At 45.0% G+C, this 68,631-nt stretch overlaps 1 protein-coding gene and 1 non-coding gene across 2 annotated transcripts; both read left to right on the forward strand.

Moving 5' to 3' along the window:
• The first annotated feature begins 20,750 nt into the window (after positions 1-20,750).
• On the forward strand, positions 20,751-57,540 carry Slc22a16 (solute carrier family 22 member 16). The gene is made up of 9 exons (XM_052163093.1): positions 20,751-20,803; positions 24,167-24,646; positions 36,448-36,565; positions 38,035-38,566; positions 40,906-41,033; positions 45,141-45,250; positions 51,112-51,211; positions 55,597-55,873; positions 57,377-57,540. Exons 1-9 carry the CDS (start codon positions 20,751-20,753, stop codon positions 57,538-57,540), a joined length of 1,962 nt encoding a protein of 653 aa, XP_052019053.1.
• LOC127670307 (U6 spliceosomal RNA) lies at positions 28,713-28,819 on the forward strand. Its single transcript, XR_007974521.1, has one exon. It is a non-coding gene; the product is annotated as a U6 spliceosomal RNA (small nuclear RNA).
• Positions 57,541-68,631: the final 11,091 nt, after the last annotated feature.

Below are 68,631 nucleotides of genomic sequence, written 5' to 3' on the forward strand. Positions count from 1 at the left end.
AGAGTGCACAGTACATAGCTTTAAGTGTTCTTAAAAAAATATTAGCTGGGCAATGGTGGTGCATGCCTTTAATCCCAGCACTTGAGAGGATGAGGCAGGAGAATTTCTGAGTTCAAGGCCAGCCTGGTCTACAGAGTGAGTTCCAGAACAGCTAGGGCTACACAGAGAAACCCTGTCTCAAAAACCCATATATATATATTATATATACATATATAATATATTTGTATATAATATATAATATATAACATATGTATATATAATATATAATACACACACATATATGGTTATATATGTGAATATATATATATATATATATGATTAACTTGGTTATAAGGTAAGGTAAAAGTTCAAGTTATGAAGGTAGGCTACAAAAACAAATCCCACAAAGCCTTTTCCCATATTACAGTCTTTATTTAAAAGTTTAAAGTCATTTACAAGATTCAAAGTCTCTTAACATAACTGTGGGTTCCTGTAAAATAAAATTCAAGTTAAATGCTTACTTATCCTAAAAGGGAAGACCCTCTGGGCGTAATTACAATTAGATTAATACAAATTAAAAATCTAATAGTCTTAAAAGCTCAGTGTCTGTCATGTGGGCCTCACTCATAATCTTCTGGGCACCAAGAGGGTTGGGCAGTCCCTTTTCTCTGGCTTTGTAATCTGCAGTACTGGAGCTTGTTCAGTAGACTCAGTCCAGCTTGACTCCATATCTGTGTCAGCCCTGGTGGCTGGCATGGACCTGCCATCTCTAATTTCATGGGGTCTCAATTGCAACTGAGGCTGCCCCTTCACTGGCGATTCTCTGGTCTATTCAGAGACACCAGTCTGGCTGTGTAGCCTGGAGTTTCCAAAGCAACTGAGTTAGCATCTTCACTGATGGCCTCTTCTGGCTTCTCTTCACTCTGACCTTGACACACAATGCCAACCAAGCCTTGGCTGCTCTCCACACCCTCTTTATGTCTTCAGAACCAGTACCACGTAGGAGACTCTGACACATTATTTGCCAGGCTGTGCTGCCAGCATAATCTATGGTTTCAGTAAAGAAGAACTTTTAATTCCATACTCTTTTTTTTTAAGATTTATTTATTTATATGAGTACAGCTATATTCTGTAACTGTCTTCAGTCGTGCCAGAAGAGGGCATAAGATCCTATTACAGATGGTTGTGAGCCACTATGTGGCTGCTGGGAATTGAACTCAGGACCTCTGGAGGAGTAGTCAGTGCTCTTAACCACTGAGTCATTTTCCAGCCTCTTAATTCAAGCACATCACAATGGTTCTGATGGAGTCTTTGATTTTCTCTGAAACTCTACAGGCCGGGCACCATTATCTCCACTCCACTCTCCATCTCTACTTTCAGTATTATCCTCCAAAGCAGCTCATTGAGTTCTGAGCACTCACAGCATTTGGAGGCCCGCATCTCCCGGCTCATGGGTGTGTTCACTGATTTGGAAGTATCTCCTCTTCAGGCATTTCATTACATAAGCATAAAGTTGAAGTCTTTGGTGGTGGGGATTGATTTAATCTCTAGCTTTTCTTTTTCTGGAAGCAGAACGTCTCATCCTATCAATAGAGGGAGCTCATCCCGTCCCGAAGTCAGCTAGAGCTGGCTTTCTCAACCTGTGGGGTTTGGCCCCTTGAAGGTCAAATGACCCTTTACAGGGTGTCCCAACCTGCAGGACAGTCAACGGGGTTCCCTGGGCCACCTAGGAGAGAATGGGGGACAAGAGATGCAAGAGACCGACAGCAAGACAACATTCTGATCAAGCTGTCAAATTTTATTTTTTACACACTGCAAAATAAAGGAAAGCAAGCAAGGTATAGGGAGGGGATATAGGGGGCAAGGCATAGTCTTTAGGGAACAATCTCAGGGGGTGAACATTGTCTCTTGGAAACAGTTTCTCAGAATTGTCTCTCAGAATCTCATGGAAAACCTGGCTATTACTATAGGAAGTTGGCTAGGTAAAATGATCAAGAGGAGGCGAAGTGGAAAGAGGTTACTATGGTAACTTAACTGCACATGAACTCTGTTTGTTCTAACCCACTCAGGTGAACTTTGTATGTGCTGACCACCTAGCTACTTGGATAACCTGAGAGCTAGTATTTTTCCTTCTAAAAGCAGGCTTGAGCATGTAAGATGGCTAAAAGGAGGAGGTTTTGAGATCTATGTGAGAATGGCTCCTGGCAACAGGGGGTCACCTAAGACCATTGAAAAACACAGATGTGAGCTTAGTACAAGGAGACAAGGATGGATCAACTGGGGAAGACCCTTGAGGACATCGGTACAGGGAGAAAGTTTCTGAACAGAACACCAATAGCGTATGCTCTAAGAGCAAGAATTGACAAATGGGACCTCATAAAATTACAAAGTTTCTGTAAGGCAAAGGACACCATCAAGAGGACAAATCGGCAACCAACAAATTGGGAAAAGATCTTCACCAACCCTACATCAGATAGAGGGCTAATATCCAATATATATAAAGAACTCAAGAAGTTAGACTCCAGAAAACCAAACAACCCTATTAAAAAATGGGGTACAGAGTTAAACAAAGAATTCTCACCTGAAGAACTTCGGATGGCAGAGAAGCATCTTAAAAAAATGCTCAACTTCATTAGTCATTAGGGAAATGCAAATCAAAACAACCCTAAGATTTCATCTTACACCAGTCAGAATGGCTAAGATTAAAAATTCAGGAGACAGCAGGTGTTGGAGAGGGTGTGGAGAAAGAGGAACACTCCTCCACTGCTGGTGGGGTTGCAAATTGGTACAACCACTCTGGAAATCAGTCTGGCGGTTCCTCCGAAAACTGGGCACCTCACTTCCAGAAGATCCTATTATACCACTCCTGGGCATATACCCAGAAGACTCCCCACCATGTAATAAGGATACATGTTCTACTATGTTCATAGCAGCCCTATTTATAATTGCCAGATGCTGGAAAGAACCCAGGTATCCCTCAACAGAAGAGTGGATGCAAAAAATGTGGTATATCTACACAATGGAGTACTATTCAGCCATTAGAAACAATGAATTCATGAAATTCTTAGGCAAATGGATGGAGCTAGAGAATATCATACTAAGTGAGGTAACCCAGACTCAAAAGGTGAATCATGGTATGCACTCACTAATAAGTGGATATTAACCTAGAAAACTGGAATACCCAAAACATAATCCACACATCAAATGAGGTACAAGAAGAAAGGAGGAGTGGCCCCTGGTTCTGGAAAGACTCAGTGAAACAGTATTCAGCAAAACCAGAACGGGGAAGTGGGAAGGGGTGGGTGGGAGGACAGGGGAAGAGAAGGGGGCTTACGGGACTTTCGGGGAGTGGGGGGGCTAGAAAAGGGGAAATCATTTGAAATGTAAATAAATTATATCGAATAAAAAAAAAGAAACCAAAAAAAAAAAAAAAAGAAAAACACAGATGTGCATCAGCACAAGCTTCCAGAATACCAATTCTGAGACTCTCTGTATTTGCAAAAACGTTGGCCATATAGGTTGGCTCTTTCTCCCATAACTCAAACGCTGCTTATTCTAATCTAAGTTCTGCCATGTGGCTGGTCACCTCTGCTCAGCTCTCAAGCATCTGTTCTTCAAGACCTGGGATGAATCCTCTACCTTCTCTCTATCCCAGAATTCAATCTCCCTCTGGATGTCACCTGCTAGTCTGCCCTTTCCTATAGGCCATAGTTTTGTTTTTTTTTTTTTATTGACAAGTGATTTATCCATACAATACACAAGATATTCTTTCTACACAGATGTTTATATTACAATTCATAATAGTAGCAAAATTACAGTTATTGAGTAGCAATGACAATAATTTATGGTTTGAGGTCACTACTAGATGAGGAATTGTATTAAAGGGTCGCAGCATCACAAAGCTTGAGAATGACCACATTAGGGCAACTTTATTAGTATAAACTCAGTGTGGCTGAAAATTGCTATGGGTGACAGAAGATGTTGCAGTTATCTGCATCAAGAATTTCCAAGGGTATGATGATATCATACCAGGAGCCAGGGGCAAAAACCAGACAAATGGCCCCTGTTGGGCCACAGTAACATTTGCTTTTGCTTGCTTGTAGTGTCAAGTAGTCCAGGCTGTCTCTAAACTAATATGTAGCCAAGGATAACCTTGAACTTCTGCCTCTTATGCCTTTACCTCCCCACGCAAGGAAGTATACTCAAGTGCCACCTGTTCCAGTATTCCGATGGTAACTTTTGACTTTCTGAGCAAAATGAGGTTGCACAATTCTTTACCTTGGAGACAAATGTGAGGCATGAAACTGAAGTCTTCCATGTCATTCTGTCCCAACACAGGTTTGTGGACTCTCTGACACCATGAAACAACAACCCCAGGAAGAGCTTCTTTGTTCTTGCCAGACAGCAATGTCAGTGACTGACCACCAATCAGCACCCTGTTCCTTTCTTGTTGCCCAGTGAGATTGTAATAGCTGGGCTGCTGTAACCTTGTCTTCTTACAAACGATCCCACTCTTGTTCTCTACAACAGCCGGAAGATACCTGTCTAGTACGCCATTTTAGGAACATTTTCCCGGTATCTAGGATTCCCTTTTTCCTCCATGGGTGGTTACCCTCACTCTGCTCACTCTGTCTCTTGGAACTCTCTGTTCAAATACTTGGTGTGCCTTAATTTGACTTCTAGTTTAATCATTTGGACCACTGGCATGGGAGAGCATGCCTGAGAACACACACACACAGACACACACAGACATACACAGACACACACACAGAGACACAGACACACATAGATACACACACACTCAGATGAGCACAGACACACACAGACGAGTACAGACACACACAGACACACACAGATACACAGAGATAAAAACACAGATACATACACACACAGACATGCACAGACACACACACAGAGACACACACAGACACACACAGATACACAGAGATATACACAGAGAGACACAGACACACACATAGATGCACACACAGACATACACAGATACACACACAGACACACACAGATATACATACACAGAGACACAGACACACATAGATAAACACACCCAGATGAGCACAGACACACACAGACATGCACAGACACACACAGATACACAGAGATATACACATAGATACATATATACAGAGACAAGCACGGACACACACAGACACGCACAGACATACACAGATACACACACAGAGATATACACACATGGAGACACAGACACACATATAGATACACACAGAGACATGCACAGATACACACAGATATATATACACACAAAGACATACACACACACACACACACACACACACACACACACACCAGGAGGGGGAATCTCATCATTTGGTAGCTTGTGAGCCAGCCTCAGCTTTCCTTACCTCTGTCTGCTGTGTGCTCTCTGTCTCTGGAGGTGTTTATTGTCTTCTTGACTTTAAGGAGACTTAACATTCTAGTTTTTGTATTTAAAAGTGAGACTTCCAGGCATAGGGTTTTTGTGGTGTAGTGGTTCTCAACCTTCCTAATGCTGTGACCCCTTAATAAAGTTTTTCATGTTGTGGTGACCTTCAACTGTCAAGAGCCAACAAGTAGAAGCTAAAAACAAGCAGGTGGTCTTCCTGAGATGGGTCTGCCTTGGATTAAAAAAAATCTACAAGAGATTTTCTCTGGTAGGCAAGGCTCAGGAGAAATACATTTTAGGAAAGATTCCTGCTATTATTATGTTTTCCTGTTATTATTAAACATATATAACAATCACTAGGTATTAGCCTACCCTTTTGAGCAGATCTTTGTAAAACAATGAAGATGTACTGTCTTGTAGTGATGCTATATAGACAAATAGATGGTTTTTTAATCCTTAATGATGATCCTATAAGAATTCCTAAAATTAGCTGGGCAGTGGTGGCGCACGCCTGTAATCCCAGCACTTGGGAGGCAGAGGCAGGCAGATTTCTGAGTTCGAGGCCAGCCTGGTCTACAGAGTGAGTCCAGGACAGCCAGGGCTACACAGAGAAACCCTGTCTCAAAAAAAAAAAAGAATTCCTAAAATTATAGTAATTATTATGCTCTTTTATAATACACTGCTATTAAATCCTTTCTGATAGTCAAAACTGCAATGAGAACTCCGGCACACTGTAGTGTCATGAGTTAATTGCTTCTTACATACAAGAAGGCATCTTTTCTGACGAGCACATTCCAAGAGGCCGTAAAACCATTAGCCAAAGGTCATAAAAAGGGAACTAACAGTTTACTATAGGTGCTAGGACAGAAGATAAAATATTGACCGGGTTTGTGTATCTATGGTGGAAGCCTTTTCTTTCTCTATGCAATAAAGATTGGAGCTCATTTTTAATCCAGCATGAGTGAGTTCTTTCTGCACTGGTGCTTGGTGTGTGTGTGTGTGTGTGTGTGTTAAAGTATGTAATTATGAGTTAGTATGGGCCCAAAATGGTTTGAATGGAGATTTAAGAATGTGTCTGCATGTCTGTATACGAGTTTATGTGAGTTTATGCATATGTGTCTGTGTAAACGTTTTTTCTTCTGCAAGCATGATTCTCTTCTCCTGGTTCAATACAAGTTTATTGCTCCAAACTTCCCCCTAGCCTGACAAGCAAGAGATCTGGACAAGAGGAAAAAGGCTCCAGCAATTAATTCTTTACTTAATCTTAATTTAAGATGAGCTGCTAAATTAGCCTCAGAGGAACTCAGAAGGCAGGCCAGCTACTGGAGCAAAGTGACTTAGATTAAAGATAGGTGAACCGGCCAGGCGGTGGTGGCACATGCCTTTAATCCCAGCACTTGGGAGGCAGAGGCAGGTGGATTTCTGAGTTCAAGGCCAGCCTGGTCTACAGAGTGAGTTCCAGGACAGCCAGGGCTACACAGAGAAACCCGGTCTCGAAACCAAGCCCCCCCCCCAAAAAAAGATAGGTGAACCTTTTTTTTCAATGCAGCAACCCTAAATATCTTGTAAGATCAAGTCCTACTCCCCACTACGCTCTTCCCCCTCCACTACCTCAAGAAGAACCAAACAAGAAAGCAGACCTGACGGGGCTGGTCTCCAACACTCAACCATAAAATCACTTTCGTTGCTACTTGAGAACTGTTACTTTGTGACTGTCATGGATCACAGTGTAAGTATTTCTGGAGATAGAGGTTTGCCACATAGAGATAGGGGTTGAGAGCCAACAGTGGCTCAACAACGATGCCTCAACATGAACCCATATTTCTGGAACTCACAGTGCAAAAGTCAATGTAGAAAAAGCCAACTGTCATATATGTGAGTTGGGAAAGAGCTGGAGATTGTCCTATCCAAAGTATCCCGAAAGAAGTCATAACAGGCTCCATGACTGTGCCTTTCTAAAGCAAAATGTGAATACTTCTAGGGAAGCATTTTCACATACCCAACAAGAGTTAGTAATTTCTGAAAATGAATCGATCAGATTTTTGCTTACAGGTTAGGGTCTAAGGTCAAGCTGCTACAGATATGAGGCAAGGAGTCAAGTTTATAAATACTAAAAGACATTTGTTTATTATTTACTTTTGAGACAAGGATTCACTCTGTACCCCGAGCTAGCCTTGAACTCATGATCCTCTTGCCTCAGCCTCCCTAGTGCTAAAATTAGAAGCATAGGCCACTTTGACCAGCTAAGGGATGGTAAATTGTTTTTGTCATAATTTCAGATCTATTGAAAGTTGCAAGTATGGGATAGAAAAGGCCGTGTGTCCTCCAGCAACTAAAGTTTTAATATTTTGCCTTATTTGTTTTCTCTTACATTTTGTATGTATATTTTATATAAATGAAAATGTTTATAGACATTTTTATTTTTTTCTTTTTAATTGGATATTTATTTATTTATTTGTTTGTTTGTTTGTTTGTTTATATTTCAAATGTTATTCCTTTTCCAGGTTTCTCTTCTGGAAACACCCTATCTCATCTCCTTTCCCCCTGCTTCTATGAGGATGTTCCCTACCCACCCACCCACTCCTGCATCCCTGCCCTGGCATTCCCCTACACTGTAGCATAGAATCTTCATAGGACCAAGGGCCTCTCCTCCCATTGATGCCAGACAAGGCCATCCTCTGCTACATATGGAGCTGGAGCCATGGGTCCCTCCATGTGTACACTTTGGTTGGTAGTTTAGCTCTGGGGGCAGGGGTCTGGTTGGTTGATATTGTTGTTCTTCCTATGGGGTTGCAAATTGCTTCAGCTCCTTCAGTTCTTTCTCTAACTTCTCCATTGGGGACCCCATGCTCAGTCCAATGGTTGGCTGCAAGCATCTGCCTCTGTATTTGTCAGGCTCTGGAAGAGCCTCTTAGGAGATAGCTATATCAGACTCCTGTCAGCAAGCACTTGTTGGCATCCACAATAGGGTCTGGGTTTGGTAACTGTATATGGGGTGGATCCCCAGGTAGGACAGTCTCTGGATGGCCTTTTCTTCAGTCTCTGCTCCACACTTTGTCCCAATATTTCCTTTAGACAGGAGCAATTCTGGGTTAAAAATTTGGAGATGAGTGGGTGGCCCCATCCCCCAACCAGAAGTCTTGCTAAACCTCTGGATATGGTCTCTACAGGTTCTCTCTCCCCTTTGTTGGGCAATTCAGTTAATCTCATCTTCATTGGGTCCTGGGAGCCTCTTGCTTTCCCGGCATCTTCGACTTGCTGGTGGCTAACCCCAGTTCTCCATCTCCCAGTGCTACACACCTCTGCTCAATTCCCGACTCTCTGTATACCATCCCCAGCTCCTCCCACACCTGATCCTGCCCCTCTTTTTTCCATTCCCATTCCTTGCTTCCTCCTAAGTCTCTCCCACTCTCTTCCTTCGGTGAGTATTTTGTTCCCCCTTCTTTTTTTTTTAAAAGATTTATTTATTATATGTAAGTACACTGTAACTGTCTTCAGACACACCAGAAGAGGGCATCCGATCTCTTTATGGATGGTTGTGGTTGCTGGGATTTGAACTCAGGACCTTCGGAAGAGCAGTCAGTGCTCTTAACCACTGAGCCATCTCTCCAGGTCCCTTGTTCCCCCTTCTAAGAAGCACTGAAGCATCCACATTTTGGTCTTTCTTCTTGAGCTTCATATGATCTGTGTATTGTATCTTGGGTATTCCAAACTTTTGGGCTAATATCCACTTATCAGTGAATACATCCTGTGTGTGTTCTTTTGTGACTGGGTTACCTCACTCAGGATGGTTATATTTTCTAGTTTCATCCATTTGCTTAAGAATTTCATGGTCATAGCTTTAAATGTACCACAGTTTTTTGTGTCCATTCCTCTATTGAAGGAATTATTCTGGGTTCTTTCCAGCTTTGCTGCTATGAACATAGTGGAGCTTGTGACCTTGTTATATGTTGGAGCATCTTTTGGGTATATGCCCAGAAGTGTTATAGCTGGGTCCTCAGGTAGTACTATGTCTAATTTTCTGAGGAACTGCCAGACTGATTTCCAGAGTGGCTGTACCAGCTTGAAGTCCCAATAGGAATGGAGTACTGTTCCTCTTTCTCCACATCCTTGCCAGCATCTACTGTCACCTGAGTTTTTGTTCTTAGCAATTCTGACTGGTGTGAGGTAGAATCTCAGAGTTGTTTTGATTTGCATTTACCTGATGACTAAGGATGTTGAACATTTCTTTAGGTGCTTCTTGGTCATTCAATTCCTCAGTTGAGAATTATTTGTTTAGCTCTGTACACCATTTTTAATAGGGTTCTTTGGTTCTCTGGAGTCTAACTTCTTGAGTTCTTTGTATATATTGGCTATTAGCCCTCTACCTATGTAGAGTTGGTAAAGATCTTTTGCCAATCTGTTGGTTGCTGTTATGTCCTATTGACAGTGTCCTTTTCCTTACAGAATCTTTGCAAGTTTATGAAGTGCCATTTGTCTATTGTTGATCTTAGAGCGTAAACCATTGATCTGTATAAGAAAATTTCCCCTGTGCCCATGTGTTTGAGGTTCTTCCCCACGTTCTCTTCTATTAGTTTCAGTGTATCCGGTTTTAGTGGAGGTCCTTGATCTACTTGGACTTGAGCTTTGTACAAGGAGATAAAAATGGATCAATTTGCATTCTTCTACATGTTGACTTCCAGTTGAACCAGCTGGTTTATTGAAAATTCTGTCTTTTTTCCACTGGATGATTTTAGCTCCTTTGTCAAAGCTCAAGTGACCATAGGTATGTGGGTTCGTTTCTGGGTCTTCAACTCTATTCCAAGGATCTACACATTTGTAATTGTACCAATACCATGCAGTTTCCTAACAATTGCTCTGTAATACAGCTTGAGGTCAGGAATGGTGATTCCCCTGGAGGTTATTTTATTGTTGAGAATAGTTTTCGCTATACTGGGGTTTTTTTCTTATTCCAAATGAATTTGCAAATTGCTCTTTCCAACTCCATGAAGAATTGAGTTAGAATTTTGATTGGGATTGCATTGAATCTGTAGCTTGCTTTCAGAAAGATGGCCACTTTTACTATATTAATCCTGCCAATCTATGAGCGTGGGAGATCTTTCCATCTTCTGAGATCTTCTTCAATTTCTTTCTCGGAGACTTGAAGTTTTTGTCCTACAGATCATTTACTTGCTTGATTAGAGCCACACCAAGGTATTTTATATTATTTGCAACCATGTGAGTGGAGTTGTTTCCCTAATTTCTTTCTAAGCCTGTTTATTCTTTGAGTAGAGGAAGGGTAGTGATTTGTTTGAGTTAATTTTATATCCAGACACTTTGCTGAAATTATTTATCAGGTTTAGTAGTTCTCTGGTGGAATTTTTGGGGTCACTTAAGTATACTATCATATTATCTGCAGATAGTGATATTTTGGCTTCTTCCTTTCCAATCTGTATGCATTTGACTGCCTTTGTTTTTTAATTGTTCTGGCTTGGACTTTGAGTACTATATTGAATAGGTAGGGAGATAGTGGGTTGCCTTGTCTAGTTCTGATTTTAGTGGGATTGCTTCAAGTTTCTCTCCATTTAGTTTGATGTTGGTTACTGGTTTGCTGTATATTGCTTTTACTATGTTTAGGTATGGGCCTTGAATTTCTGATCTTTCCAAGACTTTTACCATGAAGTGATGTTGAAATTTGTCAAATTCTTTCTTAGCATCTGATGAGATGATCATGTGATTTTTTTCTTTGAGTTTGTTTATTTTTAATTTTTTTATTTTCTGTATTCTTTGTTTACATTCCAAATGATTTCCCCTTTCCCCGTTCCCCTCTCACCAAAAATCCATAAGCCCTCTTCCCTCCACGCATTCCCCAATCAATCCCCTTCCACTTTCTGTCCTGGTAATCGCCTACATTGCTGCATCAAGTCTTTCCAGGACCAGGGCCCTCTCCTTCCTTCTTGGGAATGATTTGATATGTGAATTGTGACTTGGGTATTCAGAGCTTCTGGGCTAACATCCACTTATCAGTGACTGCATTCCATGTGTGTTCTTTTGTGAATGGGTTACCTCACTTAGGATGATATTTTCCAGTTCCAACCATTTGCCTAAGAATTTCATGAATTCAATGAGTTTGTTTATGTAGTGGATTTTTTTGATGGATTTCATTATATTGAATTATCTCTGAATCTCTGGGACAAAGTCTACTTGATCATGGTGAATCATCATTTTGATGTGTTCTTGAATTCGGTTTTTGAGAATTTTATTGAGTATTTTGCATCGATATTCATAAGTGAAATTGGTCTGAAGTTCTCTTTATTTGTTTGATATTTGTGTGGTTTAGGTGTAAGCATGATTGTGGCATCATAGAATGAGTTGGGTAGTGTTCCTTCTGTTTCTATTTTGTGGAATAAATTGCCGAGTGTTGGTGTTAGGTATTCTTTGAAGGTCTGATAGAATTCTGCACTAAAAGCATCTGGTCCTGTTTATCTGATCCTGATTTAACTTTGGTACCTGGTATCTGTCTAGAACATTGTTCATTTCATCCAGATTTTCCAGTTTTGTTCAATATAGGCTTTTGTAGTAGTATCTGATGATGTTTTGAATTTCCTCGGTTTCTGTTATTTCTCTCTTATCATTTCTAATTTTGCTAATTTTGATACTATCTCTGTGCCCTCTGGTTAGTCTCACTAAGGGTTTATCTATCTTGTTGATTTTCTCAAAGAGCCAGCTCCTGGTTTTGTTGATTCTTTGTGTAGTTCTTCTTGTTTCTACTTGGCTGATTTCAGCCCTGAGTTTGATTGTTTCCTGCCATCTACTTCTCTTGGGTGTATTTGCTTCTTTTTGTTCTAGAGCTTTCGGGTGTGCTGTCAAGTTGTTAGTGTATGCTTTCTCCATTTTCTTTTTGAAGACACTCAGAGCCATGAGTTTTCCTCTTAGCACTGCTTTCATTGTGTCCCATAAGTTTGGGTATGATGTGCCTTCATTTGCATCAAATTCTAAAAAGTCTTTAATTTCTTTATTTCTTCTTTGACCAAGTTATCATTGAGTAGAGCATTGTTCAGCTTCCATGTGTATGTGGGCTTTCTGTTGTTTTTGTTGTTTTTGAAGAAGGGCCTTAGTCCATGGTGATCTTATAGGATTCATGGGATTATTTCAGTCTTCTTGTATCTATCTGTTGAGGCCTGTTTTTTTTTTTTTTTTTTTTAGACAGGGTTTCTCTGTATATCCCTGGCTGTCCTGGAACTCACTCGGTAGACCAGGCTGGCCTCGAACTCAGAAATCCACCTGCCTCTGCCTCCCAGAGTGCTGGGATTACAGGCGTGCACCACCACCACCCGGCGAGGCCTGTTTTGTGACTGAGTATATGGTCAGTTTTGGGGAAGGTACTGAGTGCTGAGAAAAAGGTATATTCTTTTGTTTTTGGATGAAATATTCTATATATATCTGTTAAATCCATTTGGTCCATAACTTCTGTTAGTTTCACTGTGTCTCTTTTAGTTTCTGTTTCTATGATCTGTCCATTGATGAGAGAGGAGTGTTGAAGTCTCCCACTATTATCGTGTGAGGTGCAATGTGTGCTTTGAGCTTTAATGAAGTTTTTTTTTGTTGTTGTTGTGTTTGTTTTTTGTTTTTTTTTGTTTGTTTTTTTTTATGAATGTGGGTGCCCTTGCATTTGGAACATAGATGTCCTGAATTGAGAGTTCTTCTTTGTAGATTTTTCCTTTGATGCCTATGAAGTGTCTTTCCTTGTCTTTTTTGATAACTTTTGGTTGAAAGTTGATTTTATTCGATATTAGAATGGCTGCTCCAACTTGTTTCCTGGGACCATTTGCTTGGAAAATTATTTTCTAGCCCTCTGGAAAAAATGTTCTATCCCTCTGTCTTTGTCACTGAAGTGTGTTTCCTGTATGCAGTTTATATCTTTTTATTGGGAAATTGAGTCCATTAATGTTAAGAGATATTAAGGAATAGTGATTGTTGCTTCCTGTTATTTTTGTTGTTAGAGGTGGAATTATGTTTGTGTGGCTATCTTCTTTTGGATTTGTTGAAAGAAGATTACTATCTTGCTTTTTCTAGGGTGTAGTTTCCCTCCTTGTGTTGGAGGTTTCCATTTATTATCCTTTTTAAATCTAGATTTGTGGAAAGATATTGTGTAAATTTGGTTTTGTCATGGGCTATCTTGTTTTCTCCATCTATAGCAATTGAGAACTTTTCTGGGTATAGTAGTCTGGGCTGGCATATATGTTCTCTTAGGGTCTGCATTACATCTCATCTGCCCAGGATCTTCTGGCTTTTAGTGTCTCTGGTGAGAAGTCTGGTGTAATTCTAACAAGTCTGCCTTTATATGTTACTTGACCATTTTCCCTTATGCTTTTAATATTCTTTCTTTGTTTTGTGCATTTGGTGTTTTGATTATTATGTGACGGGAGGAATTTCTTCTCTGGTCCAATCTATTTGGAGTTCTGTAGGCTTCTTGTATGTTCATGGGCATCTCTTACTTTCAGTTAGGAAAATTTTCTTCTATAATTTTGTTGAAGATATTTACTGGCCCTTTAAGTTGGGGATCTTTACTCTCTTCTATACCTATTATCCTTAGGTTTGGTCTTCTCATTGTGCCTTTGATTTCCTGGATGTTTTGGGTTAGGAGCTTTTTCTATTTTGCATTTTGCATTTTCTTTGACTGTTGTGTCAATGTTTTCTATGGTATTTTCTGAACCTGAGATTCTCTCTTCTATCTCTTGTATTCTGTTGGTGATGCTTGCATCTCTGATTCCTGATCTCTTTCCTATATTTTCTATCTCCAGGATTGTCTCCCTTTGTGATTTCTGTATTGTTTCTATTTCCATTTTTAGATCCTGGATGGCTTTGTTCAATTCCTTCACCTGTTTGGTTGTGTTTTCTTGTAATTTTTTAAGGGATTTTTGTTTCTTCTTTAAGGACTTCTGTCCATTTACCCATGTTTTCCTGTATTTCTTTAAAGGAGTAATTTATGTACTTCTTAAAGTCCTCTGTCAGCCGGGTGGTGGTGGAACATGCCTTTAATCCCAGCACTTGGGAAGCAGAGGCAGGCAGATTTCTGAGTTTGAGGCCACCCTGGTCTACAGAGTGAGTTCCAAGACAGTCAGGGCTATACAGAGGAACCCCATCTTGCAAACAAAACAAAACAAAACAAAACAAAAAACAAGTCCTCTGTCATCATCATGAGATGTGATTTAAATCCAAATCTTGCTTTTCTGGTGTCTTGGGGTATCCAGGACTTGCTGTGGTGGGAGAACTAGGTTCTGATGATGCCAAGTAACTTTGGTTTCTGTTGCTTAGGTTCTTGCACTTGCCTCTCACCATCTGGTTATCTCTGGTGTTGTTTAGTCTTGCTGTCTCTGACTGGAGCTTGTTTCTCCTGTGAGCCTGTGAGCCTTTGATTTAGGTGTATCCGCACTCCTGGGAGACCAGTTCTCTCTGGGCAAGATTTGGGTGTAGAGAGCTGTGTCACAGGGTGAGCACCAGGGCACTGATGGAAACAGAAGGATCCTGTTCCCGGCTGCTCTGCAGTTCCTGTGCCTTATGGACTCCTGGCTGTGCATCTTTGGCCAGTTGTGGGAGCAAAAGTAGTGGTCTCACATGTGAACTTAGGAGTGACAGTATTCCTGGGAGACCAGCTCTCTCCAGCCAGGGTTTGGGTATAGAGAGCTGTGCTACAGCCTTAACTCCAGGGCATAGAAGGATGGTAAATTTCTATTAAAATCTCAGCCTTACCATTTTTAAGATGAACAAGCGTCCTTTGTACCAGGGATGAGTGGCTATGACTTGCCTTACTTGCATCTTTGGGTACCTGGGATGAGTAGAAGGGAGGGGGCTGAATATTAGCAGCTGCCTAGTCTTGTGCTGCTATAACAAATGCTGCTGACTGGATAATGCACACTTAGTAGAAATTTATTTCTCAGAGGTCTGGAGGTTGGGTGTCAAAGGTCAGAACGTTGACTAGTGTGAGCCCCACCTCTCTGCCTCCAAGATAGCACTTTGCTAACTCAGCCTCTAGAGAGGACAGATGCTGTTTACCCACATGACACAAATCAGAGGGTAGAAAGGGGCTGAATACCACATGATACCCCTCCTCTATGCAAGCTTAACTTTTTCAAAGTCTGCTTTAATAAGGGTTCTTAAATGCTTTAACCTCCCTTCTAGCCCACCACCCACCAGAGGTAGTGGAAAAGAAAGGTTATTAGGACACGGGGGAAGTGGATCTGTCTAGAAGTGTTCTTTGGAACAAATCCAATCTGCGTTGTCAGGAAATCAGCAGTTCAGTTTACAGAAATCAGCAACGGTGGCTCGATCCATTTGCAAACACTTCACAGTACACCAGCAGTGCAGTTCAGTAGTGTTGGGATAGCAAACACAAATCAGCAGTGGTGGCATGACCTAGTAGAAACACCCAGGTCTCAACTGTTATCAGCAAGAGCATCAGGAGCGACCAGGACCATCAGGAATGCCAGAAGAAGTTCTAAGCTGTGCCTCTCTCATCGAAGATGCAAGACCAATGAAATGTGGCAAAGGTAACTATGCAAGCCTGTCATTACTGTCGGGTCCTCCCAACTCTCTCCAAACATCACTCATCCTCCCATGGGTCTTGCCTCACCTTGTGAGTCTGTCTCAGCTGACATCACTCTGCCGATTGGCCCAAACAGGAAGAAGTGGCAAGAAGCCACCAGAGCACCACCAGAAGTTTTTTATTGTGTTTCTGTCTGAAGTCATGACAAGCAGAGCTCTGCAATGCAATGTAAGGTGAACCAATACCTGCATGTGTGTCCTTTCATGTGCTTGCTTTAGCAAAACATCCTTTTATCTGTGAAATGTTCCTTCACACATCTACTTTAGCAGAACACCTCTCACCTGTGTTTGCTTCAGGAAAACATCCTTTGACATAACTGACTTTCCAAAGAAACCAGAAGTTTCCACTTCACCTCTGCCTTTTTAAATATGGTAGTCCCAAGCCCATCAGAAAGGAGAACCCTCATGATGTAATCGCATCTATTAAATGCCCACCTCCTACTACTACCACAATGGCCATACATTTCAATATAGAAACCTTGGAGGGGATGTAGTCAGCCCACAGCACCATCAAGGGACCAGTTTGCCAGTCACCAACTCCAAGGCCATACACTCAGCCCATTGTCCTGTGAATGCCTGATACTCTGTATGGTCCTAGGGGCTGGGGTTGTGAAAATGAAAAGATGAGACCTCTGTCCTCACTGACAGCCATCATGAAAGATGATGTTTTAGCCACATAGTCAGTTCCCTGATGGAAAGAGATGGAGGCTCTCAGAAGGACAGAAAGTGTCAGGAGCAAGTTCAGAACAAACTTCATGGGAGAGGCACTGAGACCAGATTTGAAGGGACAGTGGGTGTTTGGTATAAAGAAAGTAGGGCCACAGCTCTCTGAACAAATATTTCAAGTTTATGCAAGACATGTAGAAGGCTATGGCAGCTGTCCATTGCAGATTGGCAGAGAGAAACTTTGGGGCAGATGGTGGGAATAAGGAAAAAACTGATTTTTATATACTGATTTATTCATTTATTTAGTGAGTTGCTTCAAGCACTGTGTGTTTTAGTTAGGGTTTCTATTGCTGTAATGAAGCATCATGACCAAAAAGCAAGTTGGGGAGGAAAGGGTTTATTCAGCTTACATTTCTACATCACTGTTTATCCCTGAAGGAAGAAGTCAGGGCAGGAACTCAGACAGCGCAGGAACCTGTCAGCAGGAGTTGATGCAGGGACAATGAAGGGGTGCTGCTTACTGTCTTGCTCCTCATGTCTTGCTCAGCCTGCTCTCTTATAGAACCCAGGACCACCAACCTAGAGATGGCGCCACCCACAATGGACAGAGCCCTCCCCCATCTATCACTAATTAAGAAAATGCCCTACAGCCGGATCTATGGAAACATTTTCTCAATTAAGGTTCCCTCCTTTCAGATGACTCTAGTTTAGGTGTTAGGTTGATGTCAGACCAGGCAGCACACTGCTCGTTCTGCTTCTTTGTCAAACACGATGTCACTTGCTACCTGGAGCAGAATGACCTGGAGGAGAGGCTGAGATCATGTCCTTTAACAGCCCGTTGCTATGTATGCTCCGGTAAAACCTAGCTCGCTTGCCTGTTCCACGTTGGGGTTTTAGAGTATAAAATGAGAGTGCGCACAGGACCCAATACTAAGGTCTTCTAGGAGTCACCCTTGCTTTGATCCTGTTTTGAAGAATGTAATTAGTCATTATCCCACTTAAGTTCGTCTTCAATGGCTGGAGTCGGGGCTCCTAGCCCCCTGCTTTGCTGCTATTGGGTCATCTTTATTCGAGGTGGACTCCATGTATCGGTTGAGAAGCAGCCCAAGCAATCACTGTTTCATATGTAACTGTGCTCCCAGATTAAAGAGGAGGATGTTGGGTTTTTTACAAGTCCGAGTTAACTTTATCCCACCAGGACACTGCCTGGGCAGGCTGGAGCCGTCGGAGGCCCAGTGCAGATGGTTTGAGTGTACCTCTTTTCTAAATTCTCCTCTGTGCTCCAGGCTCCTTAACGAATATACTCAGAGATTTTGGGAGAGCCCTTTCCTCAACACTGTTTCCTTTTTCCGGACCATTTTGGTCAGTATCATTGTGAGCTAACATGTGGGTGCTGGGAACCAAACCCTGATTCTCTGGAAGAGAATCTGGTGCTCTTAACTGCTGAGTTAGGCTCTTGCCCTTTTCCTTTTCCATCCAGGTGTGGGAAAACCGATATTCTTAGAAATTCTTATGTTTTGCATTTTGTTTGTTTGTTTGTTTGTTTGTTTTTCGACACAGGGTTTCTCTGTATAGCCCTGGCTGTCCTGGAACTCACTCTGTAGACCAGGCTGGCCTCGAACTCAGAAATCCCCCTGCCTCTGCCTCCCAAGTGCTGGGATTACAGGTATGCACCACCACTGCCTGGCTTATTTCTTTTCTTTTGTCAATTTTTAATTGCATTTTATGTGCATCTTTTGCCTGCATGTGTGTCTGTGCACCATTTATGTGCCTGGTGCCTGTGGAGGTAAGGAGTGGGGATCAGTTTTCCTGGGACTGGAGGTACAGATGGTTGTGAACCACCTTGTGGGTGTTGGGTATTGAATCTGGGTCCTCTGGAGAACCAGTGCTTTTAACCATTGAGCCATCAATCCAGCCCTTATATTATTTCTTACACATAGATTTGTATCCATTTGTTTGGCTAATACAGATTTATTGAGCATCTACTAGGTGTCAAAGTGGTCCCTGACATAGAGCTTATATCCTATAGAATGGAGATCAGACTCCACATGTTGTGTGACGTGTGGAGTCATGTTGAAGAAAAATAAAATAGAGTAGCACAGAAGGAGGCTGGCAGGAATGACATCCGTGTTACAGGAGCAGAGGCGGCATCGAAGCAGCGGAGCAATGGGAGAGTCAAGTGTCCCGACCCGCAGGACAGTCAACAGGGTCCCCGGGAATACCTAAGAGAAAGGCGAGAGACAAGAGATACGAGAAGACGGACAGCAAGTCTGATTCTGATCAAGCTGTCAAATTTTATTTTTTTACACAAGCCAATTTATAGGGGAGAACACAAGGTTTGGGAGGGGTAAAGGGGGAACAATCTTAGGGGGCTGGCATCATTTCTTAAAAACAGTTTCTCAGAATTTCTGGGAAAGGCTAGTTATTGCTGCTGGAATTTTGGCATGATAAAGGGGGTCATGAGGAGGTGAAGTGGAAAGGAGTTGCTATAGTAACCTATCCACAGATGAGCTTCAAAAGGAGGGGGTTTTGAGATCTACGTAAGAATGGTTCCTGGCATGGAGATCTAAGTGAGAATGACTCCTGGTATCCACATCTCCTGGCATTGAGATCTAGGTGGGGATGGCTCCTGGTATGGAGAGTCCTTGGCATTGAGATCTAAGTGAGGATGGCTCCTGGCAGCCAAGGCGTTTCAAGTAGAAGGATTAGCAAAAGTCCAGGGTGGGATAGTGACTGAGAAGTGTGCAGATGAGTCAGAGATGGAGGGAGGGAGGGAGGGAAGGGGGGAGGGGAAAGGGGAAGGGGAGGGGAGGGAGAAGAAGAGTGGGGATAGTGATGGAGAAGTGTATGAGAGTGGAGGGAGGGGAGGGAGGGGAAGAGGGAGGAGGGGAGAAAGGAAAGGGGAGGGGGAGGAGAGAGGGGAAGAGAGGGGGAGAGATTTTAGGAGGCAGAGGTCAAGGAAGACCTTATCAAAGCAGCATCTTCTGGGCGTGGCAAGACCATCATACTCAGCAACTCAACAGCGGCTGTGATTCCTGTACAAGACCTGCACAAGATCAAGCTAGTAAATATTTCAGTATGCAGTGGGAGGAGTTCATCAGTTCGGATCCCAAACTAAGGCATGAGTGACAGTTGCTGACTTCTGGGGAGTTTTAAGGTGTGGCTCCTGTTAGGCTGACTACTACTACCTATGGGCCGCAAAATTGGGCTAATGTTTTCTTTTTTTTTTTTAAAGAAGACACTAAACTGGACAAATTAGAGTGGGGTGGGGAGGGGAACCTGGAGGAATTAGGGGGAGGAGAAGGGGTGGATATGATCACAATACATTGCATGCATGTATTAAATTCTCAATTAATAAAAAAGTATATTTTTGAAGAGGAAGATAAGCATGGGGGCGGGAAGAGAAATATACTCTGACAAAGTTCCTTTTCTTTTGAAATCGTGTACGTGTCGTGTTGTGCACCGAAGTGCGGGTGCCCGTGGAGGCCAGAGTTGAAGGATGGCGAGTGGGCACAGCAGGCAGAGGCAGGAAGCTCCTGTGTTGGATAAGGCCAGCTCATAGCCAGACAGTATCACAAAACAAAACAACACAACATAGATACGTGAATAGAGCTACACCACCACCACCACCACCACCACCCCACCACCCCGCCGCCGCCCTTCTGCTCCATGAAACAACAACAAAATCATTGCTGATTCCACTTCAGGATGGCTTACTCTCCGGGAGTGGACTAATAAATGTGTATTTAAAACCCACCACACAGTGGTTTCGTAAGTGTGAAAGTTTAGGGAGCAAGGGTGTGTCCTGATGAAGATGGGGTGCTTTTGAAGTCCTGAGACCAAGCCGGGGTTTCTGCATTTCCTACACTTCCTAGAAGTGTTGACGCTTCCCTGAATCGTCGTGGGAGCAGCGTGGAGGGTGTGGGAAAACATCCAGCAGGGGTTGACGCATGTGCGATGGAGCAGCAGGATGTGCCTCACACGCGGCATCCCTGAGACGCTTGGGCTGCTGGGAAGGAAGGTGAGAGGCCTCCCCGGCAGGGGCGCCCCAGGGTGTAGCGGGCAAGGCGGGTGGGGTGTGGTGCTCGCAGTCCAGGGCGTTTGGCACTGCCACCCGGACATGGAGTCCTGCAACGTGGAACTGATTTTTGACCACGTGGGACACTTCGGCAGGTAGGGAGGCAGTAGAGGACATGGATCCAGAGTGGGTGGCACGAGATCGGGTGCTGAGGTGTCTGTTTCTGTCGGTTGAGATGAGTTCCACAGCTCCTCAACCCCCTGTTTCCTCAATGCATACAGAGGTGTGGCCAACAACCCAAGACCTGGCTTGTCCTTTTGGCCACTGGCCACAGGAGGCGCTAGAGTCTGCTTGGACTTGGCAGGTGCAAGCAGTAGTTATGCCTCTTTCGGACAGCTGGGACTTGGGGTGATCTCTAGACCACCATCTGGAAAAAATAAACACAATTGGAAGGCACGGTCCCAGTTATAGAAAAACTGCCAGCCCAACCGTGTTCTTTTCCAGTGTCCAGGATGAATACCTAATATGCTCTCCTTCTGGGCCTGGCTTCTTGGTTGATGGTTAGCCTTTGTTTACATATAGATACCCAATGGACACACCCATCCCTTTATTTGATGCTCACTGTAAAAGACATGCTGGAATCCTTGTTTGAATGACTGGGAAATGGAAGGCAAAGACCTACAGCAGACTAACATAGGGATGAAGGATCAACTCTCACATATGAACCCCCATGGGCCTGAATGTTTTATTTACCACCTCCTCATCTGAAAGAACGGGCTAATAATGTACCTTGGGATGTTTACAAATAACTGTGGAAATCCATATTACGGTTTAGAAGTGGTCTGCTTATGTAGTCCTAGTTCTGGGAAGGTGACAGAAAACTCCAGGCCAGCCTGAGCTACATAAAGATACCATTTAAAAAAGGGGTGGAGGGCTAGAGAGATGGCTCAGGGGTTAAGAGCACTGGATGCTCTTCCAGAAGACCTAGGTTCGGTTCCCAGCACCCACACGGCAGCTCACAACTGTCTGTAACTCAGATCTCCAACATGAGCATGGTGGCATGGCGCAAGCGTACAGACACCCATACAGACACCCGTTCACATGAAACAAACCCGTTAAACAATAAAAAGGTTAAAAAGAAAAAGAAAAAAGACAATAAAAAGAGGTTACCCAGGTTCTTACAAGGCAGATGGTAATAATGTCTCATTTTCTCCTGGTGTTTAAAGAGCTGACTAAAACAACCACAGAAGTTAGTGTTTAGTTACTGTTTGAGGTTAGAAATCACCTAGAGGCCAGGCATGGTGGATGATACTTATAATCCCAGCCATGGGGAAACTGAGGCAGGAGACTGCTGAGTGCTTGAGGCCAACCTGGCTTTCACAACCAGTCCTAGGCCAGTCTGGACTCCAGAGGGTGACTGTTCGGAATGGAATCTGTAGCACTGGGCTACTCAGGGACCATGCAGAGTGGTGCCGCTGTCCTCAGCAAATCCCCCCATCCCAGCTGCTCCCATTGTCCTCACTGTCAGACACTGCTCCCCGGGAGGGGCCAATGCACTTGTAGAAGTGACTTGTAGTTGGCCACGGTGATGAATGTAAAAGTCTCCCCATCAGAAGCCCTGGCTTGCTCTGGCTCCCTGAGTCCCCATGATGGTGACCGGGGTGCAGTGGGTGCACCTGGGAAGCACTTGCAGGAGGGAAGGGCCAAATGCTTCCAACAGAAAGTGCTGCGGTCAGTGTGCCTGGTAGATGCCACGCCATGTTTTCTCCACTTGTTCTAGTTTGTCCTTTTGTTGTTTTTTGAGTTAACTTTATTGTATGCGTGAATATGCATGTGTTTGCATGTGCACACGCATGGGCGTGTGGAAGCCAGAGGCCAGCTGTTGGGTGTCTTCCCTGGTTGCTCTCCATTTTGTTATTTTAAAATTGTAATTAAATTTATTTATATGTATATGTGCATGTGTGTGTGCTCGAGTGTGTGCATGTATATGTGCATGTGTTCATATATGTGCGTGTGTTCATGTGTGTGCACATGTTTGTGTGCATGTGTATGTGCATATATGTGTTCGTGTGTGTGCATGTGTGTGTGCATGCATGTGTGTGCATGTGTATGTGCATGTGTTCATGTGTGTGCATGCCTGTGTGTGCATGTGTGTGTGCCTGTGTACACCAAGGCCAGAGTGGCTGTCATATTCCTTTGGAACTTGAGTTGATGGCGTCTGCTAGCTCTCTGATGTGGGCAGTGGGACAGAGAACTCTGGGTTTTTGTTGTTGTTGTTGTTGTTTGTTGTTGTTGGTTTTTTTTTTTGGCAGTAAGCGTTCTTACCTTGCTGAGCGATCGATCCAGCTCTTCCTTTGTACTTTTCAAGTTCAGGTCTCTCCTGGAATCTGGAGCTCACTTAGAGGCTGGGCATGGCCAGGAAAGCCTCAGAGATCCTCTGTTTACCTCACCACCACTGATAACATAGGCACTTGCTGGCTCCCCCGGCTTATCCAGTGGGAGCTGGGGATCTGAACCCAGGTCCTTGTGCCTGTGTAGCCCGTCTGGGAGGAACAGCCTGATTTGGCTTCCATATCTTGCTTGGGTCATAGTTGACTGAGGGCAGCCAAGAACTCAAGGTAGGAAGCCAGAGACAGGAACTGAGTTGGAGTAGAGCCGAGAGAGGGCTGCTGCTTACTTGCTTGCTCTTCCATGGCTTGCTTGGCCTGCTTTCTTGTGTGCTCCGCGGGACGTCCTGCCCAGGGGTGGCACTGCCTACAGAGAATGGGGCCCTCACACATCAGTCAAGTTGAGAAAACTCACCGTAGACCTGCCTACAGGCTGAAATGATGGCCTTTCCTCAGTCGAGATTTCATTTTTTCCAAATGACTCGCACTCAACGGTACCCTGCAGCTCTTTGAGTAAAAGCTTCACGCCACCGGATTCTGTGTCTGTGTTGCCTGTAACTTTAACCAATCCCCTGCAGACAACCAGCCAGTCTCTCGCTGTCTTGCAGTTAGAGGCCACCGGGCTACAGGGCATCCGAGTATTTTCCTGTCAAGGATTTGGCAGAATGAGCCAACCTGACTTCTGGTCACACGGAGAGCAGCTGGTTTTTATTACCTTCGAGGGTAAATGGTGACACTTGGTGCTCTAATTGCTTGTCAGAAAAGCAGAGATAGTCTCATGTTAGGTTTGGAAAAATAGTAAAAATGAAGTTTTCTTAAGTTAAATTGGCTTTCTGATGACTTACTGGCTGGGCAAACGTTGATTGCTCAATAAACTTGAACTAGCTTGCAAACGTGTATGTTGGAATGATTTAATGAAGTGTGGAACTAAAACTTAGCGACCGTACTTGAAAAAAATGCACACACACAGAGAGGGGGGGGGAGGCACCTGTAATTATCTCTGTATTTACCATCTATAAGCATGTAAGTGTATTAAGGTCAATCTGATGGAAACCCTTCATATAGTTTACCCGTGTCCTTTTCCCATCCGCAGGCCAGAAATAGTAATTAGCTCCCCCTTTTATATTACAGATTCCAGATAGTCCTGTATCTTATATGTGTCTACCAGAGCATCTCTTGTGGTATCCACTATCTGTCTTCTGTGCTCATATCAATTATCCCTGAGCATGCATGCAAGCCCCCAGGCACGGTGCGGAAGGCTGTTTTCCACAACGTCTCTGCTTGGAGGTTGGAGGACATATTGGCCCTGCGGTCTCCAGAACACAAAGACCACATCACGGTGGAGCTGCAGGATGGGGAGATCTGGGAGCTCACGAGATGTAGCAGGACTTGGAGGGAGAACACGTCACATTTGGGCTATGAGTACAGTGGTTATAGGCGTGACAGTCCTTGTTCCGATGGCTACGTCTACGATCAGAGCAAATGGAGGAATTCGGTGGTGAGAAATTTCAACCTGGTCTGTGATCAGAAATGGTATGCAACCATAATCCAGCCCTTGTTTATATTTGGCGTGCTGCTGGGAGCAATAACTTTTAGCTACCTTTCTGACAGGTAAAAAATGCAATATTTAGCCCTGGTACATGGTGTAGGCTTTGACTTTCTGCCTGGGTTTCCCGGAGGGCAGAGCATTATGTCCAAAGCCCCAGTTATTTTCATACTTCCTACCTAACGGGTACCTTCTTGCTGACCCATCACTTAGGCACGCAGAGTAGTAACACAGTGGTAAGATGACCGACTGGGCAGCCCACTGGGCTTTGATGCTGCCTGTGCTGCCGATTAGCTGTGCTTGCTGGGAAAACAGGCTCATCTGTTTTGGAACTCACTAGTTTATCAACTGATGCCCCACAAAAATCATTCATCCGGAAGCCTTGAAAAGAGTAATACAGAAGAAACCACTTGGGACATAAGAAGCCACTAGAAGGATAATGATTATTCCTATATTTTTTCTTTAAATAGACTTGATTTTTAAAGACAGGTGGCCTTAGGCCGTAATATCTATAAATATGAAAATCTGATTAGCTGGCTTGTCATACATAGTCTCTTATACACAATAGGAATTTATTTCTCATGCCTGAGACCTGGGTGCTCTGAGACAAGAGGGGTCAGTAGGACTCCTAGCTACCAAGAGCTGCTCTCTGATTCCAAGATGGTTATTGCTGAAGCCTCTGGAGATGAATATGATGTCCTTATCCAGAAGAAGGGATGGGGGTGGGGCCGGAGAATTCTCCTGTCCATCTTGAGCCCTGCTGTAAGGGTGGAATTCCATTCGAGAGGCGGGGGAGTCTTCACAGTGACGTGATCATCTTGGGCATTTTGAGGATTGTATTTCAACGTTCATTTTGGAGTGCAGACCATCACGCACATCACAGAGCAGCAGTGCTTTTTAAGTATTCGTGTCAAAAATCAATGCAGAGCTCTAAAATGGAGCACAGTTGATCTCGGAGTAGACGCAGACAACCCTTTTCAGTGCCTCTGCTCAAACACAGAGGATGAATGTGTTTTGTCTTCACAGCTGTGAGTTTTACAAGCATGTTTTGGGCACTGGGGGCTTGAGGACCACAAACTTGGATCAGAAACCCTTGCCTCTAGGAGACAGCTGTGAAATATGTCTGAAGAGAAACGGCTTTGTCGTGGCCAGTACGCATTGTATCGTTGTGAAAGCTCATAGGTGCTGCTTTCATCCGGTAGATGGGTGCATAAATGATTATCTGGGCAACATTTTTGTTGTTGTTGTTGTTGTTGAAATGTGCTCAGTGCTCTATGCCAAAACTCAACATGCTTCCAGCCCTAGCTAAATGTGCTGAAATACCTTTGCTCTGCACACTGAATGCTCAGAAACCTGTATTAGAGAACCAAAGATGCTAACTCAAAGCAACCTGACTTCCTTCCTTTGCGTCTCATGGATTCGAGGAAGGCTCGAACGTCAGGATTGAAGGCCGGAGAAAGGAAACGAATGACCAGATACAAAAGTCGGGCCAGCGCTGGTTTCGCTTGGGGAAAGGTGGGCGGCGTGGTGGCCTGAGGTGAGAAGTCAGTCGGAGTGAATGACGAAAGTCATGCAGGGTCTACAGAAGGCAGGGACAGTGGACAGGGAGAGAGGCACTGGGAAGCTGATTCGAGGGGCTGGAGAGGTGGCTCAGTGGTTAAGTGCACTGACTGTTCTGAAGGTCCTGAGTTCAAATCCCAGCAACCATGTGGTGGCTCACAACCATCCTTAATGAGATCTGACGTCCTCTTCTGATGTGTCTGAAGACAGCTACAGTGTACTTACTTATAATAAATAAATAAATCTTTAAAATTCTGTGGCTGCATGTGTGTGTGTGTGTGTGTGTGTGTGTGTGTGTGTGTGTGTGTATGCATGCTGAGTGTGTGATAAGGTTTAGAAGCCTGGATAGTGAGTGATGTTGCCAAACACTCCAGAAAATGCTAGGAAAGAAAGAAGCACATATCTGGATACTGTTAGGATTTCTCCACGGAAGAAATAGGCCAATGCAGCCAAATTAAAAGTAAAAAAAAGTCAGGTGGATTTGGAAACAGGCTCCCAGGTGAGTTCACCAGTCTTGGGATAAAACTGGAAGACGTGGAAGGCAGACTATGGCGTGGGAGCCTCTGTGTGTGTGTGGGGGGGGGGGGTATGTGTGACTTCAGGACACAGGGGTGGGACACTTGGCAGGAATGTCAGGAACTTGGGACTGGGCCTTTTGGGGGCCTTTTGTATTCGGAGGCTTTCCCAGTGGGTGGGGTTGGAGGAAGAGGGAGGAAGTAGAATTTGCTGGTCCATGTGGGGGAAGGGGACAAGCTGGGTGACTAGGGCTGGGAGACATGTAGACATGTAGACATGTAGAAGGGGTGTGTGTATGTGTGTGTGTGTGTGTGTGTGTGTGTGTGTGTGTGATGTCATCTACTTGTTACATCTGTGGAGGAAGTAAATGAAGGATGGCTGAAGACTTTGTGCAAGAGAAGCCATTGAGTGTTCAGTGTTTGGTGAGCTGTTCTGTAAAAACTTGGAAAGTGACCGAACAGTGGTGGTGGCGCACGCCTTTAATCCCAGCACTTGGGAGACAGAGGCAGGCAGATTTCTGAATTCAAGGCCAGCCTGGTCTACAGAGTGAGTTCCAGGACAGCCAGGGCTACACAGAGAAACCCTGTCTCAAAAAAAAAAAAAAAAAAAACCCTAAAAAACAAACAAACAACAGCAACAACAACAAAAAAAAAACAAACTTGGAAAGTTAGAATGTTGAGGGTGATGCAGACAATGGAGGCGGGGCTTGTAAAGTTTAAAGACTCTGTTGGAATTCACAACCAAGGAATCTCACATGGCCGAAAAGCACTTAAAGAAATGCTCAACATCCTTAGTCATCTGGGAAATGCAAATGGAAACAACCCCGAGATTCGACCTCAACACCAGTCAGAATGGCTAAGATCAAAATCTCAGGCAACAGCACATGTTGGTGAAGATGTGGAGAAAGGGGAACACTCCTCCATTGCTAGTGGGATTACAAGCTGGTACAACCACTCTGGAAACCAATCTGGAGGTTACTCAGAAAACTGGAAATAGATCTACCTGAAGACCCAATAATACCACTCTTGGGCATATACCAAAAAAAATGTCCCACCATGCCACAGGGGCACGTGTTCCACTATGTTCACATTGGCCTTGTTTGTGACAGCCAGAAACTGGAAACAACCCAGATGTCTCATGACAGAAGAATGGATTCAGAAAATGTGGTTCATTTACACAGTAGAATACTATTCAACTCTTAAGAAGGAGAACATAATGAGCTTTGTAGGCAAATGGAAGGAACTAGAAAATATCCTGAGTGAGGTAAGTCAGACCCAAAAGGACATGCATGGTATTTGCTCACTAATAAATGCATATTAGCCAAAAATGTACAGAATACTTAGGATACAATCCACAGAACTCAAGAAGGTTAATAAACAGAAGGGTTCAAGGGAGGATGCTTCAATCCCACTTGGGAGGGATAAGAAAGCAATCACAGGCCGGGCAGTGGTGGAGCACACTTTTAACCCCAGCACTTGGAGGCAGAGGCAGGCGGGTTTCTGAGTTCGAGGCCAGCCTGGTCTACAGAGAGAATTTCAGGACAGCCAGGGGCTACACAGAGAAACCCTGTCTCAAAAAAAAAAAAAATCAAAAAATCAAAAAAGAAAAAAGAAAAAAAGAAAGAAAAAGGAAGGAAGAAAGAAAGGAAGGAAGGAAGAAAAGAAAGAAAGAAACAAAGAAAGAAACAAAGAAATCACAGGAGGCAGAGGGAGGAAGGGACATGGGTGGGAGAGGGGAGGGGAAGAGGCAGGGGAAAGGAGACAGGATTAAGTATGGAGGGCAGGAAAGAAGCCCTGAGGGCCAGTAGAATAAGAGGAAACAGGCAACCTGGGAGGGTGGGAGGTGGGGGTACCCTCTAGAATGAACCAGAGACCTGGCAGGCAAGAGGCTCTCAGGACTCAAAGGGAGGGGCCTCAGATGAAATGCCCTACTGTGGGGAGAGGGAACTTGGTAGCATCTATGTCTATCTCCTCTTGGAGACGGGGTCGGAGAATGGGATGAGGAACTGTGGGAGGGCAGGCAATGACTGGACTATAAAAAAAAAAAATAAAGGTTGTGCTCACTTCGGCAGCACATATACTAAAATTGGAACGATACAGAGAAGATTAGCATGGCCCTTGCGCAAGGATGACACACAAATTTGTGAAGCCGTCCATATTTTTGCAAGGAGTAGAAGTGGAGAAATTAAGTAGGGAATTATGTGTGGAAATATCCCAGACAAGAGTAGACAGTGGTGCCTGATGTCAGGACAGAGTTCCACCTGCAATGTCTTGGAACATTCAGGTGGAACATTTTGATTTGGGGATATTTACTAAGGTCTATTTAACTTTTCCAGAAGGATCTCTGTCTATTACCAAGGCTAATCTGTCCCAAGACTTGTTATAAAGCCTTTCCAGAGACAGGACAGACAACAAAGCAGTTTTTAAAAGTCTCTTTGAAGGATATCCAAACTGAACTCTTATTAGTATTAATTTGCTGAAGATTGATAGAAAGGTCCCTTATTCTTTTTTTTTTTTGATTTTTTTTATTCGATATAATTTATTTACATTTCAAATGATTTCCCCTTTTCTAGCCCCCCACTCCCCGAAAGTCCCGTAAGCCCCCTTCTCTTCCCCTGTCCTCCCACCCACCCCTTCCCACTTCCCCGTTCTGGTTTTGCTGAATACTGTTTCACTGAGTCTTTCCAGAACCAGGGGCCACTCCTCCTTTCTTCTTGTACCTCATTTGATGTGTGGATTATGTTTTGGGTATTCCAGTTTTCTAGGTTAATAACCACTTATTAGTGAGTGCATACCATGATTCACCTTTTGAGTCTGGGTTACCTCACTTAGTATGATGTTCTCTAGCTCCATCCATTTGCCTAAGAATTTCATGAATTCATTGTTTCTAATGGCTGAATAGTACTCCATTGTGTAGATATACCACATTTTTGCATCCACTCTTCTGTTGAGGGATACCTGGGTTCTTTCCAGCATCTGGCAATTATAAATAGGGCTGCTATGAACATAGTAGAGCATGTATCCTTATTACATGGTGGGGAATCCTCTGGGTATATGCCCAGGAGTGGTCTAGCAGGATCTTCTGGAAGTGAGGTGCCCAGTTTTCGGAGGAACCGCCAGACTGATTTCCAGAGTGGTTGTACCAATTTGCAACCCCACCAGCAGTGGAGGAGTGTTCCTCTTTCTCCACACCCTCTCCAACACCTGCTGTCTCCTGAATTTTTTTTTTTTTGGATACTTTTTTTTTATTCGATATAATTTATTTACATTTCAAATGATTTCCCCTTTTCTAGCCCCCCCCCCCTCCCCGAAAGTCCCGTAAGCCCCCTTCTCTTCCCCTGTCCTCCCTCCCACCCCTTCCCAGTTCCCCGTTCTGGTTTTGCCAAATACTGTTTCACTGAGTCTTTCCAGAACCAGGGACCACTCCTGCTTTCTTCTTGTATCTCATTTGATGTGTGGATTATGTTTTGGGTATTCCAGTTTTCTAGGTTAATAACCACTTATTAGTGAGTGCATACCATGATTCACCTTTTGAGTCTGGGTTACCTCACTTAGTATGATGTTCTCTAGCTCCATCCATTTGCCTAAGAATTTCATGAATTCATTGTTTCTAATGGCTGAATAGTACTCCATTGTGTAGATATACCACATTTTTTGTATCCACTCTTCTGTTGAGGGATACCTGGGTTCTTTCCAGCATCTGGCAATTATAAATAGGGCTGCTATGAACATAGTAGAGCATGTATCCTTATTACATGGTGGGGAATCCTCTGGGTATATGCCCAGGAGTGGTATAGCAGGATCTTCTGGAAGTGAGGTGCCCAGTTTTCGGAGGAACCGCCAGACTGCTTTCCAGAGTGGTTGTACCAATTTGCAACCCCACCAGCAGTGGAGGAGTGTTCCTCTTTCTCCGCACCCTCTCCAACACCTGCTGTCTCCTGAATTTTTAATCTTAGCCATTCTGACTGGTGTAAGATGAAATCTTAGGGTTGTTTTGATTTGCATTTCCCTAATGATTAATGAAGTTGAGCATTTTTTTAAGATGCTTCTCCGCCATCCGAATTTCTTCAGGTGAGAATTCCTTGTTTAACTCTGTACCCCATTTTTTAATAGGGTTGTTCTATTTTCTGGAGTCTAACTTCTTGAGTTCTTTATATATATTGGATATTAGCCCTCTATCTGATGTAGGATTGGTGAAGATCTTTTCCCAATTTGTTGGTTGTCGATTTGTCCTCTTGATGGTGTCCTTTGCCTTACAGAAACTTTGTAATTTTATGAGGTCCCATTTGTCAATCCTTGCTCTTAGAGCATACGCTATTGGTGTTCTGTTCAGAAACTTTCTCCCTGTACCAATGTCCTCAAGGGTCTTCCCCAGTTTCTTTTCTATTAGCTTCAGAGTGTCTGGCTTTATGTGGAGGTCCTTGATCCATTTGGATTTGAGCTTAGTACAAGGAGACAAGGATGGATCAATTCGCATTCTTCTGCATGCTGACCTCCAGTTGAACCAGCACCATTTGTTGAAAAGGCTATCTTTTTTCCATTGGATGTTTTCAGCCTCTTTGTGGAGGATCAAGTGGCCATAGGTGTGTGGGTTCATTTCTGGGTCTTCAATCCTGTTCCATTGATCCTCCTGCCTGTCACTGTACCAATACCATGCAGTTTTTAACACTATTGCTCTGTAGTATTGCTTGAGGTCAGGGATACTGATTCCCCCAGATTTTCTTTTGTTGCTGAGAATAGTTTTAGCTATCCTGGGTTTTTGTTGTTCCAGATGAATTTGATAATTGCTCTTTCTAACTCTGTGAAGAATTGAGTTGAGATTTTGATGGGTATTGCATTGAATCTGTATATTGCTTTTGGCAAAATGGCCATTTTAACTATATTGATTCTACTGATCCATGAGCATGGGAGGCTTTCCCATTTTTTGAGGTCTTCTTCCATTTCCTTCTTCAGAGTCTTGAAGTTCTTGTCATAAAGATCTTTCACATGTTTGGTAAGAGTCACCCCAAGATACTTTATACTGTTTGTGGCTATTGTGAAGGGAGTCGTTTCCCTAATTTCTTTCTCAGCCTGCTTATCCTTTGAGTATAGGAAGGCCACTGATTTGCTTGAGTTGATTTTATAACCTGCCACTTTGCTGAAGTTGTTTATCAGCTGTAGGAGCTCTCTAGTGGAGTTTTTTGGGTCACTTAGGTAGACTATCATGTCGTCTGCAAATAATGATAGTTTGACTTCTTCCTTTCCAATTTGTATCCCTTTGACCTCCTTATGTTGTCGAATTGCCCGAGCTAGTACCTCAAGTAAAATATTGAAAAGATAAGGAGAAAGGGGGCAGCCTTGTCTGGTCCCTGATTTCAGTGGGATTGCTTCAAGTTTCTCTCCATTTAGTTTGATGCTGGCTACCGGTTTGCTGTATATTGCTTTTAATATGTTTAGGTATGGGCCTTGAATTCCTGTTCTCTCCAAGACTTTAAGCATGAAAGGATGCTGAATTTTGTCAAATGCTTTTTCAGCATCCAATGAAATGACCATGTGGTTTTGTTCTTTGAGTTTGTTTATGTAGTGGATTGTATTGATGGATTTCTGTATATTGAACCAACCCTGCATTCCCGGGATAAAGCCTACTTGATCATGGTGGATGATCGTTTTGATGTGTTCTTGGATTCGGTTGGCAAGAATTTTATTGAGTATTTTTGCATCGATGTTCATAAGGGAAATTGGTTTGAAGTTCTCTTTCTTTGTTGGATCTTTGTGTGGCTTTGGTATCAGCGTAATTGTGGCTTCGTAGAAGGAATTGGGTAGTGTTCCTTCTGTTTCTATTTTGTGGAATAGTTTGAAGAGTATTGGTGTTAACTCTTCTTTGAAGGTCTGGTAGAATTCTGCACTGAAACCATCTGGTCCTGTGCTTTTTTTTTTGGTTGGAAGACTTTCTATGACTCCTTCTGTTTCTTTAGGCATTATGGGACTGTTTAGATGGTCTAGTTGGTCCTGATTTAATTTTGGTATTTGGTATCTGTCAAGGAAATTGTCCATTTCCTCCAGATTCTCCAGTTGTGTTGAGTACAGTCTCTTGTAGTAGGATCTGATGATTTTTTGGATTTCCTCAGTTTCCGTTGTTATATCTCCCTTTTCATTTCTAAGTTTGTTAATTTGGATACTTTCTCTGTGCCCTTTGGTCAGTCTGGCTAAGGGTTTATCTATCTTGTTGATTTTCTCAAAGATCCAGCTCCTGAAAACCTCCCTTATTCTTTATGTTATTTTTTATTGGTAACTTTCATTTTGAACTTTGTTATTAAGTTCAAAGAAAGTGGGAATTTACTTGGGAAAACAAAAATATAAAACTCAAAAAAAAATAAAAAAAATAAAGGTAATTTAAAAAATAAAGACTACTCCCATGAAGAAGTAAGGAGTGGGCCCTGATCCTGGAAAGACTTGATCTAGCATTGTATGGGAGTACCAGGACAGAGAAAAAGGAGGGAGGTAACTGAAGAATGGGTGGAGAGAAGGCTTATGGGACATATGGGGAAGGGGGAACTGGGAAAGGGGAAAGTGATGGAATGTAAACAAAGAATTTAGAAAATTAAAAAAATGGTGGAAAAGAATAAAGACTTTGTTGGGCTGTTTGTTATTTTGAATTAAGATGCTGTGGTTCTGGTTATCTGGAGTGATTAGCAAGGCACCAGAACCACTAAAATGAAACCTTGGCATTGCTGGGAATCTTATGCTGGTCGGTTGGGACTAAGAGTTTAGCAGTGATTAAGAAGAGGCCAGTTTTGTTGAGGTGAAATCTTCTGGGAAGTGTTTCTTGAGAGCCAGTGCACAGAAGCTGTGTCCCAGAGATAGCCAAGGTTGTACCTCGTGCTGCAGCTGAACTTGGTACTGTGTAAGAGTCACCCGGGTGGTACTCGTTTGGAAGGCACGAAGGGGTCCTGGAGAGCAGCTTAGGTTTGGTACTCTGAGAGGCCATGGAAGGCCATTGGGAAGGTGCAGCATCAGTTGTAGTTGACAGCGCAGGACTGAAGGGGTCATGCACAGACACTGAGGCTTGGCACCGTGAAGGGAGCCTACGAGAGGCTATTGGTGAAAGTTCAGCCTGGCCCCAACAGGAGAGCCCAGCGTTTCAGAGATGCCAGTACCACGGGAAGACCACCAAAGGTCAGCAGGAGCCACAGAATGGAGACAGCCAAAGCCTAGAAGACAAACCGAGAGCAGAGAGAAGAGCCAGGGAAGTGACCCCAGCTCCTTGGCGGAGCCCAGAAGACTGAGAGTGAATCCCAGGCTATTGGACATTTGAGTCATTATGCTGCTCAAGTTCGGTTTCACTTTGACTTGATCGTGACGGTGCCCCAGTTCCTCCCACCGCTGAGAGACTTGGAATGTTAAAGCGCTTCAGATTTTAAAGAGACTGGGATTTTTAAAGACCGTGGGACCCTTTAAAAGCTTGGGAGAGTTTATATTGTGATGTTCATATTAATGTGAGATCTTAGGGATAAACAAGAAAGGAAGGGTTGTGGCCTAGCGTTGTGTTTGTGTGTCAAGCTGACAGGGCGTCAGTTGTGCTGCCTGGTTTTACGTCAACCTGGCACAAGCTAGAGTCATCTGAACGGAGAGAAGATGCCTCCATAAGACCCAGCTGAAGGGCGTTTTCTTAATTAGTGATTGAGGGGCGGGGCTCAGCCCATGGTGGGTGGAGCCACCCCTGGGCAGGTGGTGCTGGGTGCTATAAGAAAGCAGGCTGAGCAAGGCACAGGGAGCAAGCCAGTCAGCAGCACCCTCCAAGGCCTCTGCATCAGCGCCTGCCTCCAGGTTCCTTCCTTGTTTGAGTTCCTGTTCTGACTTCCTTTGGGGATAAACACTGAAGTGGTTCACATTGGCATAAGGTAAATAAACCCTTTCCTCCCCAACTTGCTGTTTAGTCATGGTGTTTCATCAAAGCAATAGCAATCCTAACCGTGACAAAGAACAGGGCCATGACAGTGTTTGTATTTGTATGTGTTTGTATTTGTATGTGTTTATATTTCCCTTCTGGTCCCGTGAAAATCTACTGGCTAGAATCCATCCATCCTATCTATCTCCTATCTCTATCTATCTCCTTAAAACAATTTGTCAAAGATCACTCACAGGGGGAAGTATAATTACAAATCATATGTATGTCAAGGAGTTTGTATCCAAGATATGCATAACTCTCTTTTGGGAGTGGTAGTGGTGAGAGAGGGGCTTTCTACATAGCTCTGCTATCCTGGAATTCATTGTGTAGACTAGGCTGGCTTTGAACTCAAAATGGTCTGCATGCTTCTGCCCCTCAATTAAAGGTATGTGCCACCACACTTGGGAAATATAGATAACTTTTAAAATTCAACATTAAAAAAAAAACAAGTAAATTAATTTAAAAGCACACAAGAGATTGATAGTTTTCTAATAACAAGTACAGATGGCCACTAGACACTTGGAAGGGTTTTCAACATCACGAATCATTAGAAAAAGGTAACTTGGGGTCATGGTGAGATAGTGGTTCGTACTCACTGGCTGGCTACAGGTAACCCGAAGGTACTGGTAAGGATGTGGAAAAACTGTGACTCTCAATGCTAGTGAGGTGGTAAAACCAGGGAAGCCATCTTGGATAACAGTCTGGAAAAAAAAAATCAAAGAGAGTGAATAAACCCAGGAGAGTTGAAAACAAGTTATCACAAAATCCTCATTTGTTCACAAATGCCCAGAGTGGCATTAAGAGAAGCCAAGTGTGTGTTTACTGAAAAAAAAAAATCCCAGAGGAATATTACTCAGGCATGAAAAAGGAGTCATGCTGTGACAGGTGAATCATGAGAACACGCCATGTAAAAGATGACAGACAACAGGCCATTCATTGTTTACTCCATTTATAGGAACTTTCCCAAACAGGCAAACGAGAGAGAAAATGGATTGGTCGTTTCCAGAAGCGAGAAGGACAGGAAGTGGGGAATAATGTCTCTAAGGCTGTTTTTCTAGAGAGCTGATGTATGGGTCTCAGAATAAGACAGAAACTGTGGTTACACAACCCCATGCATCTACTAAAAGTCTCCACAGTGTGTAGCTAGCCCGGTTTTGATGTAAGGTGTTTGAATCCTATGAAAATGGCAGGAATGCTGTTTGATTTTGTTTTCCCCAGAAAAGCCCCTCCCTCAATCATGACACTGCTCAGGAGTCAAAGGCAGCAAGATGTCAGTTTGGTTTTGAAAGGTTCATTTATTTTTACTTTAAGCGTGTGTTTTGCCCGCATGAATTCGTATACACCACATGCATGTCTGGTGCCCACCGAGGCCAGAAGAGGGCGCCAGGTCCCCTGGAACAGGGGTTACAGACAGTGGTGAGCCACCATGCGCATTCTGGGAAACGAATCCTGTCTCTGCAAGAGCAGCCCGGGCTCTTAACCAGGGAGCCATCTCTCAGGCCCCAGGGATCAATTTTTAAAGTGGGGAGGGTCACAGGGGCTGCCACCACCTTGACTGGTGGAATTGCTGCAAGCAGAGAAAATAAGCAAACAGAGGAGAGGGCTAGGACGGGGCATCCGCCTTCTCTGCCCCTCAGGCCTGGGGTCCAGCGCTCCGGGGGCATATTAGCAGCTCAGCTAGAGGCCCCCACACTGAAGGGCAGGTCTCCTGGAGATGTGTGTTAACTCATGGTTTGTTTAACATACAGGGATATCTGGAATCAAATGCGTAATGTTGATATCGTTTGTCGCTTATGACCTGGACAGGCCACTTAAACCGTGGCAGCCACCCCAGAGTTCCCCACTGTCGTCCTCCCGTTTTCAGATTCGGCAGGCGAGTGGCCCTGTGGTGCACGAGCATCGGTGTGTTCTTCTTTGGAATAGCATCCATCTTTATATTTGACTATTTCAGCTTCCTGGCCGCACGCTTTTTCCTCGTGATGGTGAGTTGGACATATTGCCTGTTAAATTTCACTCCTTCAGCTTAGTTTTGGTTTGGTTTTTGCCCGTTTAGAACCTTCCGAAAGAGACCACGGGCTGACCAACCTTTGTCCACCGCAGAAGACTTTCTGTGGCTATCAGTACCTGTGTTTAATGAAGTGAAATTAAAGCGAAAAGATTGCTGCTTACTGATCTTTTGTTTGATTCTGCCTGGTGCACGGCCTGTATCCTGTAGTTAGGAAAGCATTCTTGTATTCCCGAGTGAGTGATTTTATCAGTCCGGTCGGAACCTGTGCACACACCCGGCAGGTAAAGGGTAGTGTTAAAGTCATTTTATAACGCCTTTGCAGCATGACAAGGAGACAGAAAGCCTGTGCGGGTTGCGGAGTGGAGGGGAGAGCCTTGGACAGGAGTGGGTGTGACTACCAGATTTGCTCCATCTGAGCACAGGTTAGCCCCTTTGAACCAGTTTATAGTCTACAAACTGGAGACAACCACACCTGCCTGGACAGCCGGTGGATTTCACGGGATGGTGTGCCTGCTCCCACAGTGACAGAAGCTCGCACAGTGCAACATCGATGAAAGCAATACCTGCACACCTCTTCCCACATTTATTTTTATTTTATGTCTGTCGTGTTTGTCTATGGGAGTCTGTGTGCCACGTGTGTGCAATACCCACAGAGTCCAGAAGAGGTCAGGAGAGCCCCATCACACTGGAGTTGAGTGCGGTGTAGACACTGGGAGTCAAACCTGAGTCCTCTGTAAAATATTCCAGTGCTCTCAACTGCTAAGCCATCTCTCCAGCGCCTAGGTCCTATCTTAATGGATGTGGTGTTGCCTATCACCATAGATCTTATCTGTATCTACTTAGTAGTGATGCCAATCACTTTTGTGAAGTACCTACTTAAATCATTTGTCCATTTCTGAACTGAATTGAGTTTTCTTTCTGTTTTGTTTTGTTTTGCTTTAGGAGTTCTCTGTATAATCCTTTGCAAAAAGATGTGATTCCCATACATCTACTCTAATTCTAAAGGGGGTCTTTATATTCTATTGCTGGAATGGTTGATCAAATCCAATCTGTTCATTTTTTTGCTATTGTTGCCTGTTAAAATAAGGTTTTATCCGAGTCTCTCTTTTTTCCATTAATCTCCATAAAGTCGTGACCCTAATTGGCAAGTCAGATATAACAATGGCATTTAGATACAAAGACATGTGCATTCAGAAGAAACTGAGAATATCCGCTTATAATGGAACTTTATTAGGAATTAAGCCAAGGGGCATCTAATAATTCTATCGTAAATTGTAAACAGTCTCTGGAGTTTGCGACCCAGGTAGGCAGGGTGGAGAAAGATAAAAAGGACCTGCTTAAAGAAGAAAGATTATTTCTTACTGAAATGGATTTGCAGAGAGCTCAGACTCCTTGTTCACAACTGCGCCATCATCACCGAGTCTCCTCGCTTTTGCCTTTCAGGCTGCAAGTGGCTATTTCGTGGTGGTCTTCGTCTACGTGATGGAGATCATCGGCCAGAAGTCTCGCACGTGGGCATCCATGCACCTGAACACCTTCTTTGCTATTGGAGCAATGCTGGTGGCTTTGGTGAACTATTTGGTGAAGCCGTGGTGGCTCTATCAGATCATCCTGTGTATAATGACAGCCCCCTTCATCCTGTGCTGCTGGATGCTTCCAGAGACGCCCTTCTGGCTTCTCTCAGAAGGAAGATACAAAGAAGCACAAGGCATAGTGGACGCCATGGCCGTGTGGAATCAGTCCAGCTCCTGCGACCTGGTAGAACTCTTATCACTAGATGTGACGAGGTCCCAGGATAAAAGCCCCCAGGGCGCTAGGAAGCACAGCCTAGCAGACCTGTTCAGTAACCCGGACGTCACAAGAATGACCATTATCGTTTGGCTGGATTGGTTCACAGCAAATTTGGGATACTACATGTTTGGCATGGAGGCTATTCGGAGAAAAGAAAACGAACCCCTTTACCTCCTCCTAGTGGGTAAGCGCAATACGTGTTTCCCTGTGGCTCTTGAGGCCAAGGGTCTACCGTGCTCTGATTATCTTTTCAAGCTGGGCCCAACACTGGTGACTGAGATCTCAGTGTTGTTCTACTGTAGGACGTGTGTCACGTTTGTCTGAAGGAAGGACAAGAGTTACAAGGGCCTTCTCTTCCTCCTCCTCCTCTTCTTCCTCCTCCTCTTCCTCCTCCTCTTCCTCTTCTTCCTCCTCCTCTTCCTCCTCCTCTTCCTCCTCCTCTTCCTCCTCCTCTTCCTCTTCTTCCTCCTCCTCTTCCTCCTCCTCTTCCTCCTCCTCTTCCTCCTCCTCTTCCTCCTCCTCTTCCTCCTCCTCTTCCTCTTCTTCCTCCTCCTCGCCCTCCTCCTCCTCTTCCTCCTCCTCTTCCTCTTCTTCCTCTTCCTCTTCCTCCTCCTCTTCTTCCTCCTCCTCTTCCTCCTCTTCCTCCTCCTCCTCTTCCTCCTCCTCTTCTTCTTCCTCCTCTTACTTCTCCTCCTCTTCCTCCTCCTCTTCCTCCTCCTCCTCCATCTTCTTCCCTTTCTTCTTGCCTTCCTCAATTCCTAACCCAGTGTAACCCAGTGAGTAACTTGTAGACTGTGTGTCTTGTCCATACTCCACTCTCTTTCTCTGCATCTCTATCAATGTGTGCATATAAATGTCCCATGGCACGGCATGAATGAGATCTGTTCGTGGTACACTGTTCTGGGTAAGGCGAGTTTCTTTTTTGATATAACATGCCTAAAGTATAAAAAATGTGTAAAACACTAATATGCCAGATGTCCTTAATGTATAGAACTAACTTCATTACATGCAACTATTACTTTTTATTGTTTAAAGAGTATCGACTTATTTTATGTATGTGAGTACACTGTCGCTGTCGATGCCCAGAAGAGGGCATCGGATCCCATCACAGATGGTTGTGAGCCACCATGTGGGTGCTGGGAATTGAACTCAGAACCTCTGGAAGAGCAGCCAGTCCTCTTAACCACTGAGCCATCTCTCCAGCTCCTCATGTAATGGTTACTAACACTGTCACGATTGTTTAACCTTTGTAAACAATGACTTCAGATAAAGCAGTGAGCTGAGTGGGTGGGCTGAAGAGACGCAGGGGGACGGCAGGGATTTGTAGCCCTCTGTCTGGTCTGAGCCAGTTGCCTCTGTGTGGGCTGCGGCGTTTTATATTGCCCTTGCGAGATCTTGCCTTTGCACCTTATATGTTGACATCACACTTTCTCATCAACGTACACATCTATTTTTGTTTGTTTATTATCACTCTGTAAGAATTACAAGAAAAATCATCTTAAGGAATGCATTTCTGGGCGATGTTACAAGTCTATAGGAAATGCCCACCCCTCTTCTATACAACAGTGTGGGAAATGTAGTTTTATTCTAGAACAGCACAGCAGTGACTGGCAGCAGAAGCAGGTGGGGCACAGTGTACCCGGAGGAGGCTAGGGAGCCCTGGGATCCATTCACACCCAACGGTTCCATGTTTCAGATTTAAGAGTCGTCTCAGTACTCAGGAAGGGAGGCAGGGGGATCAACAATTTGAGTTCATTCTCGTCCTTGGCTAGCAGTGAGTTTGAGGCTAGTGAGGGGGAATGCATGAGAGCCCATTTTTCTTAAAAACAAAATCTATTAACTGACTGTTACTAGTCAATGTACTTAATTTTGAAGTTATTACTTTAGTTAGAAACTCACTACTTTAATTTTATCCAAAAATTAAACCACACCTTTTTTAAGTTTAGAAGTTTATTATGCTGAAGTGGGAGACAGCAATGTTTATATCTAATATAGAGGAAGTGTCTTGACCTTTTTCCTAATTGGCTATAATGCCAATTATTTTTAGGATAGGGAAGCTCTTGAAGTGGGTTTGCCTATAGTGGGCTGCTTTGACTCGTACCAAAAACTACATGAAATTGGCATCACATTACTTTTATGATTAGAGAAAGGTGGCAGAAATCAGGGTGGTTCGATGCGGTTGGCTTGGTGCAGGTGGCTGAGGTCTTACATACGCTGTGGCCAAGCGCGAGCAATCCCGTTCTCCGCACTTCACTCCCTCGGGACTCCAGACCTCTGTGCAGCGTGCGGGGTCCTAGTGAGCCGACCCCCAGGATGGGTAAAGGGTTTGGGTGGATTTCGTCAGATTTTGTCTGGGTGGCCTCACAGGAAACGCTGTGTCCCACCAGTGCGATAAAACATGGCGGCGGGGAAGCGCGGAGTGGGCTGGGCTTCTGCTCCTCCTGGGTGGTGGGCTGAAGCCTGGGGTGGGTGACGGTGGGTCTGGGCAGCTGTCTCACAGAGGGCTCTCCGGGTCAATGACAGGTGCTGTGGAGATCCCCGCCTACGTCTGTTTGTGCCTCTGGTTGAAGAGGGTGGGAAGGAGGAAGACCATGTTCACCTTCCTCTCGGTGTCCTCGCTCGCCTGTGGGGTTTACATGGCGATGCCCTCGGTGAGTCCGTTTGCTTTCCTTATGAACGGCTGTGGCAGGTTGGTGGAAAGACTTTCAGTGCCCTTTAGTATAAAAAGCAATTTAGGCATGTGTCCTCCTCCTCCTCCTCCTCCTCCTCCTCCTCCTCCTCTTCCTCCTCCTCTTCCCTCTTCCCCTTCCTCCTCTTCTTGTTCTTGTTCCTCTTCCTCCTCCTCCTCCTCTTCTTCTTCTAGTTCATCATCATCATCTTCTCCTCCTCTTCATCTTCCTCTTCCTTCTCCTCTTCTTCCTCCTCCTCCTTCTTTTTTGAGACAGGCTTTCTCTGTGTGGCCCTGACAGCCCTAGAACTCATTCTGTAGACCAGGCTGATCTTGAACTCACAGAAATCTGCCCACCTTTGCCTCCCAAGTGCTGGGATTAGAGGTGTTGCACCAGCATCACCTGGCAAAGTTGTCTTCTTAAAAAAACACATTCTTTTCCCTTTATACAACTGTTGTGTTCATTGTGGGGAAAAAGATATATGTATGGGATATCTACAAATATGCATGGATATATAATATTGTATATAATATATATGGGATATATACAATTATATATACATATCCTATAACCTCACATGCCAAAGATGGTACATGTTGTACTTTAGAAATGCAACACTTTCCTGTGGGGAAAGTTGATCACATCCGCCAGTGGTTCTGGAATCCTGCTTCTTTGAAACAGGGTTTCCCCGTAGCTCCCGCTGGCCTCAGACCCATTGTACAGCCCAGGATGGCCTTGAACTTCTTATCCTCCTGTCCCCACGACCTGCTAAGTGCCAGGACTGCAGGCTTACACCATCATGCTCAGTTTAGCTGCTGCTTGAGATGGAGCCTTGGGGCTTCCTGCGTGCCAAGGAAAGGCTCTAACCACTGAGCCATACCATCTCCAGCCACAGCATGGAAATTACTCACTTGGCATGGACTGATCCCTCAAAGATTGAATAGCATGGAACAAAGACAAGCGAATCAAGTTTCTGCAATGAAATTAATAATAATAATAATAATAATAATAATGATAATAATGATATAATAATAATAAACAGGTTGAGGAAGGAGACTGACTGCACATTCGTGTGAAGTGAGAGTCAGAGAGAGGGAAGAAGGGTCTAGGGGGATGCGTCTCTCAGAGGCGATGAACAATTAGTGTTGAGCAAACCGTGGAGGATGTTACGAAGCTGACACGTGATTCCATTCAGCTCTGAGGTTTCTGAGGTTGGACCCTCAGTGCCTGGAGACGGGATCTGGCGCCTGAGACAGGAACAGTATGATCTGTGGAGTTCTAAATCTGCAGGGGCCTTAAAGGGAAGGACAGGCTTCCTGGAGAGGGGACCATCATTAATCGCAAGCATGAGAGGGGCAGGGAGGAAGAGAGACAGTGATCATGAGGGGTGAACCAGAGGCGCTCTTCAGAGAGCGGCCCTCTCCAGAGCTCTTCATGAAGCCACACCAGCACCCTTCTAGAAACCTCTGGACTAATCTCCTGAACGAAGAGGCATCTGACTTTTAGAGCCGCTATGCAGGGGTAGCAGGTAGTTTCACATCACGTGGCTTAGCTCAGCATAGCATGTGTGACAGACAACACTGGGGAGGGAACCAAGTACCATGCTCGAGCTATAAGCTGCAGCGCAGACTAATTCTTAACTGTCCATGGAGAGCTGAGGGGTTGGGTGTGTGTTGGGGGGTGGCTCAGCCCGGGCTGTGAGGTCTGGCCTAAAGGTACAGGCTAGACCTGAATAAAGGAACCAAGAGGACATCCGAACAATAAAAAAATATGACAAGTCAAATATTCAGACAAGTTCTGCCTTTCCCACAGTCGGCCAGTATAATATATAGTGTACATGGAACATAGTCTGCATTAATCTTCTGAGAAACATGAGTTTAAAAATTTATATTTTATTGCTTTAAAAAGTACATGTATGTGTATGTATGTGCCTATGTGCAGGCATATACGCGGTGCCTGTGGGAACTAGAGATCCTCCTGAAGCCGAAACTCTAGGCAGTTGTGAGCCATCCAGTAGTGCTGGGTCTCGAACTTGGGCTCTTTGCAAGAGCCGCCTCTCCAGCTCCAAGGACCTTGGTTTTCTTTATATATCGCACCCTGACTACAGTTTCCCTCCCTTGCCTCCCACCAGTCTCCCTCTCCCTGCCACATTCCCTCTCCCCCAGGTCCAGGACCCCTTCCCCTTAGAAAAGAACAGGCCTCCCAGGAACATCAATGAAACTGCGTAATAAGCTACAATAAGATCAGGCACATACTGTGACATCAAGGCCGCGTGAGGCTACCTGGCAGGAGGAAAAGGTTCCCATGAGTAGGCAAGAGAGTCAGTGCCGGCCCCCACTCGCACCATCAGGACCCCCCCCCCCAAGCACTCCAAGGCAGTCAGCCATGATATATATGCAGAGGACCTAGGTCCCACCCCTGCAGATTCCTTGATCTCTGTGAGTCCGGGTCAGTTGATTCTGTAGGCCGCATTCTCATGATGGTGTCCGCGACCTCTCTGGTTCCTCGGATCCTTCCTCCCTCTCCTCTTTAGGACTTCCCAAGCCCAACCTAATGCTTGGTTGCGAGGCCCTGCATCTGCTCCCATCAGTTGCTGGGAAGTCTCCCTGGTCTCTTGGGTGACAGTTCTGCTGGCTCTAGGCCCAGAACACTCACTCTGCAGGCAGGACAAACTTTAGGTCGAACATTTTCTGTGCCTGGGTTGGTTGGTGTCTCAATCCCTCGACTTGAGGCCTTGCCTGGTTACAGGAGATGGCCGAGAACCTTGTTTTTAAAAATGCAGCTTCTTTAATGAGAGGTGCTTCTTTAGACCACAAAGTTGATCCACTCAGTTTAAAAGGTAGCCAAGTGGGCTTGATGACGGCTCCTTTTGGATCTAACAGAATCGCAAGAACTTTACATTTTTTAGTAGGAGAGAAGAAAGGAAATGGCTGAGAAAGGAAAGTTTCCTGGCTGCTGGAGACTTCTAGAAATACAGCAGTAACTCACAACTTCAAATATATTCCCTTAAATAAAATTCATCCTTAAAGATAGTGTCAACATAGTGAAAGTTGTTATTATTATTATTATTATTATTATTATTATTATTATTATCATTATTATCATTATTATATTCACGCTAAGTGAGGCTGGACCTGTGGCTCAGTGGTTTTGTGCTCTTCTGGCTTGTGAAGGAAGTCTCTAGCTAGCACTGGAAAAAGAAAAACAAGTCAGGAGGCCAGTTCATTCATCAAGCATTGTGTGTGGTAACAGTGACACTAGCAGCGGCACCCCCAAAACCTTATGACTTAACACAAAGTGTTCTGTGCTCAGAGAGCGAGGTGCAATGCACCCACCGGTTATCTAGCTAGAGTGAGGGGCTCCCAGGGCCGCCATTTTTATTTTTCTATTATTGTATTTTATATGTAAAGATGTTTTGCCTATGGGTATTTCTGTGTCCCGTGTACATGCCTGGCATGCTGGAGTTGCAGATGGCTCTAGGTTGCCATGTGGATGCTGGGAACCCTAATCCAGGTCCCCTGCAAAGGCATCAAGTGGGCTAACCCACTGAGGCACTTGTAGTCTCCCTCCCAGAGATGGGGGAGGGAGGAGATGGCAGAGTGCGGAAGGGCCTGGTGATCCACCCACAGAATGGAGCACTTTGGAGTTCCCTACAGTGGGTGGGGAAACTGGCAGGTTTTCAGGGATGTGCCAATCAACAAACAAAGACAGTAGACACTTTTACAGGATTGTGTTTAGAGACAGTTTATAAACCTGGCTTACTCTCCCCAGGTGCACGTTTTGCTTTGAGGGCTCCTTTCAGTCTGTCAGTGGCTGGTGCAGGCAATACTGCTTAAGGGAGTGTCACTCAGGCCCGGGTCTTCATCCTGACAGGCTTTCGGTCCTTCTGGGGTTAGGGGAGGATACATTCAAAGATTTCCCCCTAAATCCCAGAGAGACCAAAAGCTTTTGCAACCCAAAAGTAAACAGATAGAAGATTCAAAACTCTGTTGTTCTCAAATGTGCCGGTAGAATAAGGAAGTTTTAAGTGATTTTAATGATTTAATATTTTCTTTTTGTGTATGTGTGTGCACGCCCCCCCCCCACCAGAATTACAAGACTGTGAAAAGAGTGGTTGCTTTGACTGTCAAAATTGTTATAGGCTCCGTATTTGCCTTTATATATCTTTATACGGCCGAGCTGTATCCAACAACCGTAAGGTAAGGATTCCTATTTTCCTGTTGGATTCCTGTAACTTTTTCCTTGCATGTCATTTCATCATAATTGGTCTTTAAATCCAATGTGGTCTTTCCATGCATGGTCCCCAGATCTCTGAGATACGGGGAAATTCCACGTTGGTGATAATTTTGACTCTAAGCCACTGTTTGTAGCTCATTAGCAAGGAGATTAAGGGGTTGATTTGAAGTAACACCAAATCTTATATAAAATAGGTGTCTGCTATTCTCTATACATGTAACACAAGGCTGTTTTCCCCACGTGTGCCTCTCAGTGTTCTAACAGTGGGCATGCACATTTGCTAGGCTGGGGCAGCTAAACAGAGACGCTTTGTCATAGTTCAGTGGGTGCAGAGTCTCAGACCAAAGTGTTGGGATACTGGAGACCACTTGTGGCTGACCTCTGGAGCTTTATCACCATGTGTCACCAGACCCAAGCTCTGAGGACACTCTGGTTGGTTTTCCACCTTCTTATAGGGTACCAGTTTTATTGAATTAGGACCCCTTACTTTAACATAACCTCTCCTTTAATGACCCTGTCTCCTAAGTCTAAGATATTGTGTGTGTGTGTGGGGGGGGGGTTAGACCTTAACATCTGCATTTTGAGGGGACACAGTTTAGCCCCTGACAAGTCCCTGGCTCCCTGAGATGACCTCATCAGGTACATCCCCAGGCTGTAAGAAACTCTGAGGCATCGGACACAAAATCCTAGTCCTGGGTCTCCACGCTACACTGGCAGATGCCCCAGGAGGAGAGTGGGATTTAAAACACGTTTATGGGTGATGCTGGGTCACCACCTGCTTTCTTTGAGGTCTCAGTAACCAGAAGTCCAGGGTCCTTCCAGCTCTGTGAAGAATCTACCGGCATTTCCCATGAGAGCAGCGCACAGTGTACACAGGTGGAAACCCTGGTGATGTTCTGGAGTCTCCTTTTGGTCTGGGTGGATGCAGGGGAGCATTCTCCGATTCCCACAGCTCCTCCTGCAGCCCCTTCTGTCTGCACTGAGGCCAGAGACTGCACACCTCTGCCTCCAGACACACAGTTTAGACTAGGGCTTTTCTCCCTTTGATTTACAGAATCATCTTGAATTTTAAAGTTTTGAATTTTAAAGTTTAAACAGTGGTTAGTATTACAACAATACCATGAAAGGCCCATGCCCCAGTTTTCCCTAGAAAGATCTAGTTTCCTGTTGACAGCCCTCTCCTAAATCCTCCAAGTGACCTTCCATATTACCCACTTAATCCAGTAATTCTACCTCTGACCATCCTTCCCTCCCTCTTTCCTCCCTCCCTCTCTTCCCTGTCTTCCTCCCTCCCTCCCTCACTCATTCACTCATTTCCTCCCTCTCTCTCTCCCTCCCTCCCTCTTCCCTCCCTCCTGCCCTCCCTCCCTCCTTCTCTGTATAGGCAATTAAATCCAGAGCCTCACATGTTCTAGGCAAGGAGTCTACCACTGAGCTATATCCATAACTACCCCACCACCATTCATTTTTAATTTTGAGACAAAGTCTTGCTAAATTGCCCAGGCTGGCCTTGAATTTGCACTGTGTCCCAGACAGGTCTTGAACTTAGGTTTCTCTTGCTTTAGCCTCTCTGAGTGCTAGGATTACAGGCATGGACCATGATACCTGGGAGAAGCTCTTATTTTCTAAGGAAAAACAATGTTTTTTAGTGAGTCTATTTCTTAGCCTATAAAAAAGCCAGTGTTAGCGGTACCAAAGAAGAACCTGGCATTAAGCTTTTTGCAAAGGACTTGGCTGTTTACTTAGCTTCCCCCCAAAAAAACTGTTCACCATCCCAGTTGTCTGAGTGTAGATGTGGGTTTCTCTTCTTCCCTCCAGATCACCCAGATTGTATGTGTGTATGTGTGTGTGTGTGTGTGTATGTGTGTATTTCATTCGGGAACCCGGAACATTGGGTGTGTGTATTATGTGTGTGTGTGGTGTGTGTGTGTGCATGCGTTGTGTGGTGTGTGTGTATTATGTGTGTGGTATGTGTGTGTGTGTGTGTGTGTGTGTATTTCATTCGGGAACACGGAACATTGGGTGTGTGTATTATGTGTGTGTGGTGTGTGTGTGTGTGTGTGCATGCGTTGTGGTGTGTGTGTGTGTGTGTGTGTGTATAAATCTAATAAACATGCATTCCTTACTCCTCAAAATGATTCTGTTGAGGTGGGTATCGTGGTCTCCAGTCTAAAGATTATGGAGCTGAGACTCAAATGAGATTAGGCTCAAAGAGCTCAGATCTCCATTCCTAGGCCTTTTTTCCTTTCAGTGGAAGTGTGCAATAGCACTCATGGAAACAAATCTGGGCATCGGCAAGGGATGGGCTGCTTGCCCAGAGCTCCGGAAACAGAGTGGGGCACGTGGTTTGCTGTGGCCTCTGGGGGCCTCTGAGCACTTAGATGGATTTCTGCGCAGTCCGGGGTGGGGGTGAAGGGAACTGTGGGCTCCCCTAGTTCCAAGTCTATTCCCAGCACATGTATCTGCTGAGAGAATGCATAGAATATGCAAAAAGGTGGCTACCAACCAAACCATGTTGGTTGCTATTGCTCTTGTGTATATGATGGTGTTTGTAAGACCATTTTTTTTTTATTTATTTGGTTGGTTTATAGCCACTGGTACAAGTCCTCAAAAATAAGCCAGACAGAAAAGCAGAAAGGAAAGGAAAGGAAACGGCAGGGTGCTGGGGGGAAGGGCAGAAAGGAAGAAGAAGGAAAGGAGGAGAAGAGCCTGGCATGTGAATATGTAACACAAGGCATCTTCAACAGATTCTGGGGGCTTCCTGAGCATCTTAGGGTCTGCTTATGTGTGAATTCTTTCTCATAGGAGCACCAAACTTTAATAGCCAAGTTACCGACACACGTGTACAACCTAGAAAAGATGAAGTACCGTTGACTTTCTGTTGGTGGTGGTCTCTTAAGACAGAGTTTCACACTGTAGCCTAGGGTGGGCTTAAACTTGTAGCAATCCTCCTGCTTCAGCTTCCTACCCAAATGCTGGGATTACAACATTGAGAGCCATGGTAAGGCGCACCCACGACTCAAAAGATGCCCACTAAAGGCTGTCTTGGTTGGCCTGGTTTGTGACCCAGTGACAGATCATCTGTTCGAAGCTTGCCCACGGTGACATGGCTCCTCTAGCAAGGCTCCGTGTCCCAGAGAATCCATGCCTTCCCTAACAGTGCCACAGCTGGAGATCAAGTGTTAAAACACAGACACCTATAGGAGACGTCTCCCGATGAAACCACAACATTCCTCCCTTGATCCCAAAATGCTCATGGCCATCTCAGGATGACAATGCGTTTAGACCTACCCGAAAGGCCCCCTGCAGTCTTCAACAGTCTCAACCCTGTTTAAAAGGCAGGCACACCAGAGCAAGGGTCCCGTTGCATGGTACCAGTTTCTATATTAGTTTCATTTCTGTTGTTATGATTAAAAATCTCCCAACAAAGTAAAATTTAAGAGCAAAAGGGCTTATTTTGGTTTATAATTTGAGGGGTAGGGAGAGCCTTTGCAAGGAAGGCTTAGAAGAGGGAGCATGAAGCTGGCCTGCCCCATTACATCAGCAATCCTTGAGGGAGCAGGGGGAGGGGAAGGAGAGGGAGAAGGGGAGGGGAGGGGAGGAGGGAGGGGAAAGGGAGTAAGAGGGAGAGGGAGAGGAGAAAAGGGAGGGGAAGGGAAGGGGAGGGGAGGGAGAGGGAAAAGGGGAGGGGAGAGAAGGGGGAGGGAGAGGGAGAAGGGGAAGGGGAGGGGAAGGAGAAGAAGAGAGAGAGGGAGGGGAGAGAGAGGGAGAGGGGGAGAGAGAGGGAGAAGGGGAAGGGGAGGGGAAGGAGAAGAAGAGAGAGAGGGAGGGGAGAGAGAGGGAGAGGGGGAGAGAGAGGGAGAAGGGTAAGGGGAGGGGAAGGAGAGGAGGAGAGAGGGAGGGGAAGAGAGAGAGGGAGGGGAGAGAGAGAGAGAGAGAGACAGAGAGAGAGAGAGAGAGAGAGAGAGAGAGAGAGAGAGAGAGAGAGAGAGAGAGAGAGAGAGAGAGAGCAAAAGGAACTGGGACCAGGCTATAACACCTCAACGCTTACCCCAGTGACATATTTCCTCCAGGAAGGCTCTACCTCTTTAGGGTAGTACCAAACAGTGCTACCAGCTGGGGACCAGGTGTTAAAACACATGAGCCTGTGGGGGACATCTCACATTCAAACCACAACTCCCAGCATGCCTGAGAACCTGGGTTTGACCTATAGTACTGAACAGAACTCATGTCAGGTGACTTACTGTGCTAAACCTGAAATTTTTGAGGAAAAAGACCAAATCCATGACTGTCCAATTAAAGCAAGCTTCATTTAATATCCTGGTCAGGAAGACGGACAGTGGCCAGGTCCATTCCTGGGATTCCCAGAGAATGGCACTGAATTGTATCAGCCAGGTGCTCATAAAGGCAGAACACACAAAGATGCGGTATTTCCTCTCTGTCATTTAAGGGAGCCAAGCTTACATCCTGACACATTTCCTGCCTGTGTACATTTGCCTACATGTGATCAAGGATCCAGTGTAGTTGGGGGCCAGCAAACTTGTTTACTGAAGTGAAGGCGTGTGGCTGGTTATCTTTTTTTAGATTTTTTTTTTATTAGACAATCTTTTTTTTTTTGATGTATTCTTTATTTAAATTTCAAATGATTTCCCATTTTCTGGGTTCCCACTCCCTGCAAGTCCCATAAGCCCTCTTCCCTCCCCCTGTTCCTCCATCAACTCCTTCCCACTTCCCTGTTCTGGTATTCCCCTATACTGTTGCATTGAGTCTTTCCAGAACCAGGAGCCACTCCTCTGTTCTTTTTAGACATCATTTAATATGTAGATTATTTCTTGGGTATTCCAAGTTTCTAGGTTATTATCCACTTATCAGTGAGTGCATACCATGACTGATCTTTTGAGACTGGGTTACCTCACTTAGTATGATGTTCTCCAGCTCCATCCATTTGCCTAAGAATTTCATGACTTTTGTTTCTAATGGCTGAATAGTACTCCATTGTGTAAGTATACCACATTTTTTGCATCCACTCTTCTGTTGAGGGATACCTGGGTTCTTTCCAGCATCTGGCAATTATAAATAGGGCTGCTATGAACATAGTAGAGCATGTATCCTTATTACATGCTGGGGAATCCTCTGGGTATATGCCCAGGAGTGGTATAGCAGGGTCCTCCGGAAGTGCCCTGCCCAGTTTTCTGAGGAACTGCCAGACTGATTTTCAAAGTGGTTGCACCATCTTGCAATCCCACCGTGGCTGGTTATCTCACATGAACAACAGCCCCCAGCACTCCAAGAAGTTGTCTGTCCTTGAGCAAGTGGGGCTTGCAGTCTTTAGCCCTTCCATTTTTCCTTCGAGCTGTATCCTGAGTCAAGTCCTCTGTGCTGTGATGCTGTGGTGGGAACCGGCACATTAGCCCTTACAACTGCAGGTTAGAGCTGTAGCTCCAGGGGCATGTGTACACATGTGGCACGTGTGTGCACACTCACACACACAATCCAAAACAACAAAGTTAAAATAAGTCTTAAAGATATCGAGTGACATTAATAGAACAGTCTACAAACAAACAACTTTGTTCTCCCAAATTCCCATACCCCACCCTAAACAAATCTGCCTGCTCCTTGATACTAATTTGGACCTGTAAACACAGTAGACTGACGTGGGCTTATGCCTTTCTTACGCACACGCTCATATACACAGCCCGTCTCATACAATGAGGGTAGAGGCCGTTGGTGGCTTTTGTGAGTGTGTGTCCGACGCCCTCCTCACCCTTTGCTTCGATCGTTCCCGGCAGTTGCCTGTGTGTTAACTCTCTCCTGGTGTTTTCAGGTGCTTGGCTGTAGGGAGCAGCAACTCGGTGTCCTACGTGGCAAGTCTGATCATCCCACTCTCCAGTCATTTCTCCAAAGTCTGGATCCTCCTGCCGCAGGTCCTTACGGCGTCCTAGACACCGGGGTAGCACACGGGCAGCACAGACAATTTGCCACTTCTCTCTCTCTCTCTCTCTCTCTTCCTTCCATCCTTTCTTTCCTTCTTCCTTCCTTTCTTTCCTTCTTCCTTCCTTACTTTCTTTCTCTGTCTCTGTCTCTGTCTCTCTCTCTCTGTCCCTCTCCTTCCTTCCTTCCTTTGAAGGCCACTACAATCACTGTATAGTGGAGGTCTGTAGAAACAGGCCAGCTCACCAGAGGGTAAGTAGGGAGGTAGGGGTGGCTCAATCGTCCACTGATCACCTTCAGCCTGTCTGAGTTACTGTCCACTCTACTCCTCCCTTAACCAGGAGCCCACAGCACTCCAGCCAGGGATCTAGCTCTACCCCGTGTCACCTCTTGGTCATCTGTCCCACTACCTAGCTCTGCCCTTGCCTCTCCACTCCCATGGTGGGTCTGCTGCTCTGGGAAAAGTTTGGAGGTTGCCTGCTCTCTCCAAGAGTCTGTGGCGCCCTGAGGGGCTTTCCGTGGGCGAGGCTTCCTCCGCTCTGAGCTCTCCTGGTCCTGGCAATGCAAGCTGCTGGCTTGGGTTTGGAAAGCAGCAGGGAAGGACTGAGAGGCTGGGAGGATGGGCAGATCACCGATATACCCAGGTCTGCCTGGCTTTGCCAATCTGGAGGAATCAGGGGCTGGGAGGAGGAAGGCAGGGATGGCAGGACAGGGTACTTCCATTCTGGGACTTGGGGTCTTCAGCACAGTGGCCTTCTTCCTCCAAACCCTCCCTGTGGAGTTGTTCCTCTATGCTTCTTGGACTCTCTTAGTGCCCATTCCTCTTCTGACTGCTGCTTTCTTCAAGATTTCAATGTGTCCCCCCTCCATCTCTTTCAGCTTTCAAATGTCTTACAGTTAGCCTCCTGGCTATTCTTTCTGGACATCTTTGGGGCTGGTCAGTGATTTGGGGACCATCTTCTTCCCTCCTACTTTTAGCCAAGTCAATGACTTCAAGCACAACATGTGGACACTGCCACTTCTTCATCCCGTGGGTCTTTCCTACGTCACCTCACATCTGTGGTCACAGCTCTCATTGTCCTGAAGAACTGCCTTCTTACTGCTTGTGTGTATGTGTGTGCAGGTGCCCTTTGTGTTCATATGTGTGTATGTATGTGTGTGCAGAGGCCAGAGGTCAACCTCAGGCGTTCCTCAGGAGCCACCTGTCTTTGAGGTAGGGTTGCTTATTGACCTGGGGATTACCAAGTACTCTAGAGTGGATGGGCAGCCAGCACCCACCCAGGATCTACCCATCTCTGTCTCCACAGTGCTGGGAAGGCAAACACGCACTAAGCCTTTCTGTGTGGGCTCTGAGAAGTAAATTGATGACTTCATGCTGTGTAAATAACATTTTATTAACCAAGCTTGCTCTTCGACACCATACCAATATACTTTTGTAAAATATACTAACATAATCTCAGGAGAAACCAAAGTTTTGAGTCCCACCAATATCATCTTGGATATATAAGTGGAAAGCAAATTGCTCTTTAGGAATCAATGGCCTGAAGGACTGACTCTCAATCCCAGGAAGAAATACTCAGTAAAGTCTGCTTCTCTGGGCTACCAGAGCCCAGCTTCATTCATCAGCTGATTCTAGGTTGAGAAATAGCTGTGGTCAGTGTGACTTGATTTTCTCCCACATTTTCTCTGGACACATTGGCAAATGCTCTTGGTTGGGAACTGTAGCTTTAACTTTTTCAAAGCATACTTTTAATGATAGCTCTTCAACACGTATTTCTCTTCTAGTACACCACCCACCAGAGGTGTAGTGGAAAAGAAAGGATATGGGGGGAAGTGGATCTGTTTAGAAATGGTCCTTTGGAGCAAATCCTATCTGTGTTGTCAGGAAAACAACAATGGCAGCCCGATCTGCTCACAAACACGGCTGGATATACAGCAGTCCAGTTGGGTAGAGTTGGGGTAGAAAACATGACTGGTAGTCAGCCAGTGGTGACGTAACAGCAGGAACAGCCAGGCCTCAGCTTAATTGGCAAGAGTCAGCAGGTGGGACCAGGGCCAACAGGAAGGCCAGGAGAAGTTCTCAGCTGCGTCTCTCTTGACGAAGTGAAGACTCAAGACCAAGAAGTGTTAGCTATGCAAGCAAGGCCAGCCCAGCCTCTTGTCACGGTCACTGTCGCTGTCCACTGATGTCCCTCCAAGCATCTCATGTCCCCCCTGGGTCTTGCCTCAGCACGCGAGTCTGTCTCTGTCAATCTGCTGAAGTGACAAGAAGCCACAACACATCAACAGAAGTTTTGGGTGCATTCCTCTTTGTGGGGTCCCCAAAAATGGAGCCCAGCTACACAATGTACAACAGACCAACACATGTGTACCTTGAGCGAAGAATCCCTTATCACGAGTCTTTCACATGCCTACTTTAGCAGAAGCTTCCTTTCACCTGTGTCAGCATCAGCAAAATATTCCTTCGCGTGTCTTCTTTAGTAAAACATCCCCTCACCCGTGTCCACGTCAGGAAAACACTCCTTCACATGTTTACCCAAGCAAAACACCATCTGACACAACTGAGTTTCCAAAGGACCTTTAAGTTTCTACTTCAGGGGACTGACTATCCTACCTTAAATATTAAGGGAAAGTGGGGCGACAGTGAAGGAGTCGAGTTATCTCCAAGCTCCAAAATGCTATGTGGAGTAAAAAGTATATGGTTGGGTACAAGTAAAACATGAAGGCGATCAGATGAATCAAGTGAAATTGGTCATCCTTTCAAATGATCACCTAGTGCTGAAGAAGTGAGAATGTGTGCCTTGTTGGCCCAAACTGATGTGGTACAGAAAACATTACAGTGCACCCAACTCTTAACTGATCCAATTACTTCGAAATCATTGATAGCTTTCCAGAACAGACTGGAATCAAGTTTGCTATGCAAATTTAGCTTGAGAGACCTGGTTTATAGAAAAGGAAAGAAATAAGGGGTGTGCGGCGGTCAGAGGTTGACCTCAGGGATGCACACAGAAGGTGTTCAGGGAAAGAAAGTCCACCGGCCATTTTAAAGCAGGGGATTCTGTGAAAGCAGCTCCTTTGAGCTAGCACTTCTTTTTTTCTTTTAGGGAGGGCAGAAGGGATCGAGGGTAGGAGGAAGGAAGGCTGAGATCACAGAGATCAAAATGTTCTTTAAAACAAGGAGCAAAACTCACAAAAAGAAGACAAATTCATGAAAGCAAACTGCTATAAATCCACACAAAAAGTTGTAGTGAAGGATATTTGCAAAGGTGTTTTAAGGACTATAGAATAAAAAGAATCTTTTTAAAAACAGATACCTAAGTGGGCTTAGTTTTAAGTGTTTTCAAATGATTTTTTTTTTTTTTATAAAACAGCTGCTGCTGTTTCCTCATGTACAAGCAAGAAAAGAGACCTGTGCAGTGATGAATTCTCAAGGTCTTTGCTTCCCCTAACTTCTGTAGGTTCCAACTCTTTGGAAGTTTCATCTATTCATTTGTTCCTCTTCCTCATCATTAACTGATACGACGGCGACAAAGATTCCATTTTATGACAGGCATCCATTTTGGTACCCACCAATCATTTGTCTCTAACTCCAGTCCCTGGAAGATAAGTTCCCAGGTTTCCCCCGTGACTCACCTACTTTCTACCCAGAAATGCACAGCCACGACCGTCTCCTTGGTATGTTACAACTGACTGCATTTTGGCTCTGTAACCTGCCTGTGCAGGCACTCAGGTCACCTTGACCCACTAATCTTGGCAGAGCAAAACATCTCTTGGCTTCCTTGTGCGGATGTTTTAGTGGTTTTCAGCTTTAAAAAAAAAAAAAATCCCTCCCTCACCACCCCCACCCTTCTTATGGCAATCTCCATCTTGGCCCAGAGACTGTTGTCCTGCTAGCAGTAATCAATAAATCCTTTAATTATAATTGGGTTGAGCCTGTGATCTTTTCTCAGGGGTCAGGAAACTCCACGACACTGGATGATGCAGTGTGTTACTGGTTCCTGACGAATGTTCAGAGTTGATTAACTCTGCCTGGCTTATGCCAGTAGTTCCCAGGGCAGAGTTTGCAAGGGAAGTCATGAAAGCAGGAGCTAGCTCTCCTTCTTGGCCAGATGCTCCTCAGTGGTTTGTGAATGAATGAATTGAGATTAACCTCCGATGATGCTAAAGTGAACTCCTAGCCTAGCACCTAAAGACCTCAGCAAACACATTAGAATCTGATGTCAGTCCCAACTCTGTTGCCCTCTGAATAGGGTCCAGTACTTCTTATTCTCTGAGGGGCACATTTCTGGTTTTGTGTCTCACTGCTATTGCTATTTATTTATTTATTTATTTATTTATTTATTTATTTATTTATTTATTTATTTTACATATCATCTAGATTTTATTTGGGATCCTGGCCATACTGAGTGGACTGTTGTCACTGAAGCTTCCAGAAACCCAGAACACACCAATGACATCAACTTGGGAGACGACTGAACAGCAGGTGCCTGAAAACAAGGATAGTTTAGACGAAACTCCTTCTGATATTTTTAAGAGGTGGAGATCAGGCAGAGCCCTTTCTTTTGTTGAGAGATGGGGTTTAAGCAGAGCCCCTTCTGATGTCGGCAAGTGGGGTTCAGGCAGAGCCCCTTCTGATGCCGGCAAGTGGGGTTCAGGCAGAGCCCCTTCCGATGCTGGGAAGTGGGGTTCAGGCAGAGCCCCTTCCGATGCTGGGAAGTGGGGTTCAGGCAGAGCCCCTTCCGATGCCGGCAAGTGGGGTTCAGGCAGAGCCCCTTCCGATACCGGCAAGTGGGGTTCAGGCAGAGCCCCTTCCGATGCCAGCAGGTGGGGTTCAGGCAGAGCCCCTTGTGATGCCGGGAAGTGGGGTTCAGGCAGAGCCCCTTCCGATGCTGGCAAGTGGGGTTCAGGCAGAGCCCCTTCCGATGCTGGGAAGTGGGGTTCAGGCAGAGCCCCTTCCGATGCCGGCAAGTGGGGTTCAGGCAGAGCCTCTTCCGATGCCGGCAAGTGGGGCTCAGGCAGAGCCCCTTCCGATGTTTGGAGGTGGAGTTCAGCCCCTTCTGAGGCTGAGAGGGAGGATTCAGCCTCATCTCTTGAAGATGAGATTTGGAGTTCAGGAAGAGTCCTTCCTGATATTGAGAGTTGGGATTCAGGCATAGTCCCTCCTGATGCTGAGAGTGAGGGTTCAGGCAGAGCCCCTCCTGATGCTGAGAGTCGGGGTTCAGGCAGAGCCCCTCCTGATGCTGAGAATCGGGGTTCAGGCAGAGTCCCTCTTGATGCTGAGAGTCGGGGTTCAGGGAGAGCCCCTCCTGATGCTGAGAGTCGGGGTTCAGGCAGAGCCCCTCCTGATGCTGAGAGTCGGGGTTCAGGCAGAGCCCCTCCTGATGCTGAGAGTTGGGGTTCAGACAGAGCTCCTCCTGATGCTGAGAGTCGGGGTTCAGGCAGAGCCCCTCCTGATGCTGAGAGTCAGGGTTCAGAAAGAGCCCCTCCTGATGCTGAGAGTCAGGGTTCAGGCAGAGCCCCTCCTGATGCTGATAGTCGGGGTTCAGGCAGAGTGTTTCCTGATGCTGGGAGTCGGGGTTCAGGCAGAGCCCCTCCTGATGCTGAGAGTCGGGGTTCAGGCAGAGCCCCTCCTGATGCTGAGAGTCGGGGTTCAGGCAGAGCCCTTCCTGATGCTGATAGTTGGGGTTCAGGCAGAGCCCCTCCTGATGCTGAGAGTTGGGGTTCAGAAAGAGCCCCTCCTGATGCTGAGAGTGAGGGTTCAGGCAGAGCCCTTCCTGATGCTGGGAGTCGGGGTTCAGGCAGAGCCCTTCCTGATGCTGGGAGTCGGGGTTCAGGCAGAGCCCCTCCTGATGCTGGAAGTCGGGGTTCAGGCAGAGCCCCTCCTGATGCTGAGAGTGAGGGTTCAGGCAGAGCCCCTCCTGATGCAGACAGTCTGGGTTCAGGCAGAGCCCCTCCTGATGCTGAGAGTCGGGGTTCAGGCAGAGCCCCTCCTGATGCTGCGAGTCGGGGTTCAGGTAGAACCCCTCCTGATGCTGAGAGTCGGAGTTCAGGCAGAGCCCCTCTTGATGCTGATAGTCAGGGTTCAGGCAGGGACCCTCCTGATGCTGAGAGTCGGGGTTCAGGCAGGGACCCTCCTGATGCTGAGAGTGAGGGTTCAGGCAGAGCCCCTCCTGATGCTGAGAGTGAGGGTTCAGGCAGAGCCCCTCCTAATGCTGATAGTTGGGGTTCAGGCAGAGCCCTTCCTGAAGAGAACACTGAGATGGAAAATGAGATAGAAAATGTGGGCATGAGTAACCTGGGGGTTTCTGATGGTGATAAATAAATGTCTTCTATGGTGCCCAGCACTAGGGATGTTGACTTCAGTTACTTTGTGTTAGAGAGGTGTTATTCTTACTGTCCACATGTTACTTATATATCGCATTAAAAAATGTTGTGAGAAAGTTTTAAACAATTGTTTTGTAAAAATACATGAAATAAAATCAGTTTGTGTTGGGGGATGGTTTTGTGCACTGTGTATTCAGATGCTGATTTCTTTGCCCACAGACTTGGTTACAGTACAGACAGTGGGATTGTCTTGATTCCTGAACCATCTCCTATATTAATGTTGTATAAAGACTGCTCCCCAAATATCTCTGATTTGTTAATAAAGAACTAATTGCTCCGTGACTAGGCAGAGAAGGCAGGACTTCTGATCCCACGACCAGGGTCCCAGGAAGAGAAAAGTAGAAGGACCACGGGGAAAGAGGTACAGAGACCACGTAGGGATGAGGCAGAGGGCCCAGGCAGAGTTGTGATAAGCAGGTCACCAAGGGACTCTCCGTGAGGGCACGCATGGAGCTCCTGTGCCTGAAGATTAGCACTAGCACCCAGGAGACATCGGAGACATCGACTTTAATGGTTTCCTAGCAAAGGCTCTGGGACACGCCTACTCAGATCTCGGAAGCATGCGTCGCAAACTAGCATTCCAGATCCTTGTGCAGCTTTAAGATTAGCCAGGCGCTAGCACATCTGATGGGTTCCAGAGCTGCACTGCATTTCTCCCAAAGCATCTGTACAAAGTGGGAAAAGCCAGCCGAGGGGGAGGGGCCGGGCATCGGGAGAGCTGGGAGGATCACAAGGCTGGGGGATAACAGAAGCCGCTGCCAACCAGGAGCCCCAGATCAGAGGCTTGGCATGACCTGGCAAACACCGACTCAGCTCAGTGCAGCAGGGTGGCATGAGAGTCCAAGACAGATGACGGAATGCATATCAGCCTAGAGAGGTCCCCAAACACAGAAGCTGCGGTTTCTACCTCTCCCTGTGAGTGGAAGGAAAGACAGGGGCAGAACTAATCACTGCAATGTCCTAACCTAAACAGCAGAGGGAGACGGAACACACAGAAGAAATTGGAACTGCTTAAATGCTAAATTTAAAAAAGAGACATGCATACTAAGTGAGGTAACCCAGACTCAAAAGATGAATCATGGTATGCACTCACTAATAAGTGGATATTAACCTAGAAAACTGGAATACCCAAAACATAATCCACACATCAAATGAGGTACAAGAAGAACGGAGGAGTGGCCCCTTGTTCTGGAAAGACTCAGTGAAGCAGTATAGAACAAAATCAGAACAGGGAAGTGGGAAGGGTTGGGTAGGAAAACAGGGGGAGGGAAGGGGACTGATGGGACTTTCGGGGAGTGGGGGTCCAGAATAGGGGAAATCATTTGAAATGTAAATAAATATATCAATAAAAAAAAGAGAGACATGGACAGAGAAATAGTTTGAACTTAACAAAATGAAGTCCATAAAGAGAAAATTAAATAAATTAAAAAGAATAGCCACATAAAGACGGAAAAGAGTTTAAGAAAACTTAAGTACAGGAAACGATATTGAGCTTAGAAAGCATTAAGAGAGAAATAAATGCACCTAGAAGATAAAGTCTCCAAAATAAGGAGAGAGAAAAATAAACTGAATTCTCCAGAGGAAGGAGAAAATTAGATTAATAAAGAAAATATTTTTCCATGTTAAAAAATGGAAAACATCATAGAATAAGGCATTTATTTGGACCCCCGTATGGTTTTGTTTTGATTGGCTACATAAAAATACATGTTCAGTAGTGATTACAATTTTATAGATCCCTTTAAAGAAAAATCAAGATAACACAGACTTAGATGAGGAGAGGACTGAGAGGTGGAACACTAGGTTACATACAGGCCATGGAACAGAGGTTAGAGGAGCCCTTAAATCAGAGTTATGAATCGTCAAAAGAATTCAATCTGGATCCTCCAGTGACAGCAGAAAAGATAGTTCCATATGAGAAAATTCCAAACAGGCTTGAGGAATTAGAGCAGGAGCCCACAGAGATACAATATTTTGAGTTAAGGATCTCCTTAATTCTCTTTAATGATTCTACCTTAGAGCAGTAGCAGTGTCACACAATAGATTATATGTTTCATTTTGTAGACATTGGATAATTAAGATATGTACATGTGTTAATGCATCTTAAAGTTGATACTTACTCAAAATATCAGTATGTTTCTGCTTTGAGTTCTGAGAAGGCTGGCTCTGAGACTGCACATTTATTAGAGGCGATGGCTTTTAGGAAAATGTCTTTACAGATTAAAGCTGATGATGCATCAAAATGTGTATCCGGTAGAATACAACTTTTTAGACATGTGGCATAAAAAAAATGTTACAGATGTACCTTATAATCCTACAGGTCAAACAGTTACGGAGAGATCTAACAGAACCTCCAAGGAAATGCTCGCAGAACAGAAAGGGGCTATGGAATGTCCCAGAGATAGATTAACCAGTGCTTTATACCACAGCTGCTGGAGTGCACTGGACTTAGGAAGGACTGCTGAACTAGACCAGCATAAATATGTGATAACCTCAGAACGGAAGGCAGGGAATGTGTTGCACTGGGGAAGAGAACAACATGCTCTTATTGCAGTAGGAAAAGAAAAACTACGGATTCCTTCACAATGAATAAAAACCAGATTTGACCAGTGGAGACCCCCTGAAGATCGTGACTGCAGTCATGAAGACCAACAAGACAGGTAACTTGTATTGCTGATCTCTCTACTTGGGGACAGCTCTGAGACTGCTTGAGACATAAAAATGTCTTTAGTCAAAACTTCAGCTAAGCATAGCCAATAAATCTTGCTGGCTACAGGGTCATCAAGACTTACCCAGGGGCAGGGGATGGCACTGGGCAGTGGTGACCCAATCTTTAATCCCACTGCTTGGGAGGCAGAGGTAGGCAGATCTCTGTGAGTTCAAGGCCAGCCTGGTCTACAAAGCCAAAGCTACACAGAGAAACCCTGTCTGGGGGCGGGGGTGGGGGGTGGGGGAGGACATGGCGTGGATAACATTTTATTACAGTTTGGTTATATAATCCAAGTAACTTATAAAGAGTTGTGCTACCTGCTCATACAGAATGTTGTAACTCAACAGACCCCCTCAGGGTCTGAGCTCAGCTCTGTCCTCACCCCCTCAGAACACAGCTTGACGACAGATTGATGCAAAAGCTTGATAAACATTGTTCCACATACGTGGGGTTTGCTCATCCTCACAGGCAGAGGCAACCCTGAACACAGAAAGCAGACATCTTTTATACCCTATTTGCAAGGGGGTGGATTACTGTGAGTAATATATTTTTAAATTTACAGGTCAAGAGGGATTTTTTTGCAATAAGATTGTTGATAGTTTGTGGCCATCCCTGGAACCCAGTAGCAGGAGGGACAGGGGGGAGGGTGATCCAGAGAACTGTCACTTTTATTTTGTCTTGTCTTGGTCAGAACAGCTTGGTCACTTTGTTCGTTAAAACTTTGTTTCTACATTCTTAGAGCCTTGTTTATGTGTTCTCAGAAAACTCTGTTCTCTAGCCACTGAAGGTCAGAGCAGGAGCTTGTCAGCTCTTCAACAAGACTGATTGAGTCACTCTGCAGAGCAGTTTCCCTGCCTCCCCTAAAGGGGAAGGAACCTAGCCCTCCACAAGAACAGAAAAGCATCATTAGCCGATTGTGCACACTGCACACCCCATACATATGTTACTGCAGAAATGTATATTACGTGTGAAAGTTTGTATGTTTACAGATACCAGTGAAGTTAAAGCAGCCCTGACAAGATTCACTGTGAGGCTGCTAAAAGGATGGTAGTGGCAATTGCAATAAGTACCACGATGGCTTTTTCAAAGAACATTTCTATCCCCTCAAGTCCTACCCTTGAGTTCAAAGAATCTGAGTTTCTAGTTTTTTAAAGCAGGAAAGGTCTGATGACTATATGGTTGGAACTGTCTTTTGGGACAACTTACTATGATTTGCTGCCTCAGAGGGTCCTGTATCATTCTCTGCTCTGGGAGCAAGGCTCCTGCTGCTGCTCAGGAGTCTCCCAAGTCTCTCTGGGTGTTCAGCTGAACTTCCTCTGGAGATGGTCACCAAGTGAAGTTCTGCAGCTGTCTGTCAGAGGTCTCCTGTCCTCTTTGGTGTTTCTGTCCAATGTCCTCTGCTTTCTGCAATAGTGGGCTTTCTCCTTTTCCAATTATGTTGGGCACCAGATATAAATGCATGTCTTACTTGCCTGGTGTAATTGTCTTGGAGTACTTGTTGCTGAGTAAGCAATAAAACGTACCTTTTCAGTTCTTTCTGAACTCTGGCTGGCTGGTTCAACTCAGCTGTTCTGGTTCAAACTCTTTTCCAAGCTGACCGATTCAATCTGACTTCTCTCAGCTTCTCACTGACTTGCTCTGCTTGTCCTCAAACTAACTCTGGCAATCTGTTCTAATCTTCTGGCTCCGTTTCATTCTCTGGGTCATTCTGTCCTCCCCTGTGTCTAACTTGTTCTCAGTACAATCTGTCTCTGTACAACTGTCCCTGTAAAAACTGCCTCTGAAATCCACTCCGCTCTACTGCCTCTCAGCTCATGGACTCAACCAGACTGATTGACTTGAACTGAGAACTGCCTCTGTCTCTTGAGTGCTGGGATTAAAGGCGTGTACCACCACACCCAAACCTAAGCTTTTCTTTACCTGAAATTTGCTCTCTACCAGGCCGGCCTTGAACTCAGAGATCTACTTGCCTCTGTCTCCTGAGATTAAAGGCAATGTCTATATTCTAGCTGTATCACACAGACCTAGAAGGTCTTTGGATGTGATCCCTTGTCAGAGCCGCCAAGTTGCTGCATTAAAATTCCTCTATATATGTGCCATGGTAAGTCTGAGAGTCCACTGTGTGAATTTAAAAAGAATTGCTAAGAGAAATAAGGGAGTCATTTGACCTGAGTTATTTAAACATTTTATGTTAATTCAGTTCTTCGGGTAATTGCTTATTTCTTCATTTGGATTTTACACTTGAAAACAAAAACACCTTTTCTCCTCTCGTGAAATTGTTGTGCCTGTTTTGTGAACCCCAAAAGACCACCAAGGAGCCCGTTCAGATGCCATCACATTGGGATCTTTATTCAAGCTTGAATTTGGGCTACACTTGACACAGCAGGACAAAAGGGTGAAGCCCTGAATTCAAGCAAGCATTTATAGAGGCAAGCTAACAAGCAAGGGGGTAACCAGCTTGGCACACTTCTGATTGGGGCACTATTATGGAATTTGCTGCCCTTTAGAATGATTAGCTGGTGCTGGTAGTCAAACCATGAACTTTCACAACTAAATATCTTCAGGTACAGCTGTATCTTCTGTTTATCTCCTGATTGGTGGTTGTTAGGGACTGACCTGGAGACTAGAGCTAGGTGGTTAACTAGAGCTTGATGATTAACTTAAGTTCAACCTTAGGTTATGTTCTCTAAGATGGAATCTGAACTCAAGATAGAGTTGGTCTGGTCTCTCAAACTAAAGAAAAATAAAACCAACAGGAGAATGAAGAAAGAAAAATGTCTCAGGACCGCTGTGACAAAATGCCATTGGCAGAAGTACCTTGGGGAAGAAAGGGTTTGTTTCATCTTCCTTTCTCCGTCACTGAGGGAGGTCAGGGCAGAAACTCTGACAGGGCAGGAGCTGGTGCAGAGGCCACGGAGGAGTGCTGCTACCTAACTGCCTCCTTGTCCGTTAACCATCTCTGTAAAGACCTCATCTCCAACTGTAGTTACATTCTAGCGAGTCTGGATTCCCATGTAGAGATGTGGGTGTTTCTTTACATTTTATTGCCTGATGTCCCATTCAGCTTGGGTTACAATACAAAAATATAAACTAATTACTAAACCACAAATGAGTTATTTGTCACTGTTCGGAAAGGTATGAAGTCCAAGATCAAGCTGCTGACAGAAACCGCTACATTATGAGGTCTCCTTCCTTATCTTGATGAGGAATAACATTTTACTGGGTACCCACTCATAAGAGCCACCAGTATCTCTTTTTACAAAGTGTCCCATACTTATGACTGCACGAAACCCAGGAACCTCTCAATGTTCCTGGTCATGTTGGGAGTTAGGGCTCTGATGTTGTTAAGGAACATAAATATTTGAGACCACAGCATCCATGCGTTATGTGTACCAGTCAGCAACCAGACAAAAGAAAGCAAAGCAACCTAGAAACCACTCAAGGTATTTTAGGGTTGAATGTAGGACTGGCAGGATAAACAGGACTAGGAAAAGCTTCCTGGAGACCAAAAAGCTGCTCGGAGCTGGGCTGGAGCCCATTAGCACTGCTTCTGCAGTGCCGGAAAGACGGCTTTGCCCATGACCTGAAACCCACCCTGCCGCCAATGACCCTGTAGTCATGCTTTCAGCTTGAGTTAAACAGGAGTTTCAGATCAGTTTAGGGAAAGCTGAATTTGACTCTTTCCGTTAATGACTGTCTCTGTGCCTTAGTTAAGGTTTCTTTTGCTGCGATGAAATGCACGACTAAAAGCAAGTCAGAAAGGAAAGGGTTTATTTGGTTTACACTTCCACGTTGTCATCCATCATTCAGGACAAGAACTCAGACAAGGCAGGAGGCAGGAGCTGGTGCAGAGGCCGTGGAAGGATGCTGCTCAGTGGCTTGCTCCCCATGGACAGGTCAGCCTGCTTCTTATAGAACCCAAAACAACTGCCCTGAGATGGTACCACACACAATGGGCTGGGCCCTCCCTCACTGATCACTAACTAAGAAAATCTCCTATAGTCTGAGCTTAGAGATCTTTTCTCAATTGGGGTTCACTTCTTTCCGATGATTCTAGCTTGTGTCAAGTTGACATAAAACTGGGCAGCACGCTGTTTGCTTGAGTTAGCTTTTACTGTCTCTTAATGAAATATAATTTCATTCAAAACAGTCTTGCATATATTTTGGTTATGCTTTATATGATACATATATAATTTATACATTTTGGGGGAATTTTGTACACACTTGGGATATGTTTTGATCAGATCCACCCCTATGTCTCCTCCTCCAACTCTTCCCCTATGGGCTGCGTCAGTTCTCCTTCTTCCTTTCATTTCTTTATTAAATGCACTGAGTTCACATAGTGTTCCTAGTATGTGCATGGGTATAGAGCCATCTACTGGAGCATGGGTAGCCTCATGGCCTATATTCTGATACTTTCCCTTCTACTGCAGCTATTAATTGCCAATAGCTAGGGGCGGGACTTCAAAAGCTTCTCTCCTATTGATGCTGTGATTTTTTTTTCCAGCTTAATCTTGTGCAAATCTTGGGTATGCAGTTACAGCATTTTGAGTTCATATATGCAATGGTCCCGTTGTCATGTCCAGAAACACTGTTTCCCAGAGGTCAATCTTTGCTTTCTTTCAAGATGATCTTTAAGCCTGGGATGGGGGTGGGGCGTGCAATATACATGTCCACTTTAGGGCTAAGCACTCTGTAATCCCTTCTCCTCTGCGTGTTCACTAGTTGTGAATATTTTTATTGCTTGCCATCTCCTGCAAAAAGAAGTGTCTCTGGCAAGGGTTGACAGATGTGCTAATCCATGGATATAAAAACAAGAACACAGGGAGTATTTTAATACCATTTCCAGAATAATAGTAGAAGGTTCTCCCCTAGGATCTGTGATATACAGCCATGAGTTCTTGATTTGGTTAACAGTACCAGGCATGAGTTCCATCCTGAGTAATGGGATGAAATCTAATGAGCTTGGTTACACCCATAACATCTGTGCCACTCTAGTACCAATAGGCATATATTGTAGCTTGCAGGGTTCACCGCTGGGCAAGACTACTGATTATTTTTGTTCCCCAGTAGTAGACATCGCAACCATATGCTGTGTCATAGCAGCAAGAAAGCCAGTCAGCAGGGATGAAGCTTGTAGGCTGGTACCGGCTTAGCTTCTCCATTTCCTAGGGTTCAATGAAGTGGTGTCTTTAGCCACCGAGTCTTACTACCAAGGTCTGAAGAGTATTAAAGACAATAAAGCAATAGCCTATAATGTTTGAGGTGAACTATGGGGCCTCATTGGTCAACCAGTCAAAAAGCAGTAATCCATACCCAGTACAGGCTTTTTGTTTAATAGCCTGTGGTATCTGAGAGGGGCACTATCCTCCCCCCATTAGAATTAGCTCAAACTAAACTCTATTAATTACATATATGCATTCATTGAAGCTTCTACAATGGCAGGTTTCCAAATGGCCTTCCCGAAGTCTTTAGTGTTTGCTTTCCATCCCCCAACCCTTCGTGTTCCCTGCCCTCCCATCCTCCACCTCACATAACTCCTCCCTCCTTTTTATGCTACCTGTGTTCTGCACCCCTCCATCCCTCGAAATACCCCATGACGGATCCTTCCTTTTCCAACCTCCATGGAACCGCCAATTTAAACACATCTAAAGAATCGAAGCCAGGACCGGCTTCATGGTTCCGCGCAGGCAAGGACTTTCTGAATAGCCTGCCGTAGCGCAGGGATTAATTAATACCAACAACTGACACCCAGGACCTGATGAGACCAAAAAAGCTTCAGTAGAGCAAAGGGCACCATCCCTGAGCGAAGAGGAAGCCGAAAGAATGGAAAAAAATCTTCACCAGCTGTACATCTGAGAGAGTGTTAGTCTCCAGAACATGTCAAAGAACTTTAAACGCCAAGAAAACAGCTCTATTTGTAAAAAATGGGGCATGTAACGAGTTCCCCTAAAGAAGTAGTCAGCTAGAAACTAGTTTTAAAAATATTCAATATCCATAGCCATAGGAAAAAGAAAATTAAAACCTCTCTGAGATTTCATCTTACCTCAGTAATAATAAAAATAAAACCCCAAAACAACACTAACACCCCCTCCAAACAAAACAAATAAAACCGATTAACAGCAAATATTGGCACAGCTACAGGGACATAGAGACACTTAGTCACCATCGGTGGGAGAGCAAATTGGTGCAGCCACTAAAAAAAAGCTAGATTTTGATCCACGATATGACCCAGCTGCTCCTCTCTGGGCTCACTCTCGGAGTATTCGCATCTTTCTGTAGAGATACCTACTCATTGGATACCGCTGCTCCAGTCACCAAAGTTGGGAAATGGAAACAGCCAGGATGCTCGCCAGCTGATTGGTGGATAATGAACACGTGCTATTTACGCTGCTCCCTGCCCTCAGGGATCATGAGCTGATTCAGTCCTCAGCGGCAATGCGAGCGGAGAGGACGACGAGCTGGGGGGTGGGGGGGTCGGGAGCCCTGTGAGAACATCCGGTGAATGATCACATCCGGACCAGCTTCAAGGAGGTAGATCAACTTTACTTGGGGTGATTAAAGACATAATTTGCGGGGCGGGGCTGGGAGTAGGAACATCCAGGATGGGTAAAGGTCACTGGCTGAAGGCTTAGGGACTGTACTGCCTCCATTAGCACAGGGGAAGCATTTCAGGGGTCTCAGGCGCTAGCTGACCGGGTTCTTATCAGAAGAAAGGAACTCGAACCCTAACTAAAGTTGAGTGACATTCCACAGGTAGAGAGGTGGGGTTTTGAATTCCCCAGGCAATGTCAGAGGAGAAGTCCCGCTTATCAAGGGTAACCTTGAGGCTAGGGGGTCAAGGGTAGACTCCGATCTTGGTTAGCAAAGTTTTCCCACAGTTTACACATTAGAATTTCATTCATCTATAGAGACATAAAACGTGCAGATAAAAAAGTGGAGCTGGAAATAATATTCGGGTATGGTTATTCTCAGATGTAAATTTCTGTGACCATTAAAAATGCCCAGGTTTTTAATATTGCTATTTTGTTTTAATTGTTTTTTGTATTGTATTTACATTTCAAGTGTTATCCCCCTTCCTGGTTTCCCTTCCGCAAACCTCCCCCTACTTATATGAGGGAGCTCCCCCCCCCCACCCACCCACTCCTACCTCACCACCCTGGCATTGCACTATGCTGGGACATCTCCACAGGACCAAGGGCCTCCCCTCCCATTGATGCCAGATAAGGCCATCCTCTGCTACATAAGCAGCTGGATCCATGGGTCCCTCTATGTGTGCTCTTTGGTTGGTGGTTTAGTCCATGGGAGCTTTGGGCATCTTGTTGGTTGATATTGCTGTTCTTCCTACGGGGTTGCTAATCTCTTCAGCTTCTTCAGTCCTCCCCCTAACTCCCCCAATATGGTCCTCATGTGCAGTCCGATGGTTGGCTGCGAGCATCCACATCTGTATTGGTCAGGCTCTAGCAGAGTCTCTTAGGGAACAGCCATACCAGGCTCATGTCAACAAGTGCTTTTTGGCATCAGCAATAGTGTCTGGGTTTGGTGTCTGCAGATGGGATCGATCCTAGGTGGAGCAGTTTCTGGATGGCCTTTCCTTCAGTCTCTAAAGAACTCAAGAAATTAGACTTCAGAGAGCCAAATAACCCTGTTATAAAATGGGGTACAGAGCTAAACAGAAGTCTCAATTGAGGAAACTCAAATGGCCGAGAGGCACCTAAAGAAATGTTCAACATCCTTAGTCATTAGGGAAATGCAAATCAAGATGATCCTGAGATTCCACCTCACACCAGTCAGAATGGCTAAGATCAAAAACTCAGGTGACAGCAGATGCTGTCGAGGATGTGGTGGGATTGCAAGCTGGTACAACCACTCTGGAAATCAGTCTGGTGACTCCTCAGAAAATTGGACATAGCGCTACCCGAGGACCCAGCTGTACCACTTCTGGGCATATACCCAAAAGTCGCTCCAACATATAAAAAGGTCACATGTTCCACTATGTTCATAGCAGCCATATTTATAATGACCAGAAGCTGAGAACAACCCAGATGTTCCTCAACAGAAGAATGGATACAGATAATGTGGTAAATTTACACAATGTAATACTACTTAGCTATTAAAAACAATGACTTCATGAAATTCTTAGGCAAGTGGATGGAACTTGAAAATATCATCCTGAGTGAGGTAAGCCAGTCACAAAAGAACACATATGGTATGCACTCACTGATCAGTGGATGTTAAGTAAAGAGCTCGGAATACCCGAGATATAAGTCATAGAACATATGAAGCTCAAGAAGAAGGAAGACTGAAGTGTGGATACTTCCG

This window comes from Apodemus sylvaticus, chromosome 19 (genome assembly GCF_947179515.1).
Source record: "Apodemus sylvaticus chromosome 19, mApoSyl1.1, whole genome shotgun sequence".
NCBI lineage: Eukaryota > Metazoa > Chordata > Mammalia > Rodentia > Muridae > Apodemus > Apodemus sylvaticus.

What these genes read in the sequence shown, in the direction of transcription:
- Slc22a16 (XM_052163093.1), top strand. Translation starts at nt 20,751, where the DNA reads ATGGAGTCCTGCAACGTGGAACTGATTTTTGACCACGTGGGACACTTC. An exon ending in CACGTGGGACACTTCGGCAG is followed by an intron (nt 20,804 to 24,166) that starts GTAGGGAGGCAG and finishes TTTATATTACAG; the next exon opens with ATTCCAGATAGTCCTGTATC. An exon ending in CCTTTACCTCCTCCTAGTGG is followed by an intron (nt 38,567 to 40,905) that starts GTAAGCGCAATA and finishes GGTCAATGACAG; the next exon opens with GTGCTGTGGAGATCCCCGCC.